This window comes from Sapajus apella, unplaced genomic scaffold (assembly GCF_009761245.1).
Source record: "Sapajus apella isolate SASKATOON/1434 unplaced genomic scaffold, GSC_monkey_1.0 scaffold46, whole genome shotgun sequence".
NCBI classification, from domain to species: domain Eukaryota; kingdom Metazoa; phylum Chordata; class Mammalia; order Primates; family Cebidae; genus Sapajus; species Sapajus apella.
Genome location: NW_022436986.1, coordinates 12,478,177 through 12,550,265, shown reverse-complemented (window position 1 = coordinate 12,550,265; position 72,089 = coordinate 12,478,177).

Here is a 72,089-nt window from a genome sequence, read left to right as displayed (position 1 = left end):
GTACTGCACGGCAGACAGCTTTCTGGGCATACCGACATTGGCAATTGGCCATGGTTTTATTTCCCCAGGTACCTGGTGTAAAACAGCCACTGCCTGACAGATCTAATCACAGGCAGAGTCTCTTTCACAGTCACCCCAGAGTAAAAGCTCGGTGTGCTCCCAAAGAAATGACTGGAACATACAAATCAATTGCCCTTTTCTTCTTTTTTTGACCCCATTTTGAATGCAAGTATGAGATTTGATAACGGTATGAGGAAAGGAAGTGGATTTCACACGTCCAGGGACTCATCAAATGGAGAAAGACTGCTCAAAGATAGAAGTGCTCAGCCTTGCACTAGCCTCAAAGATTGCTGCAGCCGCTCCTAAGAATAACCAGGAACCCATTCAAAATCTCGAATGTCAATGTCAGAATGGGAAAAGACATCCAGCACCCACTCCTCAATGCCTCCACATGAGCTTCATCCTCACTGCACTCATTCCTGCTGTTCCTACCCAAGCTCCTGGAGATCAGTCTCCAGGACTCTGTTTATGCCATTCCCCAACCAGAGACATCTTATGCCAATGCCACATTTGGAACTTCAAAATCTCTTTCTAAGCCATTCCAAATGTCATCTTGTCTGTGAAGTTTCACCCAGATGATCTCTTCTAAAATTTCCACATCACTCCATTTACTCATCTGTGTTTGCCTTGCATTGTGATGATCTGTGCTCGTGTCCCATTTCTTCTGCCAGGCTGAGAGCTCCTTAAAGGCAAGGTCAGCCTTTAAATATCTCGTGGGTGTTGTCTTGAGCTTGGCACAGGGAAGGCACTGGGTTAAAGTTTGTTAACTAAATAGGTGAAGTAGAACTGGAACTCACAGATACAAGTGACCTAATTTGGGGCCTTTGGGGATAAAACTTAATCATGAAAAGAACTTGAAGAAGACCTACTTGTTTCAGAGAGAGGATAGTCAGGAAGGGACCATGTTGGGGGCTTCCTGTTTTCTCAATAGGAAGTGAACTGTTATTCCAAGTGGCGAGGTCCTAAAGGCCAGTCTCCCTCGCATGCCAGCTCACGCTGCACTGGGCAGAGGCTGGAGAAACATGGTTTAGAGGTAGGATGTGTCTGTCCCGAATCCTGAATCATGTGCTAACAGCCACGTGACCATGGGAAATTTACCTCACTCCATCTATAAAGCAGGAACAGTATTTCCCACAATGGAATATCATGAAGAATAAATGTGTGGGATACTTTTAATAAGTGTTAATTTCCTTCCATTTATTTTTTCTTTCTCCTTTACTATGCTTAGAATCCAGTTTCTATTTTATACACAGATGTTTATTAAATAAAGAAAAGACATTATAACTTCCATCTTCTGAATACCTGGTTACCTGGAAATAGACCAAGATTGTCATGTTTCTCTCTGGTGACTTTATCTTCTGGCCTCAGCTGAATGCATGTAGAAGTGTCTAGCCAATGTAAATCCCTTCAAATAGAAATTTTGAAGTAGAGTCTTCAAACACCGAGTCAATTAATTATGAGTAGCTTAGACATCAAGTTATAAACAGTTAGTAGGAGTCTCCATGGCTGACCAAAGCTGCTGTGACCTGAAGTGGTAAAGCGTCTCCTCTTAATATCTTCTCTACTCACAGTCAGGGTCACAGCTCCAGCTCTCATTATTTATCACCTGGGCAACTGACTACATCAGTTTTGAACCCTGTCTTTATTTTCATCCCACCTCTCTACATCAGCTTCTCTGCAGCTACAGTGAGGAATCCACCTAGAATCCAGTTTTGCAAGGCCTTTCCCTGGTCTATTCTTCTTCAGTGATTCCCATTCCTACATAATTCTTTTCAAACTCTTCCAGAGAAATTCTCACAAGGAAAGAAGCAGGTAAACATATACAGCCATGGGATACAGCATCAAAAATGGAAGGGGCCCATCTCAATCTCAAGACTCTTATGGTATAGATGGTACTAATTGTCGTAGTTCACCTGCCAATTTCTTTCACTATTTCAGAGAAAGAGTGCCATGCTAATTTTTCTTTTTCTTTTTATTCTTTTTGTTTTTTTGAGGTGGGTGGGTATGTGAGGAAGTAGGGCCCATCCCATTCCACCAATAAATATGTGGTGACTTCATTTATTGGAGTACCTTGACAGTCCTGGTTTGTCACATTATGCTGGTATATTAATAAATAGGGCAAACTTTAATTGTCAAATGATAGGACACACTTTCATTACTGACTTGGATAATAAAGTATACAGTCTCACTTTGATGACATATAAATGGACACAGGATTTCAACAACTCAAAATTTCCATAATTAATCTTCATCATTCAATTCTCAAATTTTACTTGTTACAATAAAAAATAATTGGTTTGTCTTTCATTTGGTCATGGAAAGGTTTCAAATATCTTTAGAAAACCAAAATTTGTGAGTCACTTTTTAATCATTAAGGAGAACAATGAAATACTTCTTTTTATCCAGGTTCCCACTCTTTGTTCTGTTTTTTTCCCCTTCTAAAATAAAAAAAAACTGTTTAGCCCTTCATTAAAAAATCACTTCATTATTTCTCTTCTTAAATCAATATACACTTTGCAGAGTAGAGTAAGATTTCAACGTCGTATCTTATTTTATTTCAGCTTTATTGTAAAAGAAATATCTCTACCACCACTTATTAAATATGATTTATCAGTTTTCTGCCCCATTGAACATACCAAGAAATTAAAGAGATTTTTGGGGTAATGCATTCTCAGAGAATAATGCAAAGGTGACTGACATATTCAAGGATGCATAGTAGTCTTAATGTGAGCTATTTTCACTTCTGAGCACACAAATCATGTGTGTTTATCTGTGTATATATTATTATTACACATATATAAGCTTATTTAAAATTACATATCATTTTGGAAATGCTTCCATTATTTTGCTGCTTTACAAATAAACGTTTTAGCCCAAATACTTTGAATTTGAAAATACCATAGGAATGACAATAAAATAACCACGATTGGCACTAGTGTCTTGTACAGACATTAAAGAATCAGATTAACTTTAGTTTTTAATCAGTTGTTCAAGAATGTATTTCTAACCATATTAAAAAGCAATGTGTGATTGTGTCTTTCAAGAATGGCATGCTTTTTCAGCATGACTGCCTTTTTTTGACCTCAGCTACATTTGGCCATATCTTTATTTTCTTCCCATTACTTATATTTCACGTTTCAAGACGATTTTGATACTGAACTCAAAAGAAGTGTTTTGTTTGACTTTTTAAAAATCATATTGGTCCCATCCAAATTGTGTTTTGGGATTCAAAAAGTTTAGATCATTCGTCTACAAAACTTGAGGAATTAAAATTAATGAATGCCAAAATTGTTTACATATTTATGATTAAAAGTCTTCTTCCACAAGAGATACAAATTTTTAGGCCCTGTGGAAACAAAATATTATACAACAATAAGTCTCATGTTTTAAGAAATATTTAAGCATAAGCTTTAATCTATTGGTCCACTAGTTGTGGCTAATTATGAGGAATCTTGGATCAAAGCCATGGCTCTCATAGTGGCCAGTGATTTTAACTTAAGCTGAATTTTTCTCATTTTGCAGATTTTTACTACTTTCAAGTTTATGCTGAAAACTTCTGGTTTTTAACCACTGATAAATACTTTCAAATTCAAGATCATTATACTTGAACAGTGCAATTGAATGGTTTGTAACTCGAAGGATAAATGTTTGAGGGGATGGATACCCCATTCTCCATGATGTGCTTAATTCACATTGCACACATTGCAAGCATGTGTCCAAACATCTCATGTGCCCCATAAATATATACAACTACTCTGTACCCGCAAAAATTTTAAAAACAAGTCCTCAAATAACATATATTCACACAGAAAAATTGTTTATACTTTTGTATTATCAGGAAATTTACTGAGAGGAAATAAAATTGTGTTTGTTTTTTAAACCCTGTGCTTTTGTAAGATCAAGTAGTTGTTTGTTATTACTTTTATAGGATAAATCAAAATAATTTGAATACACTCTGAAGACATTTTTTTATGTTTTTAAATTATAAAATGATGTATGTTGGCTTAGCATGTCCCCTGACCTTTCATCATAGAACCTTAGCAATATCTGCACCCCATTATAAGAAATAAGGACTCAGCATGATATTCAAAGTCCCTGCTCCTGTTTTACTCTTCATTACTCATTCTCTGCTTCCCACCTTGCTTTCTGGCTCCGATTGTCTGAGTTTTTCCTTATCATAGTAGAGGCCATGAAGAGGAGGATCTAAGAACATGATCTGCAGAGTAGGCAGCCTGGGTAAGAGTCTGAGGCATCTGTTCTCATGGTCTTGAACAAACTATGCAACATCTCTGAGCCTTGTTTTTTTTAGCTATAAAGTTAGGATAATAATTTTTTTACCTCGTGGGGTTACTGTGAGGATTAAATGACTTAGTACATATTAGGAGCTTAAAACAGTGCCACACTTGAAAACTATATAAGGGTTTGTTTCTAATTCCCCTAATGATCTAATGAAATCTCTCATGCACACCATTGTCCTTGGTCATGGTCTCTGCTGGGATTCCTGTGCTGCACTGGCCCCCAGAGAAAGCCTTCTCATCCCCCAAACTTCCAGGCTGGAGTAGATATCCATGTCCCCAGTGTTTACCCCATCATTTTCAGTTGTAACTGTCAGTTTACTCAAGATGTGCATGTGCCACAATTTCATTAAAACATAGTTGAATGAATGCATTTTAGAAACAGCAAGAGAAGGAAGCCACAGAGAAAAAATGGGATTCATTTTGGATAACATTGGATACAAGATGAATTTTCAAGCTTACTTTTTTTTTGGTACAAAATGGTACAAACTGATGGGTCCTTTGGAAGATTTATTCTTTATGGACCTGTGGCCTTGACCACCACACTGAATGCTCCTCCTATATGCCCAGTGTCTCTTAAAGGATGGCTCATACTAGTCTCTTTCTATGATCTTGGTTGCTTCCTGGGCTTGGGCTGCCCCACTCCCCTTCACCTTGCCCTCCTCAGGATGGCAGCAGGTTCCTGTGGTCTAATGACCCCTATTGATGGAAGGGTCACTGGCTTCCAATTCTTGGAGGCTGAAAAGGTCCTGTCAAATTTTGACCCTCCAAGGAGAAAAGAGGGGTTTTCTAAGAGCCAATTAAATTAGATTAGAGATCACTTGGAATTACAGGTAGTATGTAGCCCTGACAGCAGCACCTCCCAAGAAGCTTAACTCAGAAAGGGATAGGAGTTGAGGTTCTCCTAAAGCAAAGTTGACTGACCTCTAGTTTAACTAAAAATGTAGCACACTAGCAGGCACTCTAAACTCCCCCAACTCTGCCAAAATGCTGCTCTCTTGAGCCCTGGGACTCTGCAAGAGCAGATATTTCTAAGAAGCTCACCCTTGGCTGGAGGCCCCAGGTAGAGGAAGCTTGGAATTTCTCCAGAGGAAACAGTCCCATGTGGTGGGCATCTCTACGTTTGAAGAGTCTGCTCTGTAATTCTTACAGACAAATAAGCCTTGAAGAGCAATACCTAAGCCTGACAGTTCCTCTTTCCATTTCATAGAAATTGAGGAATCTCAGCTACTGTACCGAAGACCAACTTATTTCTTAAACAGGAAGCCAGTGATCTGTCATGTCTTTGGGTCTAAGCATTGGTGGCCTTTTTTTGTGTTTCTTTAATCAGCACTTAATGTCTAAATGTTTCCCTTTTTATTTTGGGGGCACTTGCAGGGTGGGGTGGGAATGCTGGTGGGGTATGATTAGTGGTTTAGTGTCCTCTTGTTCATTAGGCTCACCCTCCAGTCTAACCACCACAATGCATCCCTTTGCCTTTGTAGAACCTGCCCTCATTCTCTGCATTTGTGAGGGAGGAGGGGCCTGCTGTGAGAGGCACAGCAATTGGAGGGTGGAGACAGACTGGCAGGCATTCCATTAGCCCCAGCTCATTCTCAGAATATACTGCAAAGAGATCAGATCTCCTATTATTTCTCCTAGGAAATGTTCTTCTCTCTTGAGAGTAGGAATATTTGAAAGCATTCTGTCCACCCACTCTTTGGAAATAGTAACTGAACTGGAGTTTTTCCTCCTCCCAAAATAGATGGGAGACAGCATGGTTGTCCCAGGAATGATCTAGCAGATTTTTCAAGTTTTATGAGATTATGCAAAAGTTTCTACTCTCAGTATCAGAAGCCTTGAGCTACCATGCTCTTTGATTTTGGCATCCTCTCTATCAGGTGTCCTGGGAAATAGATGTCAGAGCTGAACAGATGGGAAAGTCTCCGACAAAACGGCCAACCGCTATTCCTGGGTAACACAGTCTCTATCACTATAAAGAAGACCTCTTGAAGGTTAAACTTGATGTTTTAAAAGGTCAGATTTGAATGTCTACCTGTTCTAAAACAGATGTTTCATACACTGCAAGTTCATTCACAAAAACTCAGAATCTAGCTCAGAGCTAGAACATAATAAGAAATCAGAGAATGTTGGTGAACTTAGCTGAATTTGAGCTTTCTCCTCTGCTGGGAGTTTGGGGATGTGAATTCAAAGGACCAACAATGATTGCAGTGTCTTTGTCATGTTCCAAGAGATAGCTTCACACATACCTAGCTCAGGCATAGGTTGGAGAATGCACTGATTGAACTTTTGCAGCTTTAATCTGCCTTGGGACTAGATTAAGAGTGGGGAGACCTCCATTTATGTCCCAATCCTGCTGTGTAACTAAATAATTCACTTGCCCTCTCTGAGTCACACAAAGTCATTGTGAGGCTCAAATGAGATAATGTATGTTAAATCCTTTTGTTAACTGTAAATCATTATACAATAAGACAATAGCGTGGTTATTATTATTAGGGTAATTAATTTTCAATGGATACATGAAGGAAATTAATTTCTATTACAAACCAGAGGTTAAAAAAAATCAAGTCCCCATATAATCTCGTTAGCTTGAATCAAACTGCAGTTTAAATCTACACTAGTACATCACTAAAGAGTATAATATTATTAAAGTAATGTCTTTATTACTTTAAAATATCTGTTATTTGAAAAATAAGCAAAAATATGCTGTGGTGTCATGTGACACTAGAATTAACATAGGACTATGAGGTAAAGTTAACGTGATTGTGAGAAACCCAGATAGGTCTCAAGTGAACTGAACAACTGCCTTCCAGCTTCTATCCTCCATTGCTCTCCCTGGGACCACATGGTCTCTTAGCTCCACTTTTCCTCGCTTATCTGCTCCATTCTCAATTCAATAGATAGGCTTGCACTGGCAGATTTTGGGTTCTAGTTCTCAGAACCTTTACTTATATGTTCCAATGGCATTAAATCCGGTGTCATCTCTGTGTTACCATTTGTCAACACTGCCTGAATAACATTTCCCTGTGAGAGACATTCTAGCTGGCTTAGTGTGGGTCATGCAGCTATCAGTCCAAATGGCTGTGGCTGCAGGTGAGTCATGTGTAACTTCAGCTGTATTTTTCAGGCTATGGAAGGGTAATGTCTTTTAAAAGAAAGTGAGAGGGGCTGGAAGAAAATAAAGAACTGCTCTTGATTCCCACTGGCAACACCATTGGCCTTTCTATTGTTGCAAGCTCTGTTGCTTACATCACAGTTTAGTGCTTCATTATTTCATTTGCCCCTTCCCAATTAATCTGTAAAGTTCTCAGGACAGGAGGCATGGCTTGTTCTATTCTATTCTAAATGTGTCCAACATTCAGAACCACAATGGACATACTGTAGGTATTCCGTGAAGACTTGTTGGTTGACATAAGGTGACTGTCATCCTTTACATGCATGTAGCATTTTATAGTGCACATGGCACATTCCTATATATTGATCCATTTGACCTATTTAAAATTCTGAGTCATTATGACCTTCACTTTACCAGTGAAGCAAAAGCAAGGCACAAGGATAGTAAGTGGCAGCACTTGCATCAGATTTTAGACAGAGTGTTCTAGGTGCCTCTAGAATATCTAAGTGAAGATGTCAAGGAACTAGTGGAATCTGTACTCTAGAGAGAAGAGTAGGCTAGAAATATACATTTAGTTATCATGTGAGTATAGATTACTTCTGCATAAACACAATGGCAGTGAATGATATATCCAAGGATCTGTGTGTAAAGTGAGAATAAAAGCTAGCCCAGAACAGATGCCCGAGAAACACTAACATTCACTGATCAGCAGAAGAAGGGAACTCATAAGGAGACATAAAAAAGCATCCCAAGAAGTAGCAGGAAAAAAACAGGATGGGTGGTGTTTTGCATGACCCAGGGGAAGAGAACTTCTCACAAAAGAGAGTAGTGAGAGGGGGAGAAATAGGAACACTTTTACACTGTTGGGAGTGTAAATTAGTTCAACCATTGTGGAAGACAGTGTGGCAATTCCTCAAGGACCTAGAAATAGAAATTCCATTTGACCCAACAATCCCATTACTGGGTATATATCCAAAGGATTATAAATCATTCTATTATAAGGACATGTACACACATATGTTCATTGCAATACTGTTTACAATAGCAAATGCCCATTGATGACAGACTGGACAGGGAAAATGTGGCACATATACACCATGGAATACTATGCAGCCATAGAAAAGAACGAGTTCATGTCCTTTGTAGGGACATAGATGAACCTGGAAACCATCATTCTCAGCAAACTGACACAAGAACAGAAAATCAAACACCGAATGTTCTCACTCATAGGTGGGTGTTGAACCATGAGAACACATGGACACAGAGAGGGGAACATCACACACTGAGGCCTGTGGCGGGGGGGACTATGGGAGGGACAGTGGAGGTAGGGAGTTGGGAGGCATAACATGGGGAGAAATGCCAGATATAGGTGATGGGGATGGAGGCAGCACACCACATTGCCATGTATGTACCTATGCAACAATCCTGCATGTTCTTTACATGTGTCCCAGAACCTAAAATGCAATAAAAAAAATATGTATTTAAAAAAAAAGGGAGTAACCAACAGAATCAAATACTTTCAAGAGGTCAAATGAGGTAAGAATTAGAAAATGCTCTTGGCTGACCAGGTGCGGATTGCTCACACCTGTAATCGCAGCACTTCGGGAGGCCAAGGCAGGTGGATCCCTTGAGGCCAGGAGTTCGAGACCGGCCTGGACAACATGGAACAATACCTGCCTCTACTAAAAATACAAAAAAATAATCTGGATGTGATGGCACACACCTGTAATCCCAGCTACTTGGGAGGCTGAGGCACAAGGATTTCTTGAACCTAGGAGGTGTGGAGGTATCACTGAGCTGAGATTGTGCTACTGGACTCCAGCCTGGGCAACAGAGCAAGACTCTGTCTCAAAATAATAATAATAAAAGAAATAAATAAAATGCTCTTGGCATTTGCAACAGGGAGGTCATCAGTTACTTTTATCAGGGGAGCGTCAGAGCAGTGGCAGGGGTGTAAACCAAACATCAATAGGATAGAGAGGGAATGGGAGGTAAAGACAGGAAACAGTGAGCTTAGCCAGGGAAATTTGGCTGTGAAGGTGGGGGATAAGATACAACTGTAGGTAAGGACTGAGCGAATATTTATTTTTTTTTAACATGGGAGAAATTTGAAGCTATTTAAAGCCTGAAGGAGCCAGACAGAAGGAAGAATGGGAAAATTTGTCAGAAGAGGCATAATGGAGGCACAAATTACCGTGGAGAAGGAGGGAGGAACCTCAGGTCCCAGGGAAATACTTTACCCAATTTAGCAGAAGGAATGGGAGAAAGGATGAATGTAGATGCCAATAAGTTTGTCTGAGCCAGTGTGGTTGCTGAAAAATGTTTTTTTGTTTTGTTGTTGTTTTTTTTTTTTTTTTTAAATTTTCTCTGTCTAAATTTAAAGCAAGGACATTTCTTAAGAGTATGGGAGGTGATGAGCTCAGGATAGTAGAGATGGTTTGGTTTGACTTATGAAAGTACCCACTGACATCCCCACATCCTGTTGCCCAGTCATTGCTTGTCCTTTTATTTACTCTCACATTAACTCATCCATTCATTCAACAACTGCTGAATGAATATCTATGTGGCTGGCTGTGGGAAATGCACTGGGGGTACAGAGGTAAAAAGCGCACTGGGTAGGCATGAGATGACTATGGCTACCCGGGAAAGTAAATTTTATTTTACCCATAATAGGACAGGCTCAGTTACTGTGGCCCCTGGAATTAGCACATTAATAAAGCAAGCCACCCGATTACATCCTGATTAATCTGATTATTAAACAGATATATTTCATGTATCATGGGATTACAGTCATCCATTCTCAACGCTTACAGAGCCCCAAATCTCTCTCTTCCAACATATGACTCTATTTGAGTTTCTGGCATAAATCCTGTGACTTCCCCTGGAAGAGGATGCTAATTGTCCCCTAATATCTATCTCCTTTTCTTCCATGGTAAGTGAATGTAGCTAGGTCTATAGCTAACTCAGGTAAAGAATACTTTTCTGAATCTCCTTCATGATTAGTACAGCCCTGTGGCTAAATTCAGGCCAGTGGAAAGTAAAGAAAGTGATGCAGCCTCATTTCCAAGTTAGTCCTTAAAGGGAAAGGGCATGCCCTGCTTTTTGCCTTTTGCCTTTTCACTCTTGCTGGCTGGAATGAGGGCAAGGTGGTTGTGAGCTCATGATGTAGATGCCACAGAGGAGGCAGCATGGAGCAATCTTACGGAAAGAGCCTGGGTCTCCTTGGTGAGTTCTTCATTTATGACTCAGGACTTTAGAAATAGCTGAACCTCCACATGGATGGAGCAGTAGACTTAGCTAAGGGGATTTCAAAGTCACAAAACATGAGGAAATGGTTGAGAATTTATGATGCAGTTTGAGACAATGGTGGCCAAGAGTCTTTTATTCCTACAAGTGGGGAGTTTCAGCAGGAAGATAAAGGAGTTGTGCTAGCTGTCTTCACACCTATAATTTCAACCTTATGGAATGCATACTATTATCTCCATTCTACACATTTTGAAAACCAAAGAGATAAGAGGTACCCAAGCATGCAGCTATTGAGCAGCAGAGCTGAAGTATGCACTTCTTTCTGCAGAGTGCTTGGCTCTGTTTTCACTCTTTTTCTATGAGGCTTGGTCTTTCTCATGTGAGGTGGTCCCAGGCTGCAAGGAGAGGAGACACTTTCATCAAACTTGTGGCTTAGTCAGAATGAAAACTCCCTCTTTCCTGCCAGACCACAACGTCCTGTGGCCATGTGCCCATCAGGCACTGCCACCTTTGGGCCTCTGCATGTACAGTGGTGATAGGGCTGAAGGGAGGGGAAGAGAACAGAAATGCCTCCAGGCCAAGACCCTTTACAATGGAACCAGGTGCTATAAATTTCTCCAAATGCACCACTTCTCTCCACACATGCACATCTGGAATGCCGAATAACCCCTTCCTTCTCCAACCCCTGCTGCAATGATGGCTTCCTGGAGCATTTTAATGACTCACCAATGTAAATAATATACTCTACCGTTTCTTGTTAAAAAAAAAAAAAAAGCTAGAGGTTTCTGCAAAACCAGAAAATTATTCCAAATTATAATTTTATTGAAAACAGTGGGAAAAAAAAACAACAAAAAAACACCTTCATACCCTAAGGTAGGAAAGGTTCAGGAGATTTATGTCTTTCCTTGAACACACAGATTTATAACAGTGGATAATGTACATTCATTTCATCCATATTTATACCTGAATTGATGCAGAGTCTGGTATCCATTACTTTAATCTATGTAACCTGATCATCAGAAATCTGAACCATAATTTTAACTCGTATTACAAAGAGTTTCTTTTGGGCTTAAAGGAAAATGACGGCAGAGAAGAAAAGCCATTAAGACCCAGCTGCAGTCACTTATTCCTGCTGCACTTCCTTCTGCAATACGTGTGGGTCTCCCTCCCCATTTCTCCTCCCATACCTTCCTGGACACACATTGGCTCCCTCACTCAGCCTCCAGCACTAACTGTGCTGAGACTGGAAAGGAGAGAGAAATGATGGGCAGGGCAATTCCAGGGAATTCATGGAAATAAATCTCTGAGATTCCTGCCAAACCAGAGCTCACACAGAGGTGGTAGGAATGGGTGAGTAGTAGCCTCTAGTCACTTAGTTGAAGTGAAAAAATGCAGAGTCTGATCAAAGCTTCTCTCTGACAGACGGTAGAAATTAAACCCAGACACCAGTTCTCAAACAGCATTGCTGGCACAGAGCACATGTTCCTGTCCAACTTCTGATCACCAAACATTGGTCTAGCTCAAAATTCCAAATGCCTGACCTGAACTAAAGCCAAGTGGTGGGTTTTTGAGGGACCTGGGACCCAGAATTATATTAGGTGGAAGATGAAGAAAGCAAGACCTGGGACCTCACTACAGTAGGTCCATGTCAGAGAACTCTCTTGGGCTGACATCCCTGGGATTTCCTAAAGTCATGTAAGCACCATGAGGGTAGGTCATTTTGTTCACTTGTATAGTCAAGGCTGGCACTTAGTAGGTGCTTGATAAATTTTGTTAAATGAAGGTCTTTGTTAAAAACCAGTCCAGAGCTTTAAACTGTAGTGTGAGTAGATAAGTAGATACAGTACAATACCAAAGATGAAATCAATGAGGTTTTATGAAATTAGGAGTATTGTTTCCGTTTTTTATCATATGTGTGTCACCAGAATATTTCATATTTTATAAATGTTTCAAGGTTTGAAAGCAGGATGCCAATTAATGTTCACAGCAATCTTGTGACATAGTTGTAACAATTCCCATTTCACAGATGAGGACACAGAGAAGCAGGGTTTCTATAACCTGTGCTCCCCACCAGGCTTTCAGCACTGCATCTCCTGATTCCCCGTCCCATGTTCTCTCCTCTATGCTGTGCCATAATGGTGTCTTCCTGGCAGGGATAAAGGGCAGAGTGAGTAGGGAGGGCATTTTAGGAGCATCTAGAGACAGTCGATCTGGCCCTAATTAGCATCCTGGAAGAGATCACCAACCCACAAATCACTAGGGTTGCTAAGTACTGTTCTCTAGAGCCTCTAGAGGATAGTTTCAGATTTGACTGTCTCAAGGGAACAGATTCCAGCTGTCTGATCCTTGAAATCAGATGAAACAATAATTTGGCCTTATATTTTTCTGATAAAAACTGATGCTTAAGAAAGAAAATCTACCTCTAAAAAGGGGATTGAGAGAACTTTTGTTTAAATTAATTTCTTATTACAGGAATGTGTATATGTATTTGTATGTATATGTATATATTATATATGTACATATATAGTATATCGAATGTATGCATATATAATACATATGATGTAATTTATAATAAACATTTTGTATTTCATATATAAACATACAGATAATTATAAATGTCTTTAAAAACTATAACCTAAATAAATGATTATTGTCTTTTAGCAGGAAAGACCTTTAACTATAACCTTTCCTGTAAACAACTGGGCTTCTTGAGAAAGCCCCATGAAGGGAAAACTGAGGTTTTTCATACAACACAATGCAGGCACTGTCAGAGACATGCAGTGAATGTTCATAATAGCCAGCTCTACCACTTCAAAAGTATCATTTCCATTTGAAGAAAAGGACGTGAAAGGTCAGAGAAGTTGTATCTTGACAGAGGTTCCATATTCAGTAAATGCATATATTGGGATGTGAGCCGAGGTCTGAGTGGTTTACAGCCCATGGCCTATTCAACCTATTTTCACTGTTAATATGTTTCTACCAGTTGCATTTGGAAAACAGGAGACTCTGAATCCTGGATAACTTTAAAAAATTTTATTTAGGTGTTGCCCTTAAATGGCTTCTTCAAAAATTCTTCTGTTATCTCCCCAACCAGATGTGAGCTTCATTTGCTTTGAAACCAAAACTATTACTTTGTTTCAAATTTGTGGAAATCTTTCACCCTCCTCTTACTTGTTTCAGGTACTAACCCTGTAAGAGAGACACTGAAGATAGAACACTGCTATCATTCTATCACCATTAGACAGGTGAAAAGCCAGTGACTTAGCCAAGATCACACAGAGACTGGGCTCACCCATGTACTAATTCTGTGGTCTGAACTGCAGCCCTACACCCCTGGTTTCAAGAACTGTGCTACTTTCAACTTACTGAAATGGAAAGGAAGATAAAACATGCTACATTTCTCGTAATCATTTTTATGTGACTCTTGGGGGCTAATGAAACAGCAAGGTTCTATTGAGCATTACACTGTGCCCAGAAGTGAGCAAGAAAATTAGATGAGAAAGAACCATGAACCAAAGCCTCTGCCCTCAAGGGATTAACAACTGATCGAGGAGGCGTAACCGAAAACACCTGCATTATTTGGGCAGCAAGTGGCCTGCTGCACTCTTAAATGTCTGTGAGGCCAACCAGCTTCCCATGTCTCTGCATTTCTAGAGGCGTAGCCCAGTATCTGGTGTTCAGCAGGCCAGAGCTCCTGCACACATCTGTGCCCAAGCTATACACCTGCTGGCACCTGTAAAACCATGGACATCTGGCCAAACCAAAGCCCTGAGCAATTCCCTCTTATATTTTCACAATCACTGGCTTCCCACTTTATTCTTCCATTCCATTAGTTGGATTTGGGCTTGACCCATATTACTACAAAAATAGCAATTGTCAAGTTGTGACTGCAGGCCAGGCATTGTGCTAGATATTTTACGCTTGCTCTCTCAAATCCCATAACACTTAACGGATGGGAAGGAGAAGAATTGTGGTCCCTCTTTTACTAACAAGGAAATGGGGGCTGAAGGCAAAGTTAAGTAAATTGCCTGAGAACATGGCCTACAATCTGAGTCGGAAAGTTAGCAGTGAAGTGCAGAAAACCTCAAATAAGAAGGACTGGCTTAGTATGCTCATGTTAAAAAAAAAAAATTCATAAAACCATCTTGCTTTCCTCAACATGCCAGTAATCTGACATAAATCTAAAGATGGCTCCCACAGTAGAACATACTTTGAGACACATGGGCCCAGACAAACATAAAAGAGGAAACTAAGCATTTTTTTTGTGTGTTACTAGCAGAAGATTTCAAAAATCTCTTCAGTAGCTTTCAACTACTCACTTTTAGCAAAACAACTTCCATTACATGCATTTACCATGTGCTGGACTCAACATGTAACCTTCACTGACATATGACTGCTCATTTTGCAGAAGTTTTTGATGTATATGTACATATATTTACTATTTTGTAGATATAAATAATCTGTGCATGCACATTTAATATGTAGGTGAACTGAATTGAGCTTAAGCTTGAAATGATAGAAATAGTATTTGAACCCATCTTTCTTGACTCCAAACACTGTGGAGGTTTCATCCACTAAATCATTGCTTCTCAACTTTGGTACCACATTGGAATCACCTGGGAGTTGATCAGTTTCTGATTTCTGGGTCTCACACCCAGAGGTTCTCACATCATTGCCTGGGGTGTGCTCCAGCATGAGCATTTTTAAAAGCTCCCCAGCTGATTCTAATGCGCTCCAATGTTGAGAACCACAGGTTCACACCATCATTCCACGTATTTGTCTCTTACTGCTGCCATGACAAATTACCACACACTTGTTGGCACAAAACAACACATAATGATTTCCTTAGTTTCTGCATTTAAAAGTTCCAATGGGTCCCACTGAGTTAAAATCAAGGTATCAGCAGGGCTGTGTCCCTTTCTGGGGGTTATGCGGGGATAATCCACTTATTGCTCTTTTCTGTTTCAAGAGGCTATTGCATTGCTTGGTATATTAGTCCATTCTGCTATGAAGAACTATCTGAGGCTGAGTAATTTATGAAGAGGTTTAACTGGCTCATAGTTCTGCAGGCTGTACAGGAAGCATGGCTAGGAGGCCTCAGGAAACTTACAATCAAATCATGGTGGGAAGGCTAAGGAGAAGCAAGGATGTCTTACTATGGCGGAGCAGGAGAGAGAGAATGAAAGAGAAGTGCTACACACTTTTAAACAGCTGGATCTTGTGAGAACTCCATCACGAGAACAACAAGGGGGAAGTATGGCCCCATGATTCAATCACTTCATATCAGACCCCCCTCCTTCAACACGTGGGGATTAAAATTCAACATGAGGTTTAGGTAGGGACACAGAGTCAAATCACTTGGCTTGTGGCTTCCTACCTCCATCTTCAAAGCCAGCAACAGCAGGTTGAGTCCTTCTCATATAGCATCACTCTGACCTCTTCTCCTACCTTCCTTTCTACATTTAAGGACCCTCTTGATTCTATTGGGCCCACCCAGGTTATCCAGGATAATGTCCCTCTTTTAAGGTCAGATGATGAGCAACTTTAATTCTATCTGCTACCTAATTCCCCTTTGCTATGTAAGGTAACATGTTCACAGGTTCAAGGGATTAGGACATGAACATCTTCAGGGGCCATAATTGTGCCTACCACAGTTACAATTTTAAATTTAAAACAAATTTGAATTTCCCTTCTATTGCACCTGCTTACTGTGGGTAAAGCCAGCAAGTGGTGTGTTCTTTTACAGGAGAGTCAAGTCATAGCTGCTGGGTATATGAAAACATCTCCCTTCTGTTCCTCTTGTTCTCCTTTCCCACTAGTAAGAAGAGCAGTGAGAGCCTGTCATTCTCTGGGCTTCCCACAGCTGCTGTCACACCACTTGAAAATAGAGCCCAGGTGACCAGCGTTCCCAATCCATCCCTGAGACGAATCAATATGTGAGCTGCCATATGCTCCAGTGAGTTCTGGCTGACACTGAGCAGGTGTATGGCATCCGGGCCAAGCATCTGGAGGGTGGGAGACTCACAGAGGGGAGGTACCATTTTCAATTTACCAAAGAAGACCTAGGAAATAACAGAGGGCTGGGTGTATTTGCATCTCTTTTTCTCTTGTTCTCATTCTCTCTCTCTCTCTCTCTCTCTCTCTCTCTCTCTCTCTCTTGCTCTTGCTCTCTCTAAATATTACTTAAGAAATAGAGGCTGGTTCTGGTTTTCATTCTGAAAATCCAAGGAAACGCTTTGAATATATTGCTGGTGCTGATTTAAAAATCATTATCTGAGTTCTCCAATATTCAGAATCCATCAATTATCAAGATGCAGAAGCTTCCAAATATTTATAATGACAGCACTATCATTATGCTAAGCTATTATGACAGGAAGGGGAGGAGAGCAGTTTAACCTCCATCAAGGTGTATGTGTCTAGGTGTGTTTGTTTTCTATGCATTAATTTAAGATTCCCATAACAAGTTTGCAATGTGCAGTTATGTCTAAATGACAATTTCTTACTCATGGAGATCATTGTGCTTACAAACCTGAGCATTTTTATTTCTAAACATCTACAAATGACTTTTAAAATTATATATATCACATATGATGCCTGGTCAGGGGAAGAGAGGAAAAGGGAAAGTTAAATGAATGATATCTCATGCACAACCAGAGTTAACTGACATTTGCTCTGAAGAATTCATCTTAATCAATGTTATTGCCTCAGTTCCCATAAAAATGAGTGATTGGGACACATAAAATACACTATCAACTTTTACCAGAACTAAGCAGTTTAGACCATTTATTTTCATAAAACACCACTGTGCATTCTATGTGAAGCCAATGCATTTTCTGTGTGGCTGACTTTGGAGACTGTGGGTTGACAATCTAAGTTCTAATTATTTGCACCCTCCTGTCTGTTCTTGCACGACATGAGGCTCTCCCAGAGGAGTGTCAGAAAGGATGTTACATGGGCTGACGGGAAGCAGCTGAAAAAGATCCACTGGGCTTTTTCATGCAGATGATGCACAGAGCAGAGAGGAGCCAAAGGGGATCGAAGAACCCTGATTGGAAGGTTCGAGTGTGTTCCATCTGTTACTGCTCTAGTCTTTTCATTAATGCTGTGTAAGGGCAAGCAGAGTCACAGCTGGTGAAAAGATATCTGCTTGACAGGCCCAAAGCCTGCATCTCCTTCTCCCTGGCAGGATCAGATATTTGTAGGGGCCTTGCAACTGTCCACCTCAATTTCAGGTCAAAAGGCAGTTAAACTCTCTGTGTGGCAGGGGAATAAGCAAAACCTTGGCTGATCCAATGGCCTTGGGTTTCTATCACAGCCCTTCTACTTTTTCACAGTGGGTCCATCAGAGCATTAGCTAAACTAAAGGTCAGCGTCATCATCTGTAAAAGATGGAAATGTAATAATGTTAAATTCCAGGGCTATAGTGAGGCATACCTATGAGACTTCAGTAAATATTGCTTTTTTCTTCTTTCACATTCTCTCTGCTGTATGTGGATAAAGCAGTAAAAAAAAAATTTTTAAATTAATGAAGCAGCCAGTTGTATACTTCTGATGATTAAAAAATGAAACATACATGCAAATAAAAGTTGGACTAGAATCTTTCACTGGATTCAGTCTGTAATCCACGTGTCTTTCTTCATGGCTTAGAGAGCACCAATCTAGAGACAGACTGTCTGGATTGGAATTCTAGTTCTAGCACTTACTAGCTATCTAATCTTGGACAAATAATTCAAACTCTCAGTACTCCAGTTTCATGATCCATAACATGAAGATAATTGTACCCACTTCATAGAGTTGTTATGAGGATCAGGCAAGTTAATAATATGCAAGCATTTAGAATAGTGCTTGCCACATAGTGTTTGTTTCTTTGAATATTTTGGTGTTATTGTCCTCACCTTTGCTCCCCATTTGGGCAGTTCATTCCCATTGAGAAGGGGCTGTTAGCAGCAAGAAGATAAAAGAATAAACTCTTCCTGGCTTTTGGTTTCCTAATGCCTTCTTGGTGTTAATTCTATTTCTTGGAGAAATAGAAGTAACTCAGGATCAGTACAGTTATGAATCTGAACAAGACCACCTGCCTCTGAGACTAGAACAGTTTCTGCAACTGGGAATAAGGACAATTGGAGGTACAGGTAGGTATACTATATTGGCAGTTGCCTAAAATATGTCCCACTGGGTGATTTCACTGACCCTGTGTGGGGCTGAAACCCAGTGGGGAAATGGATGATATGGACCCCAGATGTGTTTGTGAAATGCAGGAGCAGAGGAGACTTGCACTTCCTTTATAAGCAGAGTCCCTGGGAGGAGTAAACCCAAAGGAAATAATGATCGTGCTGTGCATTCAGGCGGACAGGGCTTGGAGAGCCTCAAAAATTTTCCATACCACAGCCTCATGATTCACTTGCACCCAAGAAGGAGACAGTTATCAGCTGGAAAAGCCAGAAGTGAAGAAGAAGCCTTAAGGACCAGAAAAAGGGACAATTTTGGTGATCCCTGTGTACTAAAGATCATGGATCAGATGGCATGATGGATGTTTCAACGGATGTCAGCAGGGACAGATGACACCGAAGACCAGATGCCTCCTAATCCCAGAGCAGAGCAACATGGCAACTCCCCTGAACTTGGATGCACCCCAGTAAAAGGGTGGATATCCTCAACGGACTGAGATTAAGTTTCTGCATATCTCTACTATTGGGGAAATGGGACTTGTAAACAGAAACTAGGTTCAATTTCAGTAAAGTTTTGAAAAACTTCTTTCCCTTACACACTGGAATTTATAGAGCAAGACTCATACCCATTACATGTAAAAGGATTTGTGAAAATATAGTTTTAAATTAATAACTGGATGAACTTTAAAAAAATTTAAGAACCATGCATATGTAGAATTTAGTAATCTCATAGATTGGAACACAGCAGCCATAAAAAGGATGAGTTCATGCCCTTTGCAGGGACATGGATGAAGCTGGAAACCATCATTCTCAGCAAACTGACACAAAAACAGAAAACCAGAAACCACATGTTCTCACTCATAAGTGGGTGTTGAACAATGAGAACACATGGACACAGGGAGGGGAACATCACACACTGGGGTCTGTCAGAGTGTGGGGCTAGGGGACGGATAGGAGGGGGTCAGGGGCTGGGGAGGGATAGCATTAAGAGAAATACCTAATGTAGATGACGAGTTGATGGGTGCAGCAAACCACCATGGCACGTGTATACCTATGTAACAGATCTGTACATTCTGCACATGTACCCAGAACTTAAAGCATAATTAAGAAATTTTTAAAAAACACATATTTCAAATACATAGTACAAAGAAATACGAATCCCCTGCATACCCATTTCCCATCATTAATAATTATCAATTCAGACCCAATCTTGTTTTATCAATACTCCCCAATAAGTCCAATCCCCAAATGTCTAGATTATTTCAAACCATCTCAGACATCATATTGTTTCATTACTTCAGTAAGTATACCTAAAAATAAGGATTTTTGAAAGAACATAATCAATACTGTCATTAACTCTCATAAACATTTGTATTAATCCCCTTAAATAATTGACACTGCCTGGATAGTTGATGATATTAACTAATAACCAGACAGTGTCAACTATTCCTAATTTTAAATAAATTTCCTTTTATTAAATTTTTTAAACTTTTGCTTCAAGTCAGGATCCAAAAAATTTCCACACATTGCATTTTTATAGTTTCTTATGTCTCTTTTAATCTAAAGCTTCTCTCTCTCTCTTTTTTTTTTTTAACAATTAAATAGTTGAAGAAATCAAGTAATTAGGGCTGTCCCACAGCATTTTTGACATTCTGGATTTTGTTGATTGTGACCCATGGTAATATTTAATATGTCCTTCTGCACCTGTGTAGCCCATAACCTAATAATTATACCCAGAAGCTGGATCTGACTTACGTCAATGTTTTAGTTTAAAAAACCTTCACAGATACTATTTCATAATTCCAACAGGAGACCACACTGTCCACTTATCTCTCTTTTTGTGACATTAGTAGCCATTAATTATCATTGTCTAGATCCACTGTTTTATTAGGTGATTGAAAAATGGTGATCTTCTAATTATTTCCTCCTTCATCTCTTACTTCGGATACTTTTATAAAAATAAACTTTCCTTCACCAAATGTTTGGTTAACCTGAGATTGTATAGAAAAGCAGTGGAATTCTTGATTCTCTATTCACCATTCACTGTATTAGTCTGTTTTCACGCTACTGACAAAGATATACCCGAGACTGGGCAATTTACAAAATAAAGAGATTTACTTGACTTATAGTTCCACATGGCTAAGGAGGCCTGATAATTATGCTGGAAGGCGAGGAGGAATAAGTCACATCTTACGTGGATGGCAGCAAGCAAAAAAAAGCTGGTGCAGGGGAACTCCACCTTATAAACCCGTCAGATCTCATGAGATTTATTCACTATCACAAGAATAGGACAAGAAAGACCCATCTCCACAATTCAGTCACCTTCCACAACATGTAGGCATTCAAGATGAGATTTGGGTGGGGACACAGCCAGACCATATCAGTCAGTTTTCAAAAAAATGAAAAATTGTTTTTTAGCATACTCCAAAGGTTACCAATAATTTTTCTCCTTAAATATCATTTCAGTGTTATTAATTTTCACTTTTGATGTATTTCCATTTATACATGTGTTACTTTTATAGATGCTCCAACTACCTCATCTTGGTCCAGTGGTAATCCCTTTATATTGGCCTCTGAGTCTTTCATGGCCCCAGTAGTTTCTGAGAGCTTCTTTACCTCCTGGCATGACAAAGTGTTGCCAGCTCATTTTGTACATTTCTTGTCATAGAGCTGGAATCAGTTATTTCTCTAAGCAGCCCTAGCTCCTCCAGGAAGAAAAGATATTTAGAGAACATAATTTGGGTACTGGTAGTGTCTCTTGCTACTGGATTGGTTATTATTTTTGTCTTTTCAGTGTACAAAGCTATATGTCATCAATACAACTGATATTTGCAGTTCAAATTGCAACTTACAGAGGTTTTATTTAACTTCTTTGATTTTATAATTATATCTCCTTTTGTCCTATGCTAAAAGTCTTGGGTCCCAATGACAGTTATTACTTTAAAGTACTATTGCTTTATATTGTATTAAATATATATGATAAATTATATGCATAATAGTTTTAGAATAACAATGTGAACATTATTGATCACAATATTATTCTACAAAATAGTTCAAGATATTCTTTTTGCAGTTTTTTTTTTTTTTTGTCCTTAGGATACATCCTGCTAAAGATGTACACAGACAGGTTAACTCTGTTTTAAATCACTTGAAAATATTTCTTTCTTTAGATTTTACCAACAAATTGATACCAAGTAAGTTTTTTTTTAATTGTCCTTCTATTTTGGGGAACTGTATTTTTCATTTAAAAATTTTACTTTGTTTTATAATTGTGGAGACAATGTTTATTTCCAAAAGTGTAGCTTCTATGCCTATCCCTTTTACCTTTTTAGCTCTCTTTCTATGCTTTGCTTTCCAGTTTCATCTTCATCAGGTTGATACAAGGATGAATTGAGTACACAGAAAGCAAACATTCTGTTTCTTAAATATTCAGTAAATGGTAGCTATCATTATGGGCAAGGCATATGACTAGTTGTTGTCTTTGAAGTTTACAAACTTGAATACTGTCTTCCATATTCCTCTGAGTGGTAATTTTTAGCTTTGATTGATCACTAGTTTGTACATCTGAGTGATCCAAAACTGCTTCTTCAGAAACACTAAGCTTCTACATCAGTGCAAATGTGTTACTGCATTCTTTTGGTCACATATAAATAAAGTTGGCAGAAAAACTGCAAAGGTGAAAAAGTCCAGGCTTTCATGTCAGAAAACCCTGGATTCAAACCTCAGATTTTGTATTTAGTAGCTTTTTATGGGATCAATCACTTGGCCTATCTGAGCCTTAATTCTTCACATGTACAATAGTAAAAATGATACCCACTATTATTATTGCAAGAATTAGGTGAGCTGATGCCTGGAAAGCAACCCACATGGTGCCTGAAACATAACTGGAGTTTTAAAAAAGTTTCTTTCACTTTTTAGCTTAATCTATACTAACCATCTCAGCTGTAATTCAGAGCAGATAGGTCTGCCTTTGATTTACCAAATTTCTGCTTTGTTTGCTTCTTCCAGAGAATGCATTCATGTACCAACTTCCATTCATTTTTGTGCTGCTGTACACCTCCAGATCTATTCTCCATTTTTCTCCACCATGTTCTGTGCCCTGAGACACTGACCTGTATCTGTATGGAATGTACACTATCAAACGGCTCCCATATCCTCTGTCTTTCTGTTGAGTTTGGTCAATGGGAGTGCCAGCAGGAGACTGGAGAGTTCAGGGAAAGTATTCCTCTAGCTTCCTTCCTGTAAGGGTGCTACTCCTTAACTGTCTCCTCCCCTCTTTGGAAGGCCCGCACTGGGCCTTGTTTATTTCCCTAACTCTACCCTCTCCTTTGTAAGTAGCCCCTTTATTAAATGCACTTCAATTTCCCAGTTTGAGTGGTGCCATCTGTTTCCTGCTGGGACCCTGAAAGAAAATTGATACAACTTCCAATCAAGAAAATAATTATGGGATTGTTAGTCTGAGGGGCATATTTTGCCTCAGTTCCTTCAGTTGCTTTAAAATCTTAAGCTTGCATTTAAATAACTGGAAAGCAAAATACCTAAACCACAGTAAATTATCCCCAAACAATGAGTCACTCAGAGTTTTGTTCTAACCTGTATACCCTCAGCTTTTAACCAAGGGTCAACACAGGAATGGTTATATACTATCTCCATTCCTGTATCTTCAATAAATGCATGGTTAAAACAACATCCATTGTCATGGCCAATGTCCCTGACGTGGTGACATGGAAGGAGCACACAATTTGGAGTGAAAAGGTACACCCTGGGGCTCCTGCTGTGTAATTTATTAGTCACAAAATCGTATTTCTCTTAACTTCAATCTATCCTTTTGTAAAATAAGGCAAATAGAGATTTGTGAGTAGTAATGGGGAAAAAAGTGAGTTTTTAAACCAAAGAGCTTTATAAATATTCATGCATAGTATGAGTATATTAAATTTCTTTAAAAATTTAGCACAGGTAAAAGGGTGTTTTTTTTGTTTGCTTGTTTTGCTAAAGAACTGCTGTGCTTTGTTTATCCTGTTGAAAAGGAGCATATGCCTCATTGTGATTTTACAATATACTTCTGTTTTAATTTATAAGAAATGCATTATCTGTAATATTTTATTTTATTAGTGTTTTCACATATATTTTTACTTCTATTTGATTTTCATTTATTCATATTTTGATAAAATTACAGTATATATATGTTTTACTTTAAGGCATATACAGTTATTTTTTGGAAGAAGATGGAGTCTTAGCAAGCAAACAAGGCAACACATTTTTAACCAAAAGAAGAGTTTGTTCATAATCATACTTCCTTCTATTGGCAGACTCATTTGTCTTTCTGCAACGTCCCTCTTTAACTCTATACTCAAGCAGTGTTCAGAGTGACAGTTCCAACCTCCTTGTTAACGATGCATTATTTGGAAATCAGCAAGATTCACATTTTCCTACTTATTAAAAACAGGGAAACAGGATTTTTATATATGTAAAATGTTTTATATATGTAAAACATATATAAAGATCTGTAAGGTACATACCTATGAGATCTATAAAGTATATACCTATATCTAGATTTACATCTATATATAAATACCTTACAGTTTATTAACACTGGAAGAATAGGGAAAAGAAGAGAAAGAGAAGAAAGAAGAGGAGGAGGAAGAGGAGAAGGTACGTGGGAAGAAGGAAATTGCCATTTTCCTGGGAGTTCAAGTGACCATTTTAACTTTCTCTCAATGTTATTTCCCAGGAAAAGGTAGAGAATTACTACCATCAGTACACACATTTCTGCCCATCAACATTATTTTACAGATTGTCTGCCATGTGATTCTGTTCATAAATATTTCTGTTCTTATTCTACAGAGAGAAGAGGTCAATTCAGATCTCTCTCAGCCAATCACCACTACTTTCAGGAGACCACAGCCTTTCTCCAAGCCAAAGCCATGTCTGTGAAACTTCATCCCTTAATTTGCAAAGCAACAGGACAGGTGCTAGAAAACAAGCCCCATCTATTAGAATAAAGTGCAGTTACTGACCTATAGAAGTATTATTTTATTGTAGGCAAAAGAAAAGTATTAAGAAAAAGTATAAATGTGTCTGCTGTGAAAAAGAAATATACAACTATCTGAGATAGTTGTACCTTCAAGTAGACATAGAGGAAGATTTTTAAACATACTCCCCAGGCTAAACAAAGATCTTATTTGTGCATGGTCAAGTATGATTTACCAAGAAAGGGGGCTCACTGTCCTATCTAAAACATCCTTTCGAAAGACACCTGCAGTACTATTATACTACAAAAAGCACCAGGTCATTAGGGGCTCTGTCAATCAAGTGACTGATTCCTCCAGATATGGCTGGTGAATAAAGAAGCTACTTTTCATTTTCAGACTGAAAGTCACACTCCACCTGCTCCAAACCCTGGGGTTTTGAGAAAATGAAAAGTTAACCTAATCTACTTCCATGCTAACAGAAACACTGGGTTCTCAAAGCCAGACTTTAGGAATTCTTTTGTCCAAGCAGAAGTCAATTCTCAGGAGTGTCTGAAAACTCTTCTGGATTCCTTTACCATTTCATCATAGGTTGGCTTAGAGATTATTGGTAGAGAAATATAGTAGCTAGTGCCATACTTTAAAATTATTAAATAAAACTCCCACATTTCTGCACAATTACAACTAAATCACCAAACCTTGAAAAATTTATAATGACTTGCTCATCTTTTTAGTTTTTCCCCCAACATGTATTATTTGAAGTTTCAAAGACAGCAGAATTTGAAAAATTCTATCGTGAACACCAGAATGCCAATCATCTAGATTCTATCATTAACCTTTACTATACTTGTTTTTATCACATTTTCTATTTATTTATCCTTAAATATATCCATCATTTTACCTTATTTTTAAGGCATTTTGAAGTAAATTGCAGACATCTGACTATTTCCCTCCAAATACTGCACCATGCACATCATTAACTGGGGTTTGACATTTGCTTGATAGGTATGTACTTTGGATCTAAAATTTACATACACTGAAATACACAGATCTTAACTGTACTTTTGCAGAATTTTGACAATGCATACATCTGGTGTAACCGAAGCCCCTATGAGGATATAGAACATAATCATCCAGAAAGTTCTCTTTCCTCATTTTAGTCAATTGCTGCCCATGCTACTTTATAGGTAGTCACTCGTGTTCTAATTTTTTTTTCAGCATACATGAGATTTATCTGTTCTAAAATATTATATAAATGGAATTATGCAGCACACATACTTTGTACAAGGCATCTTTCACTTAGCAGAGTGTTCTGGAAATTCATCGAATTGATACATGTACATATCAGCAACTTTTTCCATATTATTCTTTAGTAGTATGCCATTTTATGACTATACTAATTTGTTTATCCATTTTCATAGTGATTAACATCTGGGATCTCCAGTTTGTGCTATTATGAATAAAGCTGCTATAAACATTTTTGTACAAGTTGCTTTTACTTCGTCTTAGGTAAATAACTAAGGTTGGTATTGCTGGGTCTTCGAGTACGTGGACATTTCAGTTTATAATAAACTTATAAGCTCATTTTATATTCCCACAAGCATTGTATGAGGGTTCCCCTTGTTCCATATATTCTCTAATAAGTGTTATTACCAGTCATTGTAATCGAAACTATTCTCATGTGTATGAAGTGGTATCTCACTGTGGTTTCAATTTGTATTTCCAAGTTAACTAATGATGTTGATCAATTGTTCACATGCTTATTGGCCATTCACATGTCTTCTTTTGTGAAATGTATATTAAATTATTTTCCCCATTTTTAATTGGGTATTTTATGTTTTTATTATTGAATTATAGGAATTCTTTATATGTTTTGGATACTTCTCTCTGGTCACTTATTTGCTTTGCAAATATTTTCTCTTATCAATTTATTTTCCTAATGTGTTTTGTTCAATGTGGAATATAAATAAGAGTAGATATCCTTGTATTATTCCTGATCTTAGGTAATACATCTCATATTAAATGTTATGTTTGTTGTAGGCTTTTTAAGGTGACAATTATTACATTGAGGAAATTCCTTTTATTCCTAATTCAAGGCAAGATTTTTTTCTTTAATCATAAGTGGGTAATAAATTGAGTGTTTTTTTTTTACAATTATTGAAAAGATAACGTTCTCTTTTATTCTGTAAGTATAGTAAATTATATTCTTGATTGCCAAATGATAAAACCCTTCATTCTTGAGATAAACTCTACTTGATTATGGTGTATTTTTTTAGAATATATTGCATGATTAGATTTGCTGATATTTTGTTAAGTATTTTTGGCTTGATTCCCATGAGGGATAGTTAATGGTAATTTACTTTTTCTATATTTCTTTCGGATGTTGGTATTAGGATTATACTTGTCACATAAGACTAATGGGAAGTATTTTCTTCTTTATTTTACAAAGAATTTATGTACAATATAGGATTACTTTTTAAACGTTTGATACAATTCACAAGCACAAACATCTGGGCCTAGAATCTATTTTATGGGAAGGATATTGATAATAGCTTAATTTTTTAAATAAAAATGTGGATATTCAGATTCTATTTCATTTACTGTCAGTTTTGATAAGTATAATTTTTTCAAACAACAATCCATTGCATCTAAGTTTTAAAATGTGTTAGCACAAAATTGTTTATATATTCTCTTATTATTTTTTAATGACTATCAGATATGTACTGCTATTCTCTCTTATGTTACTGATGTGACTAATTTGTGTCCTATTTGTTTTCCTGATCAATCTATCTAGGAGGTTATCATTTTGATGATCCTTTAAAGAATCAATTTTTCACTTTATTAATTTACCCTATTTTTTTTCTATTTCACTAATTTTCACTCTGTTTCTTTGAATATTATTTCCATGGAGATCATTAAATTGTCTTTCTTTTCTAATGTTAGCATCTTTTAAAGTTATATATTTCCATCTAAGTATTGCTTAGCTGCATTTTCATATTTTCAATATTATATTTAGTTTAAACTATGTTCAAATTGCCCCTGTGATTTCTTCTTTAACTCATGGACTATTAAATACTGTGTTGTGAATTTTTAAATATCTGAAATTTCCCTGGTGTGAATGCATTATAATGTGTCAACTTGGCTAGGCTCAACTGCATTTCCCAAAATTTCCTTTTTTGTATGTTTCTGGTTATGGCAGGCTAGAAGGGAGACTCTTAGGGTTAATTAGGAGGCTATAAGGAAAGCAACAGCTATTTTGTAGCTCACACAGGTTGTTACTGATCCACTGACTCATTTCATTGGTATGAAACAGTAGCTGGACCTGCAATTGCTCTATCACCTCTTGGATCTTCCTTTAGCTTCTCTGACTCATAGGTCAGGTGTGTGTGTTTAGTTCAGTGATAAACAATCCTGGCTTCTGTAATATTCTTTTACCACTATGTCAGAGGCGAAAAGAATGGTTATAGGTTCTAGTCCAACTTTGTGGGGCTCCAGCTCGTGTTTGTCTGTTTCAGCCTGTTTGTGAACCTCCCTTCCTGGCTGCCTGATTTTGTGGACCTTAAGCTCCACCATTGGTTACAGAGATAATAACCTTGTGGTGACCATGTAGCCAACTCTCACAATTGTATTAGCCAATTCCCTATAACAAATCTAATTGTGTGTATACGTAATAATGTTTGTGTGTACGTACATATGTTTATGTTATATATATATATATATATATATATATATATATATATAATTTCCTATTGCTTGAACTGCAATTGATAACATGTAGATATTATTAATGTTTAATTCCACTGTTATTAGATAATATATATTTATGCTTTTACATTTATTTATTTTTTAATTTTTTTAAACATATTATTTTCCCCCAAGCTAAGAATACATGTTATAAACTTCAGCAATTTATTTTCTTCCACCAGATACCACATAATATCTTGTATTAAGAAATACTCAACTATCATTATTAAAGCTGTTTTTTCCCTATTCTTTCTTAGCTTACTTCTTTTAATATTTGCATTTAAACACATTGAAATTGAACAACAAATTTACCTATGTATATAGGAATATTTGGATGAGTTAGGATTGGTGATTCACAATTAAAGTCCTTAGTATAATGACAAGTAAGAAAGGATGATGAAGATTTTGCTATTCAAAGGAATATTTGTGATTACATATTTATATGCTGTTAAAATGTTTTTCCTTATATTATGTGCTTTATGAAAGGTCTGCCTTTTGGGACTCTTTCTATCCATTTCTCAAATATTTCAATAAACAGCTAAAGTCATATGCTGTCAGAAGTTGTTCCTCACCTTCTTTTTTGATATATATATATATACACACACATACATATATATATATATATACACACATACGTATACACACACACACATACACACACACACACACACACACACACACACACACACATATATATATATATATATATTTTTTTTTTTAATTGTACTTCTGGCTCCTAATTTGGTCCACCTTTGTGGACTTTTCATAAACCATTGAAAAGACCACGTATTCATCAGGTGTTCGTGTTGCATCTTATAAACATCAAGTAGGTTAAGGGATTTGATTATATTATACAGATCACTGATACATTTACTGTGATTTTTTGTTTGTCTAGTGGTTCTATTCATTTCTCACAGTAGAATGTTAAAATCTTTATTATTGTAGAATTGTTTATTTGTCCATATACATGTTAATTTTTGCTTTATATATTTTGAACATTTGTTTTAAATACAAACACATAGATTATCCTTATATCTTCTAGCTATTTAATAGTTAATATATGTGACCAATAAAAAAGGTTAAAATGACAGGTTCCTTATGATTCCACAGAAACATCCTTCTGCTAGCTGCTTCCAAATATTGGAAGACTTGGTTTCAATAGGATGCAGTAATTACATCTTTCTGTGATGGTTAGTTTTATATGTCCACTTGGTTAGGCTGTAGTACCTAGTTATTCATTTAAACATTTATCTAGGTGTAGCTGTAAAGGTGTTTTGTAGATGTTGTTAACATCCACAAATAACTGAGTCTAAGATTATCATCAGTAATCTGGGTGGGCCCTCATCAATCAGTTGAAAGGAATTAAGAGCAAAACTGAAGTTTCTCTGAAGAACTTCTACCTGTAGACTGCAACTTCAGCTCCTTCCCAAGATTTGCCAGCCTGCCAGCCTGCCCCACAAATTTGTCAACACTTAAATTGACATGTGTAGAAAAAGCGTATAGTATGGAGCCATTATCTTTGGCTGTAGACATTTGGGAAAATGTCCAGGAGAGGTTAAGTTGGAACCTGATGGGCTTTGAAGGTTGTGGTGGTATTTTTCAGGCAAAAGATGGTAGAAGGCAATTTATAACTAGACACTTACATATGTAAGACAAAGGGATGTGAAAAACCCTCTGTGCTAAGGGAAAGGATACTATAATGAGTCTGGAACCTAAGGACAGGATTAAAAGTGGCAGGAAATGGGAACAGAATGGTAGATTAAAGCTTGGTCATAAGTGACCTTGAAGGTCCTGCAAAGAATTCTGAATTTTTTTTTCCCCATGGTTATTAGCAAACTTTAGTTTTTGGAATAGGGTGTGGAATGACCAAATATATGTAAATAGGTAATTTATGCAGATCTGGTCACATCATTCTGTTGCTTATGTAAATAGGTAATGGTTTGGCGGGGCAGGTTAAGAGGTAAGGTTACCAATTAGGAGTCACACTGCTTATCACAGAGTATGGGTTTGCAGTTTTGTCTGGATTTGTTTCCTCTTGATTCACTCTCAAGCCCTTTTGACCAGTTTGGTCTTCAACCAAAGTCCATTCTCCGTTTCTTAGAAATGCAGGACAATAGGTTGAGGCCAGAGCAACCAACAAGGCTAGATGAATACTATTCAGGTTAAGTTCAAATAGTAAACAGAGACAGTTCATGTCAAGTAGGTCCCAACGGTAGGTCTGTACAAGGAAATTCCAGCATTTGGACAGGTCAAGGCAGGAGAGATAATGATGTTTGAGAGCAAGGCACACAAAAGCAACCTTTGATTCTAGAGCAAAGGCAGTTCATTGTTTGCCCTCTGTTATGCTCCCAGCTCTGCATGGTGAGAGCAAGGTTCAGGGGAATGTGTCTGCAGTCAGAATTTCTAAGTTGTACTTTGCCTTTTATTAAGAAAGGTGTCGAGTTGCCAGGCTTTCCAGGTCATTCTTACATTATTCATGTTTACACAGCATCCTCAATGACTCCAAGGCAGTGGAAATTATGCCTGTGATAAAAGCTAAAGATAAAAACACATAACCTTTCAAAAATAATCAACAATTATTACATAACCCAAATTAGAGTTTGTGTAAAGTGGTAAAACAAGAACATTTTGGAAGTAGGAAGCCACGGGAGGAAATTAAATGGCATTATGTGAAAAGTGGCCATGTTTAAATACTGTTGACAATGAGAGGAATGAAGAAGGTGTCAATTTTTACTTTGAGCCCCAATGAGAAAATTATTCTGTATATTGAAAGCAGTAGAGTTTCTCAAAGAGAGATTCAAAATAGACCTGCCTTATTGGGTAAATACCACATATTTTAAGATCATGTTGTGAGTTAACACCCTGCATGGAAATCAACTGATAAAGTACTCAAGGTGAACATTGAATGAGGACTTAAAAGATTGATAAAGAGATTGACATTCCATGGCTGAATGGCAAGGGAGAAGAACACCAAGGAGCACATAGAAAAAAAGAAGAAAGCTGACTACGTCAGGAAAAGAGGACCCACTGTGCACACATGAAACTTCCTGCTACCCAATCCTGTCTCTATGCCAGCATTAGAGCCTTCCAGGTCAGTGGAGTCATTTACCTTGGAGGTTTACTTCTGTACCAGTCGAATAGGCTTCCAAAATGTAAGCATCAAGGGGCTCAAAGTCTACTGTTTTATGCCAATGTTCTCTGTAAATCTTTGTAGCCACAACCTTCTACCCACTTCCTTCCAGTAGTTGTTGCCCAAAATATAAAGCCCCATAGTTATATTTCCTTACTCCTATTTGCATCCTTTTACTGCTCAGATTTTCTCAGACTTGGTCCCAACCCTATTACTCCTCTGTCTTTCAAATGTTCCTAGTAAAAATTCTGGAATCCTTCATTATAAACAAATCTTCCCATGTTAACCTCATTATATGTTAGTTCTTCTCCCTGACCACCCCTTCTCAAATATATGGTTCATCCACCTTCTTGTGAAAACTCTTATCCCTACAATCTCTATCCTTACTCATCACTGTTCCCTACTGGTTTCATGGTCCCTCCCTTTCATTCATTATGTGTTCTGGCCTCGCATAAACTTCTGTGTCATAAGAATGACTGTAATTTCCAGTTGGGTGAGCCATCCTGCATCTAATATCATTACTCCTTGTGGCTTTCACCTTCACTCCATTTCATCCCCATCCAGTCCTTCACTCCTATTGTCATTCCCTAGACTTTGTCATCACCTTGAATGTTTCTTTTTCTGGAATATTAATCCCTTGTAATTTCTCAAACAGACCACCTTTCAGGACTCCCAATATCTTGCTCCTATTTTAACTGTGCTTCAATCTTCTTGGTACCTTGAATCTTTCATTTATTCCTAGTCTGTCAGCTGTCTTCTAGCCTCAGCTTTTTCTATCCATTCTGGACCCCATAATGAACCATTGAACTACTCTCCTGCTAGTACCCACAGTGCTTTCTCCGCACCTTTTCACTTCATCTGTTAATATAAATGTAACTTTGCTTAGTATTTAATTTTTAAATTTCCTTTCCACCTTTACACCTGAATGTTTAGTGCTTCTTTCTACAAAAGCATGCAATCATTCAGATTGGCAACTCTAGAAACTCATTCTTTTCAAATTGAACCAAGCATGGTTCATCAGTCTGTCTACTTTTCTATTTCTCACTTAAGCCCTTCCAAACCTTCCCGACTTTCAAATATCCTACCCAACATCCACCCTTTTTACCCTCAGCAATGATCTTGCGGCTTTTAATTGTTGTCAAAAACAGAGGCTTTTCAATCCCTATAACCCTGTAACTGCCTTATCTACATTCACACTAACTGCTCTCCTGCAGTCTCAGAGGTTGAGTTGTCTTTCCTTTTGATCACAGCCAGCCACTCATCTGAGTCCTTGAGTACATTCTTCTCTGTCTCCACTTGAACGTGACTTTTTCAATCATCTAACTTCCCTCCTGATTTACTCTTCTATTTTTCTCCTGAGCCAATAAACATTTTCAAGTTTCTCCAATCCTAAAAGAAATGAACATATGTTATCAGTCTTACACATCCCTGTAGTGACCGTCTAATCTCACTCCCTAAATTTGAGCCTCTCAAACATCTCAAGTAGTCTACACTCACTACTTCTGCTTCCTCACCTTCTACTCATTCTTCAAGATGTTGCCACCATGCTAATAAAACTAGCAAGAGTTAAAGTTATCAATATCTCTGAATTGTCAGATACCTTGGATATTCTTAAATACTTCCAGAAAAAAATATATATATCCTATTCACAAAACTTTATATCAATATCCAGTCGTCTGCTAGAAAACTTTTCACACCTATGCACAAAAATTCAAATCAATACCTGTCTACTAGAAAATTTCATTCGCATGTTCCACAAACACCCTGATGTCAACATCTATTTGAGCTTGCTCCTCTAGCTTTGTCCATCACAGGTACTTGCACTGCCGTTCACCCAGTCACAGAAGGCTAAAGCCTAGGAGGTATCTTGGCTAATTAATAAACACATGCCAACTTAACTCCTCAATATTTTCTACAATATGTTATGCTTTTCTATCTTAAATAACTATTCATCTGTACCTTTATTGTGTTTTATCTATAACATTTCAACAACACATCTGTGGTTTCCTTGTCTCCAACCTTACCTATCATAGTTCATACTGGAACTATGAAAATATAGGTGAGATAATACCATTTCCCTAATTAAACCTTTCAGTGGCTCCTCATTTCCTACATTATCCTTCATGATATAGTCCCATAACAGAACTTTCCCCATTTCCAGCTTAGCATTTTATCCTTCAACAACATCATATTGTTTATAGCTCCCCCACATCATTTGATCCTTTAATTAAACTGAAATCTCTGCTGAAATGCTCTTCTCCCACACTTGTCTTTGCCTGACTACTACAGTTTCAAACTTTTACCTTCAAATTCTCTGTTAGTTCCCTCAGACTACATTTTCTAGATGATTTCTTCTTTGTGTTTTCATAGTATCCTATACATAGCTCTGCTAAAACTGCCATGGTTGAGATTACCAGTGAACTCTACCTTGCCAAATCCAGTGACTAATTGTCTATTGTCATTTTCCTTAAACTTTCTACAGCCTTTGGAAAAAAATGAACACTTCGCTCCTTTTTTCAGATACCTTCCTCTTTGCTTCTGTGACATCAGTCTTTTGTTTTTTCTCCTATAGCTGGCTGATGCTTTTTGGTTTCTTTTCCTCCAATGCTTCCAGTCTGGATGTTGGAATCGTCATCCCTCTCCTATATCGAAATCTATTCCTGAGCAATATCATCCACAATATGAATGCCAACTATATGTGACAACTCGTACATCTGTGTCTCCAGTAGGGACCTCTCTTCTGAGCTTCAGATCTAGATAATTAATTACTATTTCAAACCTAAAATGTTCCTAAAAACACTCTTGATTCATCATCTCTTTTCTTCTCCAGATTTGCCTATGTAATTTAATGGCAACACCATACACTTAAATCCTAAGTCCCAAACTTAGGAGCCACCTTTGGGTGCTTCTTACTCTTACCCCCAAATATATCTCAATTCTAACCATTGTTCAGCACCTCCACTGCTACAACATTGGTCCTGATTTCCACCTTCTCTCACCTGCAAGGACCTCTTAATTGTCTCTCTGCTTCAGCCTGAGCCCCTCTTGTTCATTCTCTACCATGCATAAAGTTGGATTAAATAATAATTTAAGTCATACCAAACCCTTGTGTAAACCCCTCCAGTAGCTTCCAAGTGCACTTGGAATAAAAACCAAACTCCTAAAAAGAACTGCAAAGCCCTGGTGATCTGGCCCCCTGCCTCTCTCTTGGACTTCATTTCACTTCACTAATTCTCTCATTTGCTAAGATTTATCCACACTGGCCTTATGTCTGATTCTTTCCCTTCTCTTTGATATTTTTCACTTCAACTATGCTTGCATTTGGGTTTCTTCTTCCAGGCATGTTTTTCTTATCATTGCACCCTTGTGCTAACCACACTTTCTAAAATACCTCAACCCTGTACTCTATTCATTCTCTATCCAATTATGACCCTCTCTTGTCTGTGTAACACCACCTTCTGAAATAATCATATTTCTAACCACATATGTATGTTTTATCATTTTCTGTAAGTCTACATGAGCAGGGACCTTGTCTGTCTTGTCACTGCCATTCCCCATGGCCTAATACAGTGCCTGGACTATTTATTGTAGGCATATGTGCCGTCCCTACTGTCTCTTTCCACAATGGATTATGAGCTTCTTGAGGCTACCCTAGTGCATTCTAGCTTAATAGCTGGCACAGGGGTTGCTAAACAAATGTTTATTAAATTAATGAATGAGTGAATAAGCATACCAGTGTGAATAAACTCATGCTAGCTACACTGGCAAAATATTTTTATTTGTTCCTTAGGGAAAAAATTGGAAGCTTATTATCAGCATTCAATATGTTATTTATGGTATATTATCTATGAGTATGCCCAAGCCAACTCAATTAAGCCTTATGTAGTTCTCATTCTAGGGAGAAGATTCAATCATATTCAACTAATCCCCTTGTTATCTGCTGTAGAACCCTGAATTAGAAGACCTTTACAGGCATGGGGCTAGGGAGACATCTGGTCTGGGAGATTTAGGCCTTGCCTTGGTTACTCTGGGGCCTGGAGGTAGCCAACCAGATAAACATTCCCTTCACAAAAAGTCTGGGTTAGGTCCATTCTTGTCAGGGTACATGTCTTATAGTTTCACTAAAGTTATTATTTCACAAATCCAGTGAGCCAGTCATGCTTTTGCTATTTGTTTTCCTCTGGTTGATGCTCTTCGGTCCAAAGACCAACTATGAACAACCACTGTGGTGGTTCCATACCCATCACAGAGGTTATCCAAGGAGATATAATTTGAAGAAAAAATAATTTGGCATCTAGGTCTATCTCTTGGATAAAGAAAAGCATTGGAAACAAAAGGAAAAATTGCCAGGAAAACCCATTTTTCATCATCAACAAGTTGACCAAGAGTTTGGCTTGGTTTTACGAGAATGCTCTAATTTCAATACAAGAATTTGCTTCCTAATTAGACTAAAGGGAATGAAAGGCAGTCGTTTTCAGTGCCATTGGAGAGATTTTCATCCACTCCGTGCCTGCTCATGAACTTGAGTGAAGTGAGTCAATCATTTTGTGGATTTTTGCTTAGGGAAGGAGACAGGGTTGTGTAGGGGTAGAGCCTAACTGTCAGGGGTAAGCAAGATGCTAACTAGTCTCTTCTTTGCTTCTCCTCTCTATCCCCATTACAGGTGATTCCATTCTTTCAGTTCCAGTTCCAGAAGGCTTGGAGTCATTCTTGGTTACTCTCTTTCTTTCATACCCTTCATCCCATCTATTTGAAAATGCTGTCAACTCTACCTTTCAAATATATCGCAAATTCAACAATTTTTACTCACTTCAACAGCCATTAATTAGGTGTAATTTACCATCCTGTCTCACCTGGATTACTGCAAAAGCTTTTTACATAGTCTATCTGCTTTCATATTTTTTTCCTTTCTTTCCACAGGTGTTGAAGTCTATCTGCTTTCAATAGCCAGAGTGGCCTTTTTCAAACATAAGTCAGATTGCATCAATCTTCTTAGAATCATCCAGTGGCTTCCATCTCATTTAAACTATCAGCCAACAGCTTTACAATGGTCTACAGACTCCATACGATCAGGCCCCTATAATCCCTCTGAGCTCATCTCCTACTAGTCTCTTGCTCACTCGCTCCCCTCTAGACATACTGCCTTCTTGCTGTTCTTCAAACTTACCAGCCATACTCCTGTCTCAGGACATTTGTACTTGTTATTTGTTTCTGATTAAAATGCTCTTCCCCAGATGTCAACCTGGCTCTTTTCCTCATCTCCTTTATGTTTTTACTCAAAGTTTCTGCCTCCATGAAACTCTTCCTACTGCATGTGGGCAATTCCCCACTACCCCACCAATATTCCCTCACCCCTTCCTGTGATTTTATTTTCCTCTGTAGCATTTCCCTTCCTCTGGCACATATACTTTGCTTATTGTTTATATATCCTGAGAGAATGTGAACTTTCACAAAATCATGGGTTCAGTCTGTTTTGTTTGATTCTGTACCCTCAATACCTAGAACACCTGAAACACAGGAAGCACCAAATAACCACTGGTGAAATGAATAAGTCTGAGGATTGAATGAAATTCTAGTGTACAATGGTATATGCAGTGTACAGGGCAAATAGTAGGTGTCCTACAAATATTAATTTCTAGCCTGTCATATTGATTATAGTCTGCCATAATAATTATTTAGAATGGCGTAGTGTTATGGAAACCTAAACAGATTAAAAAAGAAGTCCCTCTTAACTCATAGATGGATGATACATACTGCATTATTTATAGAATCAAAGGACATCCCAAGCATATAAGGGTGTATCCTTTAGTCAAAATGACAACACATTTGATGATTTTATATTAAACCCAGACTGCATGAGTGGTGGCATGACAATGACAAATAAACAAAATGACAATGACAAATAAACTAAAAGTTCAAATTTCTAGACTGTACTGAGAATAAGAAAAAATAAGCGTAGATGACTCCTCTCACATGGTAAAATAGAAAGTATTAATAGTTGGGTTCAAATCTTAGCCCTTCTCTCCTTAAGTGTATTCCTTAGACAGGAAATTTAGGTTTTCAGAGTCTCAGCTTCTTCAGCTATAAGATGGGGATATGATATATTCCATTATTAGGCTATTTTAGGGATCAAAGAAATAATATATATGAAAGGATATGTCTCAGTGTTTAGGTGATGGAAAATAACAACAGAAATTAATTTCCACTAATCAAAATCGTTGTCCTGATCCTGCTTTCCCATTAGGTGTACACAACAACTAAAGAGAAGTTCACTTGGAAAAGAGTTTATCCTCTATGTGTACATATTATATCCTCCCTCTATAGTAAAAACAGCTGCCATGTGTTGAGATTCTGGTTCTCTCTTTTGATATGTGTAACAAGCATAGGAGGTATATATAGCCAGCGTACTGTAGATGTAGAAACCAAGGGCCAGCATGATTAAGTCCTTTGACCAACATTGCACAGCTAGTAATTGACTGAGCTCAAGCTCCTGACCCTGTGCCCTGACCTGTCTCCCCTACACCACATTGGGCTTCGTGTAGAAGCCCGAATTATCCAGAAGCTTCACACGGCTGTTTTACTTCTAGGTTGGCACTTGGTTTCCTGATTTATTTATTTCAGGACTATAAGCACCTCCAACTAGCAACTCTGAATGATTCATCTCTGTATTCATAGGACCTAGCATTGGGCACAGCACATGGTAAGCTCTTGAGATTTGTTTGCTGATTGAGTGAATGAGCACAGGGCCTGGTAATTCATTAGAAGACAGAGAATCTGTACAAAACCCTGTCTCTACAAAAAAAATTTAAGAACTAGCTGGGGGTGGTGGCATATACCTGTAGTCCCAGCTACTCGGGAGGCCGAGGTAGGAGAATTGCTTGAGCCCAGGAGGGTAAGGCTGTAGTGAGCCATGATCATGCCACTATACTCCAGCCTTGGTGACAGAGCAAGACCCTGTCTCTTAAAAAATTAAAAATAAAATAAATTTTAAAAAGAAGACAGGGTTTATGAACTGCTACAATGAGGTCAGGATAAGCCTCTTACATCACACCAACACAACCTGGATGTCTGGACACCTGGCTAAACTGAAGGACCTTCATGACATGGTCTGGGGTCACCCTAACATGGACCTCACCTCCTGTAGGCCAGCTCAGCACTTACTGCCAAGACCGGGCTGTTAACATAAAAATGTGTAAATCATCACATCCCTGGTAAACCCCATGCACTACTTAAATGCAGGAAAAAAAAAATGTATTTTCGCTTAGGTTCTGGACACATGATTTATATATGACACCAGTTATTATGGACAACAATAACCATAAAAGCTAGCATCTATATAACAAATTACAGTTTTCAAATAGTTTCACATCCACCCCTTCTTTTCAATCTCACAACAGCCATTCAAGGTAGCTCTATTCACCTCCTCTCACATTTGGGTGTACTACGGCTCAGAGAGGTTAAGGGTCCTGTCCAAGTACACACAGATAAAAACAGTAACTTTGTTGAATGGGTACCTGCTCTGGGCCATATGTTCTGCTGAGCACATCTTTTGTGTTACCTCCTTTAATCCTCAAAACAGCCTTTGACAAGGTAACATTGTGTTTCATATATTTTACATGAGGAAAGTAAGGCTTAAATTTCCCAAAGTTTCACAATGACTAGGAGACAAGTTACAATTAATGCTCAGGCCAGAGCCTGCTCTCCTGCCATCCTACTAGGTTGCCCAGTGTGGAGTGGTAAGTGGCAGAAGAAAGAGCTCAACCGTGACGTAACGACTTCACAAGCAGTGGAGGCCAGGAAGCCTGTGAATTTATCTTAAGTACTGCAACCCTAGATTTTCTCCTCTTAGTTGAAACTTAATACTTAAAAATTTCTCAAATTTTCAGCAAATCTGAGTGGAATTTCCACTAGTGCTTTTTCTTAAAATAAATGCCCTAATTTGAGCTTCCTCCAACCTACCTTATGCCATAATGACAATCTCAACTTCCTAAACACAGTTTTTGTTCTGTGGCTATAATTCAAGAAAGTAAACAGCTTATTCCCTACTGTATGAAATCTAAATTCCTAACCTGGCCTTTGCCTGGCCATCTCAGTGTATTATCTACCTTTTCCTAACATACACCTTCTTTATCCACAAGCTCCACCTTCTTCCACAAAGTCTTCTCTCGCTGCACCTGACATATCCAACTTTTTCTTCTTCAAACCAATGGTTTTCAGGGATCAATGGCATTAAAAGAATGAATTTTTTGGCAACCCCCAAATTTTTTATTTTTCCAAGTATAGACCTGGAAGAAACAACTATTTTATAGCTTCATGATCATTCCACAAAATAAAGAAAAAAATTAAAGAAAAAAAGCTAAAGAAAAAATAATAGGAGAAAAATAAAAAACAATCTGTCACAAGGAAAGATAGTTGGATATGTTTGTATTTAACAGATATATATATATCTCAAATGGAAATAAAATATAGTATAATAATCAGATTATATATATTCTACAACACACACATGTATACTGACATGAAAACATTGTCCTGATTTTCTCTCCATTTTGAGATGCTTTGATGAATATTTCATCACCGATGAGCATCTGCCAGAACGTAAGCATTTGGTCTCCAAGTCCACTTATATTCAGGATCAAGATCACACTGAATATATCTTCTATGATTTCTTAGGTTTTATTCCTCCCTTTTTAGCGAAACAAGCTCCATGAGTGCAGAGACCACATCTTGCGCTTTCTCTACATTCCCCATAGGACTTAACTAGGCCAGAACTGCTCACAGGAGAGACCGCAATGCAGCTGAGTTCATATATAATCAAGACAACCTGAAATATTACAGGCAATGCATTTTGGGGAGCAATTACCCCTTGAGTGAAATAAGAACAATGCATTTCACCCTATGTTAGATCTCCGGAATTTTGCCTTCAAGACTGACCTTTCAGTGACCCCCAACCTTACAGAGCCCATTCACCTGAAGCCTCCTTCACTTATCTTTCCAGTATGTCATTCACTCACTGTGCTCAACATTCTCTCAGGGAGGGCAGGAGAGATTGTCCTAAAAAAAGACACATCAAAGCAAGATACTACTTTAACCTCAATAATCAGTTTGCACCCTTTAACAGAACAAGAAGGTAGCTTTTCCAGCAAATCTTGAGTCTGTGTCTATGCATAGTGAAAATGGTATTTAGAGAAAGAATAAAACACTGCATAAGATTTCTGGCAGTATGTGGGAATCCACAAAATATTCTCACCCAATTAAACATTTAATGAGGCCATCTTGGAAAAGCTGTTGTCTCTGGTTGTAGTTAGTATTTTCTCCTCCTCAAAGCCTTTATTTAGAGGTCATAATGGCTAGATGTATCTTGACCACTCACTATTCCCCTCTTCTCCTTTGCTCTCTGATAACTACATGTTTGGTTAATGGGCTGGATCTCACAGCTCTCTCCCTCACAACTCTGGCCCCTTCTCTCATACTAACCACCCAATATCTCCAGTCTTGTTCCATTATTTATCTTCTATTTAAACTCTAATATGCCTATCTTCATCGAGACCTAATGAAAACCTAGCTTCAGTTTCTAAGCTGATGCAAAGTGTCACGTATATAAAGTCATGCGCCACTTGAAGACAGGAATGTTTTGAGATATGCATCATTAGTTGATTTCCTAATTGTGTGACCATAGTGTACTTACACAAACCTAGATGGTTTATATGTTTGTTTACATATAAACCATGTAGGTTTATAGAAAAAAAAATATTTCCACACCGTTACTGAATATAGATCATTTCCCCTACTTGGTCTGCAATGCCAATATCAAGTGCCTTATGTCAGGTTCCTATGTATGCTCCATTATAAACTGATGGGACTGCCATCATATATATATATATATGGTCCATTGTTGACATCACTATGCATGTATAATTGTGTGTGTGTGTATGTGTGTACTGCAAGCTAAGCACTTTGCAGTGATTGTCTGATTTAACTTTCACAACGTCCCAGTGAGATAGGTTTTGTCATTTTCATGTTACAGATAAGTACACTGAGCCCCTAGAAGTAAATTAATTTGTCTAATGCAACACAGGTATGATGAGATAGAGCTAGAGTCCAAATCCTGGTCTGTCCGACTCCAAATGTTCTGCTCTTTTTCTCTAGACACCATGTTGTACCAGATGGCTAGCTGCTTTTTAAATACATGGGAGATTCCTATCTGAAAAATGAGCAAGCCAATAACTCTCTATCCCTTAGCTGATCACCAGCATAAAGCCAGGAGAGATTAGTGGAACTGCCAGTGAAAAATGCTCCACAAGGATCACTTGTCTTTAAAACTGGCCCACACAGGAACTGGTTCAGACTGATTACAGATGGCAGTAAAACAGTTAAGTTATAGTTTGAGTTAAGCCAGATCTAGGTTAGTTTTTATTCTACCAACCTCATAGAAGAGTGACTGTGGCAATTAAAAGAAAAACCATGGATAAAAGTACATAGCCCAGTGTCTGGCCCGTATCTTGGGCTTAACGCATATTTGTTTAATCCCTTTGCTGTGCAGATACAGTCCCTTACACAGAACTTCATACATTTGGCCTGTTGTATATTTTAGACATCATGTTGACACATTGTTGATCCCCACAAAATAACAGCAGTTTGACGGTCTGAAATGGTAGAAAGTCTAAAAAACTAGGAAAAACTTGCATCTATAGTAGAGTCATGAGATGGTTCAGGAAATTACGTGAGTCTTCTACCCTCACCCCACATTGGGACCACATCGTGGAGTAAGAGCTGAAAGAAAAATGCCTGCAGTCTCTGGTAGAAATGGTCTGTTACAACTGCCCTCCAGAAAGTATGTGCTTCCACCACAGAGTGACTCAGCAGGCAGCCACTGAACTACAAAGATACAGGTTTACCTGGGATTTATATAGTCTGGTGTTCTAGCATCTTTTAATCAGAGAGCAAACTAACTCACATTTTCCTCCCATATAAATTGCCTTTGTTTTCTTTCTATTGGGAAGTCTGAACCTGTCAGATAATGAGATTTGGAACATCTGATGGTTTCCCATGAACCTCATGAAGGAAAGCATCATTCCCAAAGACAAGTGCCCTGTGCGAGTAATTAATCTGAGAACTTGGAAACTTGGTTGGTGGAAATGGCCTCAGTGGGAGAGTTTAAATAGGCAGCTACCGGGACTTATTTTAATAGTGTTTCCTCCTGTTGCTTCTGTCAAAGGGTGACATCTATGACCAGGTGGCATGAAATCTGCTGATTCTGCCAGATGACTGGAAGAACTGCATCCTTTAAATAAGAAGCAACATGATCCAGGAAAAAGAATTATAGGAATATAGATGAGAGAAAAGTTGCTGAGAGATGAGAAAGAATGATCAAGAAGCCATCATGGCAAAGTTTTTAGATTGTGGAACTTGAGGGGAAGTCACAATTCAATTCTCTAAAAGTTAAATGACCTTAGATAAATTACTTGACCTCTCTGGGCCTTGGTTTTGGAATCTCCTTCTGTAAAAGTGAATAGGATAATACCTATAGAAGAACACTTATGTGAGCTATTATACATATATTTTCAAATCTAATAAAAATTCAGCAACTCAAACATATCAACCTATTTGATCCAAGTAAACTGCTAATTCCAAACACAAGGACAACAATTTTTTCATCTCAGACATTTCTGGTTAACAAATGGTTGGAAAGGAGCAGGTAGCATAATCTAACAAAATAGAGGCCAGTTTGGGAGACAATACTCAGAGTTTCTCCTTTTAGTTGGTTTGTTTTACTGTGATTGGAGCGAGGGAGTGTATATAATGTATTTTTATGCTATAAGAAAGCAAACAGGAGGGTGGCTTATTTTTCACAATTTATACAGTTTATTTCCTGTGGTATTTTGCTTTATGCTCTTTCCCATGTTGACAGCAATAAACAACATGACGTTTTCTCCATCCCTCTGAAATAACAGGATATGATAATGGCATGTTAAGGACGGACTTCATGATGGGAGGGTGTTTACATGCTTATATTCTAAGAGTGCTAATTACCATAAGCATAAAATTATAATCAAATAACGTTTAGTACATTTCTAGGGAGCATAAAGAAATGCTTCCATTAACAAGAAATAATAGATAAAAGCAATTAATGCATCAGCACAGAAGTTCTGATTACATTTTATTACTTCAGTGTTAAACAAAACGTAACGTAAATAGTTCCCCTGACTGTCTTTAATCTCAGCAAGAACAGAGATTTTGCAGGAGATAGGATATGGGACAGTTTTCTCATGAACATTAGGGACAGTTTTAAATGATAATTACCCCGTCACCTCCTATGAGGCTACGTAGTTTTCAAGAGTTTTGCTCATATCATCTTATTTGATCTTCGCCATGAATTGGTAAGAAAGGCAGCTCAATTTAAAGAGATGAAAACTGAGTCACAGGGAAGCTGACATTTATCCACCTTCACCCAACCAGCAAGTGGCAGTTCCAGGACTGGCATTCTGGTTCCATCCCACTCCCTCCCCCATGCCCAGAAGCCTGGGAAACAAAATACCCATTGGTTGCTTATATAAGATTTGGGGACTACTTTGAAGGAAAATTATGTAGCCAACATAAATGACGGGTTTCCTGGATATCATGTTTAGAAAAGAGGAGTTATGTTATAGAAAAATAAACAGCATCCTTTAAAAATATGTATGGCAAGGGGAGAAATGCCAGATGTAGGTGATGGGGAGGAAGGCAGCAGATCACATTGCCATGTGTGTACCTATGCAAAAATTTTGCATGTTCTTCACATGTACCCCAAAACTTAAAATGCAATAAAATAAATAAATGGGGGAAAATATGTATAAATTTTTTCAAATTTTATTGCATTTTAGGTTTTGGGGTACATGTGAAGAACATGTAAAATTGTTGCATAGGTACACACGTGGCAGTGTGATTTGCTGCCTTCCTCCCCATCACCAACATCTAGCACTTCTCCCCATGCTATCTCTCCCCAACTCCCCTCCCGCCGCTGTCCCTCTCCTATTTCCTCCCAACAGACCCCAGTGTGTAGTGCTCCCCTCCCTGTGTCCATGTGTTCTCATTGTTCAACACCCACCTATGAGTGAGAACATGCAGTGTTTGCTTTTCTGCTCTTGTGTCGGTTTGCTGAGAATGATGGTTTCCAGGTTCATCCATGTCCCTACAAAGGACACAAACTCATCATTTTTGATGGCTGCATAATATTCCATGGTGTATGTGTGCCACATTTTCCCTATCCAGTCTAAAGTCGATGGGCATTTGGGTTGGTTCCAGGTCTTTGCTATTGTAAACAGTGCTGCAATGAACATTCGTGCACACGTGTCCTTACAGTAGAACGATTTATAATCCTTTGTATATATACCCAGTAATGGGATTGCTGGGTCAAATGGAATTTCTATTTCTAGGTCCTTGAAGAATCACCACACTGTCTTCCACAATGGTTGAACTAATATACACTCCCACCAACAGTGTAAAAGTGTTCCTATTTCTCCACATCCTCTCCAGCATCTGTTATCTCCAGATTTTTTAATGATCGACATTCTAACTGGCATATAGTTTTGATTTGCATTTCTCTGATGACCAGTGATGATGAGCATTTTTTCATATGTTTGTTGGCCTCATGTATGTCTTCTTTTGTAAAGTATCTGTTCATATCCTTTGCCCACTTTTGAATGGGCTTGTTTGCTTTTTTCTTGTAAATCTGTTTTAGTTCTTTGTAAATTCTGGATATCAGCCCTTTGTCAGATGGGTAAACTGCAAAAATTTTTTCTCATTCTGTTGGTTGCTGAGTCACTCTAATGACTGTTTCTTTTGCCATGCAGAAGCTGTGGAGTTTTATTAGGTCCCATTTGTCTATTTTGGCTTTTGTTGACAATGCTTTTGGTGCTTTGGTCATGAAGTCCTTACCTACGCCTATGTCCTGATTGGTTTTGCCTAGATGTTCTTCTAGGGTTTTTATGGTGTTAGGTCTTATGTTTAAGTCTTTAATCCATCTGGAGTTAATTTTAGTGTAAGGTGTCAGTATAAACTTTAAGGACCTGCAGGGATTTATAAATCTATGTTCTCATCCACATCCAGTTTCCCAATAGTGCTGCCATGCATCTTATGGTAAAGTTGTTACTCTCCTAGTTTGTTTTTTTTTTTTTCTTTCTTTCAGTTCTAGACAGAGAAAACTTTCAAAATTTCAGAAGAAAGAATATCATTAATATACACTCATGCATTGCATGGGTTTGCAATGAATTTGAACAAAATCAATTTAAATAATGTTTACTGTGTTTCGAGTATATAGAAATTTAATGTTCTCCTTGGTGCTAGCATTTTAAGTTGGAAGAAAAAAAGGAAAGAAAAAGACTCTAGAGAAACATAGGATAACAAACCTTAAATGTAATAATGAAATTCAATCCCAGTATGTTCCACTATTAGATAAGCCAGATAACACATGAATAATGGGTAAAAATTATTGCAAGTTGAGTCTACTGGGGAGAAAATGATGTGACTCTCAACACATGCCAACAGGGCTGGAAGACCCACCTCGGGGCCATGTCCTGACTGAGGTAATGAGGGTGACAGTCACTGCCCAGTGACAGGGCCAAGACACACAATACACATTGATAGACATCTTAATTAAACATTGAATTCTACAACTGCAATGGTACTTACAGATGGGGGAATTCACTGTCCATCTTTTTGAGAAGAAAAATATAAGTCCTAAAGTGGATAAATGCCAAGCTCAATGTCACTTGGCAACTAAGCATGAAGGATACAACTAGAACTTGAACATCCAAATTCTCAGTGAATACCTTGTCACACTAGACCATGTATTGTGTTTTATGTGCATACTTATCTCCACTCTCAAAGTCTTAATATGAGTATTACTTCCATGATCAGAAAAAAAATTTAATGAAGGAAAAATAGGAGGCACAGAGAAGGTGGGCATGCTAGGGGGTAGGGTGTTCATAAAGGAGATGACCTTAGAAGGAGAAAACATCGGTGGGAGAGACGGTAGTAGAGATGGCATGTGAGGTACAGGCAGGTGAAGGGAACATGGGAGGCAACGGCAATGGGAACAGAGGGTATGGAACATATTGTGGAGCTCTGTAGAAGGGTGTAGGCTGGACGTCCTTAAGGGAAAGACTTATTCCCCATTGTGCCTCACTACTTTGTGGGGTTTGGTATTTTGGAAGAAAAGAAAACAGAGAGGGAGGAGAGAGGGAAGAAAAGAAGAAAAGGAGGGAGGGAGGAAGAAAGAAAACAGAAAAATATAAGGAAGGCCAAGCATGGTGGCTCACACCTATAATCTCAGCACTTTGGGAGGCTGAGGCAGGAAAATCACTTGAGCCTAGGAGTTCAAGACCAGCCTGGGCAACATAGTGAGACCCCGTCTCTACTATATACATATAAAGACACAGGAAGTTGAAATCACATTGTAGAAATTTTACACTGTCAATTCTTAGAATTTTGCACTGTCAAATTAAATAGCTATCTGATTTATGAAATGGTATAAAGTCATTGAAGCTTGTGTTTAGGAAAGCTGAATTTAGATCATATTTCAGAAAAAGCATTATATCAACATGAAAAAGATGAATCAGAAGATGAAAAGACTGAACATATAGAGGTTAGAGATTTCTTATTTTCTTAATTTTAATATTTTGGTTTAAATTTCCAAAACTGAATTAGTGAACTATTTTGAATGTAGTAGGTGCTCAAGAGATACCTAAAATGGCTTTTTTCTTAATGTTTTATAAGCCCTGAGTTTGCAAATTGTATTAAAACTAGTTTAATTGATTATATGTACATTTGAATCAAAATTATAGACAAGCTACAGTTTATTTTAATAAAAAATTATCAACAAAACTAACTTAAAAATATTAAATTCTAATTATGATTTAAAACTGATAGCCTTTATGATAAAACCACATTGAAATGTTTTAAAAGCCCTCAGTATGCTAGTATTAACATATAGAGTTTATATAATTTAAAAATACACATACACACAAAAATCTCCCTGCATAGAATTCTAAAAAATACACTTTTCCAACCAAACTAATGAACACAAAGAACTCAGATCAGCTAAGTTTTCACTGTAGCCAGTGACTGGAAATTCTGCTCTCCAACTTTCAGGACACCACATGAGTCTTCACCAAATGAGGTCTTCAGAGACAAAATTCATCATAAAGCCAACCCTGCAAATGACCAATGAAGTGTGGAATTGCATAATTCCTAGCCTCTGCTTCAATTAACAAGAGGGGGCATGATGTCCACTATGTGGAGTTGAAACCCCAGGCTCTTGGAGGGTAGGCTGTAAAGCTCTGAAGTTAAGGAGAATAAAGGATAGCCTGAATTGGGATGGTAAATAAGGTAGAGCAAAATCTCATGAAATAATTAAGTAACAGAAAAGGAATGAGCAGACAAAAGCAAACCAGTGAGAGACAGATCTATAGAAATTACCAAATCAACCATGTGGCCTTTAGAATGAAGGGATCATTCATGTGTTGCAAAAGATTAAGTGAATCTGCAAGAGCCATAAAACCTGGCTTTGCTGGGAAGATAATTCAAAGCTGCACGGAAATTCATCTAACACACCAACAAATATCTGGTGACATTACTAGGAGTTCAAAGATGATCTTTGCCTGGAGTTGGGGCATTTAGGAGAAATGGCTTAGGATCTTTTAGGAACAAGATACATAATGGCAATCCTATAAAAACTAAAAGGTATGCAGGTAGTGAAGAACTCACTGAGAGGAAAAACACACCTGACCTAACAAGAAGCTATGGAAGAGTAAATTGTCCAGTGTAATGAATGTGGATTTCATACCACCTTATTGACGTCTTGAATACTGGACTCTTTGAAACTATCAGAGAAGTTTTGCATGTGGTATTTTGCATCCTAAAGGAATAATCTGTTACACAGTATTTGCCACCTTTTTTTCCATTTGATTAGTTTTTTCCTTCCTCTACTCATATTAGAATTGTATTGTGAAAGTCTATTCCATTCATCATTATTCCACAGAATCAAAGGCATTGCTCACCTCAGAGTCCTATGTCTTCTTTTTTTGTGCCTGGGCTGGACTCCCAGAAATTTTAGAGGGAGACTAATAATATATCAGGTTTTGCATCAACCACTGGGAAGCACAACAGAAATTGGATGGAGAAAGTAAAATAGACACCCCCCCCATATACTATATACATGCGTGCACACATGCATACACAAATACACATATACACACACAAACAGAAAAATAACTTCAAAATTCACTTATGAAGCTGAAAGATTTTGATTCTTCTTCTTTTGAAGATTCTAGAAGCATCAATTGAGAAAATTAACATTAAAAACTCATCTGCCAAAGCAAGGACTAATTACACTGGAACACAATGAATATAAACAGAATGGCTGGAATTCAAATACAAGAAAGAGAAGATCGGTTACATTCCTAATATCAGGAGTAGGCAAGTAGTAACTTAAAAAAAAAAAAAAGCAAAATCAACAAATAACATAATGGTTGCAATAAGAGAGAGGCCACCTATGATGGCACATCTGGAGAGGAGAAATTAGATGATGTGAATGAAGAGTCCAGTCAAGAAAATGCTAAATGATTCATGAGGTTATATTTGAAAAGGATTTAAAGTTAGAGGATGAAGAAGATCCAGGAATCTCCACAAGACTATCTTCTGTGGTCAAAGGCATTGATATGTTTAGTGCAGGTAAGACTTTCTCCCAGGTTTCTCTAAGAGCTGTCCCCTCAGTAGCAAAGACAAGGTACAAACTTATCATGTCGATGACCAGTTCCTGGAGCAGATGGGGCATGGTTAGGGGAGCAGAAGGTAAAGATTCCATTTTATAGGTTTCTCCCCAACCATCTCAGTTTGGTGTCCTTAATTCAGTCATCAAGCAAAATGAGCAGAGACATGTCACATTCAGGAAATGCACAGAGGTTAAATAGTCCACTGTCATCTGTCCCTTTTTATGAGCAATCGTTGGGGTGGAGCAACTCTGAAATATTTTTCTGGGCTAGGCAGTGAATTCACTCATTTGACATGGCTAATAGCTGCTTTCCTGCTTGGTTATTGTCCTTGTTCAAGGTCCTTCCATACAGACATTCTTATAGGAAGGAGTCTCCCATCCCAGAAGAGACAAACCAGAATAAAAATCAGGAGTCCCGCTAAAAAGAGTTAAAGGTATTTTTCCAAAGACAGTTTGGACTGATGGACAAAAGAGCCACTCCGTCTTGCACACTGCCAGACAGTTTAACGCTAGGCTGATGGCCTATGTCACAACAAAGAAAGAAGGTAAGCTGGAGTTTCAGCAATGAGAGCCAAAAACCACCAGCTAATTGCCATTTTTCTACTTCTGAAATGCCCTTCCTGCAAATACTCATTCATCATCCTTTAGAGTCTAGCCCAAGTGCTACCTCTTGAAGGAAGGCTTCCTAGCTTTATGCAGCTGAATATTTTTCTCTTAATTCCTGTGATGTATACTTCTGCAATCTATGCAGCACCTTCATTCAACCCTGTGGTGTTTAAGAGCTCAAGTCCAAAGCCAAACTTATTTGGGGTCGTAATCTGATCTCTGTTTTGAAATTCCTTATTTGTAAAATAGGATAAGAATAGAAATTACCTCACTGGGCTGTTGTAAGGACAAAATGAAGTAACCTTTACAAAGTGTCTAGGGCATGGTAATAACTATTAATACATAGGTGCTTATAATTATAATTACTATTACTAGTGCAATAAGCCTGTACCTCTCAGTCACTTATAATGGAAGTGGCTCCTTAATGTCAGGATCTGTGCTTGATTAGTCTTTTTTTTTTTTTTTTTTTTGAACAGACTCTTGCTCTTTTACCCAAGCTGGAGTGCAGTGGTGCCATCGCAACTCACTATGGCCTCAACTTCCTGGGCTCAAGTGATCCGAGTAGCTGGGACTATAGATGTACGTCACCACACTTGGCTTATTTTCAAACTTTTTGTAAAGAAGGGGGATCTCCCTATGTTGCATAGGCTGGTCTTGAACTCCTAGGCTCAAGGTATACTCCTGCCTCTGTTTCCCAAAGTACTGGGATTATACAACCAGCCTGATTTGTCTATTATTCCCCAGAAAGTACAGCACACTGCTTAGGACATAATGACAAAAATAAATAATGAAAATGGCACTCATTCATTGTTAAATGTTTGTATTTCAGGGTGGAGGTCTTGGGCAACAGGCAGCAAAGGGAAGACAGGCAAGACAAGTCAGCAGAGGTCTCAGAGGACTGACCATTCTTGTGGCTGGCCTCTGCCAAAGCACACAGATGTATCAAGAATGGAGTCAAATGGATTGGCCAAATTCAGAAAAATACCATCATTATGGGAGCTTAATCCATTAGAAAGAAAGTAACAGTGAGAAGCCCCTGTAAAAGAGAGTCTCGATGTAAGACAGGAGTGACTTATTTTGGACCTACTTGCTTAAGGCCAGCATAATTGTATGACAATGATTTGCAGGAACTATGGAGCCAATAATACTCAAAGCAATGTGCCAAGTAGACTGAGTTTTGCAGTTAGAAATATATGAAATAAATATATGAAAGAAAATCCTGTCTGCACAAGTGGCAAGTTATGTGGTCTTGGGCTAGTTATTTAAACTTATTTGTAAAATGCTAATAATCACACAAAACATACAGGACTGGCGAAAGCAGTCATACTAAATAGCCAGTCAAATGTTGGGCCTATTGTAGACACTCAAAATTGACATTTATTCATGTTATTGTTCTTATACTTGCCAGCCTACAAAGTAGACTGTGAGCCTAAGATTCAATTCCAAGTCCTAGGATGGTGGGCTTGTTACAACCTGGATGATGGTGGACTGGCTGGGGATGGACTCAGGAACTGATGCTTACAATGACGGAGAAGGCGGAGGCAGAGGCTTCTGCCCAGCCTTCCATCTTAACATTTTTGCATGCAAATTGACCATATCAATATTCTTTGATCCATTTCCCAAGAACATCCCTACCTTCATTTATTGGAATCACCCAACTAGAAAGCATAATCCTGTGGTGCTTCTTTTGAAGGTGGGTTCTTCTGGGAGCTTGGACAAGGACAGAAAAAAAGGAAGGCCAGTTAAAGAGTAGAAACATTTGGGGGGAATGAGAGATTACTTGAGTTGAAGAGATATAATCCCACAACAGCTTGCTGAAAAATGAGAAAATCACTCAATACACATTGCCAAACAGCCGCTTTGATTGATTTTTTAAAAAGCCTAAACCAACCAAGTTGTACAGTTGTCAGAATCGTGTAGCCGAAGCCACAGACTGTGTTGCTTTAAGAAATAATGGATGGCTTCAAGCAAACACTTCAAACAAGCACTTCTAACGGGCCAAAGAATGGCATTGAGAATTCTAAAGGGAAAGGTGGCAGAAATAAAAATAAGAAGATTTCCTGAAGCTACTCTTACCTATATTTTACTGAAAGAACCCCACGTTTTCTAATTTATGTAAAATTAAATTCATAGTCACATCCACGGAGGGACCCTAAAAAGCAAAAAAGAATTCTAAATATTTTTTTCCAGCAATCAGAGTTGGTTGCTATTTAAAAGTACTCAGGGTCAGTAGTTAAGTGGATTATTATTATTCTTTTATTTTGGATTATTATTCTTTTATTTTGGATTTTAGTAGTGGACAGACTTCTGGGCTTTTTATTTTCCCCCCCAGCTTCCCTTCTAAAAACTTGGGGCCATGAAATTAGCTGAAGGCAAAAATGACAGTTCATTACTGACTCTTGTTTTTTATTTTTAAATGTCTCTAATGTCTCCACCTGCAAATTCTCATTTGAGCTGGTTGCCAAGAATGGAAGCCGAAAAGGGAGACCTAGGAAGGAGGACGAGCCTTTAAGGGGAAGATGGACAACAGAAAATCATGGACTAAATTAGAGCTGCCTCTCCATTCATCTGCCAAGCCCTGAGGCCTCCCCATGCCATAACTTCACATGATTGCATATCTCAGGGACAATTTAAAAATATATAAAATTTATTTTTATTAAAGCAATTTATGTTCACATTTTAAAAATCAAATACTACTAAAAGGTGTATAATAAAAAATAATTGCATTCCCCTGGCCCACCCTACAGTCTGGCCCCAGGAAACAACTTTAAACACTAGTTTCTTCTTGTATCTTATAGCTACATTTCTAATAATATATTCACAGTGTTCTTTTCCTTTAGTTTTTAAAAGATATTATTTATGAACATCCTGAGATTTTAGGGGGTGATTTACCTCTCTTAAATAACTTCACCTCTCCTTCCATCCTCCCAATATAGATATTGTTTCAGTTATCTATTTTGGGGTTGGAAATCACCCCAAACAGAGTGACTAACAAAATAAAATAGTTGTTTATTTGCCATGGTTCTCTGGATTTGTTGGGTGGTTCCTCTGCTGGTCTTACTTAGCTTCAATTATGTGACTGCATTCAGATAGTGGATGGGCTAGGAGCTGAACTCAGCTGGGGTTTTGCTCAGAGGTCCTTAGTTCTCGTCTACATTTCTATCTTGGGCTTCCTCAGGGGATGGCAGTCTTAAGGCAGCATTCCAAGAGGAAGCATTCTAAAAGCTTAAAAATGGAAGCTGTAAGATGTCTTAAAGTCAGGCCTCAGAAAGGGTCCATCATCACTTCTACCACATTATATTGGTCAAAGCAGGTGAAAGAGTAAGCCTGGACTCCAGAGCAAGGAAAATTTACTTCTTGATGAAGGCAGCAAGCAGTATAGGCTCGTTGCAAAAGGCATGCAGAATGGGAGATATTGTTGCAGCCATCTTCATAAATAATTTACCATGGCTCTATCTAAGTGTGTTTAATCAATGTCAGCATTTAAATTATTATTTAAATATTGTACACGGCACAGCCAAGTTTAACAGTTATACTTCTAATTTATTCTTTCTAGGACTAAGGATTACCTTGTTTTTTGTTTGTTTTTGCCATGAATAGCCTTCTCATATTACCTATGCTTATTTTTTTAAATCAGATCAGTCATATGTTCACTTTCCAAATGCTCATACATAGCAGATATCAGACTGCCAGTAAAACTCCTTCCCCAGAGCTCTCTATCCTCCACCTTTCTGCTTCATCCTGAATTGGCTACTCTCTAGGTCTTCCCAATAAAGACTAGAAGAGAAACAAACATTTTGGGTCTTTCTTTTCAAAGCTTGTTTAATCTCCAAAATGAAATTTTCAGAGGACATAATTTACACAGGAATAAAAATATGACTTTACAAGCATAAGCTTTCATGATGCTGAAGAGTTGGGAGGAGGTTTAGTGAAAACATTATAACACTTATGAGTTCAGAGTTTTAGAAGACATATATAAAAAAGGTGAAACAATGAATGCGACCAACCAATTGGTAAAAAAATAAATAAATAAATAACTAGATTAACATGATTCTTGCAGTAAGTGTTAAGGACAAGTGAAAAGGCTTACTTCATTTTGAAAGATGCAAGAAGAATGTATTGGAACTAGTGCTGTAGTTTTTAGTAGAGATCAAAGAGAAAACGGAACCTTACAACCCATATTGTGTTTCTGTGTTGCTTTTTTTAAGCATAAAAAGAGAGCATATGTCAACTCTGAAAATGGAAGACAAATTATGGATTCGAGGAGGAAAAAGACAACTCTATTAGTCTTGGCTTCCTGATTTGTGTATTTCAGGTATGAATGCCTACTTCAGTATTTTGGAGGAATTGAATAAGATAATGTAGATCAGGTGCCTAGTCAGTGTTTGTACACTGAAAATTTTAATGAATAATTATTCTTATTAAGAACTTACCAAATATATTATTAAAATTCTGCCAGAAAATTTAGAAATCTGCTACAAATATATGCAATGTGCTTTGTCTATCCCAAGTAGATTTCCAGAACAAATGATAAAATTGAAAATTTGTGAGCTCTAAGAGAAGGAATAAAGCTTTGAGAAAAATGATATGTAATGAAATATAAAATACACCTTGTTAAGCTTTTTTATATAAAATCAGAATGGTATATTTGGGGAAAACTACAGATATGGTATATCAGACCACATCAAAACATTTTATAGAGTCTCCCTTTAATAATTATAGTTAAAATATATAAATAAGAATACCCTAGCAATATAATCCAGTGAGTATGTAGCCGAAAGAACCAATGTTACTGTATGTTAATGAAGGCATGACACAGGGCTCTGTCTTGGCCCTAAATTGCTCATTAATTCATTAATTCAAAAGTCCTTTATTGAACACTACTATGTGCCAGGTATTGTGCTAGGTACTGGGGTATAGCAAGGAGCAAAAAAAAAAAAAAAAAATTGAGTTTTTTTAAAGCTGAGAACTTAGCTAAAGTCATAGAATGAATGCTGAAGCTACGTTCTCTCTGACACAAATTGAAACAGGGAATAAATGTATTGAAAGAAATGATTCAAATTTAAAATGATGTCAACAGATTATAGCAGTAGATCAACTCTATTTCGTTGTACTCCTCTTGAGAACTTATTTAATATCTTTGAGTTTCAGTTTCTTTGTGTATAAAAAGAAGATAATTACATCTGCTGATTGACTTGTTTTGAGCTTTAAAGATAATCCATGTAAAGAACATAGCACAGTGCCTGAAATATGCTAGAAATATGCCTGAAATATGTCCTGATTATAAGGGCCAAGGCCTTGTTGTAGCTAATACAAGTGTAAAGTTTTTTTTTTTTTTTTTTTTAAAGATAGTGGCTTTCATTAATATAGGAATTATTTTTCTACAAAGGATCATTTGTTTATGCATGCAAGGATTCTCAGAATCTACCAGAAGGCCAAGAAAGGTAAGGCAATTGTGATTAACAGGATCAGCACTTAAACGCATCTTTTCTTATTTCTGATTTTAAAATTTATATTCTATCTGGAAGTGAACAATGTTTGATGTCCCAGACTCCTGTCATATAGAGTGCAATTATTTAAGCAGTTTTAAGATACAATAACTTGAGAGTGTGGAAAGCTATTTTGGAGTTCAAAGGAAAATGTCTTTATATCCACATTGGAATTTCTGTGTTTCTGTTGTATTAGGCTAGTTAATATTATTGCAAATCAACATTCTTTTAAAAATTTGATCATATTTCTTTCATCACAAAATTGTTCTACCCTGTCAATAAAGGGGTATAACTGAATGAAAGATGAAGAAAAGAAGTCAGTATGACAGGAGCAGCTTTTCCCCAGCAGTCAAGGGATGAATGGGCTGGATGAAGTCTGGTAAGACTGTGTACTATCTGATAAGCAATAGACCAAGTATCTCACATGATTCTCATGACAGCCTGATGAAGGAAGTATTTAGTATCTACTGTCCTCATCTCTTGAGTGAGGAAATAGGTTCAAAAAGGCTGAGTGACTTTTCAAGTCACACAATTAGTAAATGCCACAAACGAGACTCAAATTCAAGTCTTGTGATTTCATTTTCAATGTTCTTTCTCCTCCACCACACTCCCTCTGGCGCGCCGCTTTTTCTATGATGAGCCATAGGGTCCTTTGCATTATCTCAAAACAATCTGCTCACTAAGTATGCCATGCTTGGCTAAGATCTGTTTTCCAGAGGATGGTCTCTTCTGTTGGACCTTTTCGTTAAGTCAATATAGCAACAGTGAAAAGTTTAGGAAAGAGGTTTTTAAACTATTAAAATCTTACCATCTTAGTACTATTTTGATTGTGTTTAAATACAATCATATTTTTAAATAGTTATCATCCCATTCTACATATACTTTGTATCATTCATCTATTTATTCATTATTCATATTTATTGAGTGTCTCCTATGTGTCAGGCACCATTCTAGAAGCAGGAATTACAGCAGAAAACAACAGTAAAGTCCCTGGTCTTGTTGAGTTCACATATGATGGAGAAAACAGACAATAGACAATACAAGTAATATAATACATTGTATGTTAGATAAGTGCTAAAGACAAAAAAAGAAAAGTAGGTAAAGAGAGTAGAAGTTTAGGAGAGATAGGAATGCAACTAAATTGTTAGATAGTTTCCAAGAAATACTCTGTTAAAAAGTCAACAACTTAGTAAAGACCTGATGGAAGTGAGACAGTGAGCCTTTTTGCTTTCTGTATTTTTATAGGGAGAATTCTAAGATGATCTCATGTTCTCACCCCTTGGTTTGAGTCCTATGATTGTGTTAAGTTACATGGCAAAAGGGATTTTGTAGACATAATTATGGTAAAAAATCAGTTGATTTTAAGATAGGGAGATTATGCATGTGGATCTAATCTAATCACATTAGCCCCATTAAAGAAAAATTTTCTCTGATCGGTACCAAATATTTTTTAAAAAGATTTAAAGTGTGAGAGGAATGCAACATGAGGGAGGTTGTTCATTGGTCCGTTGCTAAGACAGAAGGAGCCACATCGAAAGACCTGGAAGAGGTCTGCAGGAATTAAAAGTGAATCCTAGCCTAACAGCCAGGCCAGGATGAAGATGGGAACCTCAGATCTACAATTGCAAAGAACTTAATTCTATTAAAAACCTGAATATACCAGGAAGCATATTATTCCTGGAGTCTCCAGGTTAAAGTCCAGATGTCTTTCACCTGGATTTCAGCATTAAGGGATCCTGAGCAGGGAACCTAATCCAGCCCTTCTAGACTTCTGATATTGGTAACTGTGAGATAATAAAGGAGTGCTGTTTTAAGTGGCTATGTTTGTACTAATTTATCATGCTGTAACAGAATACTAATATAGAAGGGAATATAAATTAAAACTCCCTACCCAGGTTCATGCCAAACATATTTGAGAAACAGGGTCAGTGTGTATGAAGTCTACTGAGCCAACTATAAAAACATGAAGACATAGAGGTAAGAACACCAAGTCATACCTGTTTTTCTAATGATAACCAAGTTCTCATTAGCTACACAATAGTCTCATAAGTACCACAATTTACTTAGACCTTTCACTCTACTTAATTCTGTTACCTCAAGTCTTATATATAATTAGATAAACAAGTATATTTGATACTATTATAATAAATACCTTCATACATATAGCATTTTTCTTTAGTTGGCTAATTTGTCTTTCAAAAGATTGTTCTTTTACAATAATGTATGCTCATAATTTTACTGGATACTTGCAAGCATTGAGATGTATCTTTCTTCTTAATTTTTCCTACCTTAATAAGTAAAAGAGTAGCAATACTTAAAAATGTTTTCTATGAATACCTAAAAGCATACTTCTTCCAATTTGTTTTCTCATATCATTTTCATTCATTGATTAATTAAAAAGGTAATCTTGTTTATTAAGTTACTAATAGGTGAGGAAATCAGTTGGAAGAGGTTTAAGAATTGTTTTTTATTGTAGTTTGCTGTCCTTTAATCCCTGGTGTCTGAAGTTTCTCACCTACAAAATAAAGACAGGGTCTGCTGTCATATCAAAAAAATATTTATAAAGCATTTACAGAAGTGCATCCTTGCATTTATTCCTATTAACCTACATGTATATATGTTCTTTTCAAACAAGAAACAATATTGTATAGTGCAAAGAACTGCATTGGAATTAGGTAGACCTGAACCATTTTATCATGCCGTATAACCTTATATAATTTACTTCATTTATTTGTCACCTAGTTTCTGCATCTATATAATGAGTAATTTGGCATAATGTTTTAGCTAATTTCTGCATATCATTAGTGTCTATGTTCTTTTATAATAACTACCTACAAAGTCAGACATAGGATCTGAGCAATTCAACCTTCTCTTCACAGATACAATGAGTCCACATGTGACCCCAAAATGAATTGTTACTCATCAATGATATTCCCTTTCATCATTTCACATTTATTCTTCCTTTCTCTGTCACCTCTCCAAATAGTTACACCTTAGCTTTTTCTTTTACAATAGAAAATTATGCCCAGGTGTTTTTCACTTGTCTGCTAAAAATATTACTGATCAAAAAATTATACACATTAAAAATGAATATTTATACCACTGAAAAGCATTACCACAATAAATAGTACTCTGAGAAATTTAACCAAAGCCCAAGCAGTGAAAACAGAAATAAATGAGGAATGAGTGAAAAATGATAAAACCACAGATCTAGAAAACACTAAAAAATTATAAATAGAGAATGAATTTTACTTTATTTCAATATATTTGATAGGATATATGGCTGGTTTTCAAGGAGAAAGTTGGTTCTTAAGAAAACTAGAAATAAATAGACAAATAACTGTAAAAATAATTGAACAGGTACCAAAAGAATATCACCAAAGCAAAAATATGGCTAATTTTGTCTGTGAATTCTTCCAAAATTTCAAGATGAGAAAAAATACACTGCTTTTAAAAATTTGTATTTACACAGAGTTATGAAAAAGTTTCCCAGTCATGTCAAAGTTAGCATAATTCTAATAACAAAATCAACAAGAATCACATTAAATGAAAACTACATATTGATGTTTTGTTCCTATATGAGAATCCTAAATAAAACATTATTCAATTTTATCAAGTAAAATAAGAATAAACCCTCTATTATTACTGAGATTTATTCCAGGAATTCAAGGATGGTTTAACATGTGAATTACACTAACAATTAAATTGATTTTGATACAATTCAACAGTATTTGCAATTAATTAAAAAAATTTTTCAACTTTAAGTTCATGGTACATGTGCAGGATGTGCAGGTTTCTTATATAGGTAAATGTGTGCCATGGGTGGTTAGCTGCACAGATTATACTATCACCCAGTATTAAGCCCAGCATCCATTAGCTATTCTTTCTGATCCTCTCCCTTTTTCTACCCTCTGCCCTTTGTCAGGCCCCAGTGTGTATTGTTCCTCACCCATGTGTTCATGTATTCTCATCATTCAGCTCCCACTTATAAAGTGAGAACATGTGGTATTTGGTTTTCTGTTCCTGTGTTAGTTTCCTAAGGATAAGGGCCTCCAGCTCCATCTGTGTCCCTGCAAAGGACATAATCTCATTCCTCTTTATGGCTACATAACATTCCACAGTGTATATGTACCATATTTTCTTTATCCAGTCAATAATTGATGAACATTTAGGTTGATTCTATGTTTTTGGTATTGTGGATAGTGCTGCAATCAACATATGTGTTCATGTGTCTTTATAATAGAATGGTATATATTCCTTTGGCTATATACCCAGTAATGGGATTTCTGGGTCAGATGGTATTTTTGCATCTAGGTCTTTAAGGAATTGCCACACTATCATCCATAGTGATTGAACTAATTTACACTCTCACAAACTTTTTATAAATAGAATACAGAAACAAAATTCTTGATCAAAGATAAGGCTTCTCCTTACTGATTTTCAATACTAGATTTGAGACCTTAGTCAATTAATATGGTAATAAATATTAATAAGAATGTATCCTGAAAAGGAAAAACACATGTTATTATTGTTTGAAAATAATATTCTCATCTACCCAAGTGCAGGTATCATATCTCTTATTTATATGGTTTGGCTCTGTGTTTACACCAAAATCTCATCTTGAATTGGAATAATCCCCATGTGTTAAGGGCAGGACCAGGTGGAGACAATTGAATCAAGGGGATGGTTCTCCCCTGCTGTTCTTGTGACAGTAAGTTCCTGTAAGATCTGATGCTTATATAAGAACCATCCCCTTTTCACTTGGCTCTCACTTCTCTCTTATCTGCCACCATGTAAGACATGCCTTTTGGGTTCTGCCATTATTGTGACACCTCCCCAGCCACGTGGAACTATGAGTCCATTAAACTACTTTTCTTTATAAATTACCCAGTCTCAGGTATGTTTTTATTAGGAGTGTTAGAACAGACTAATCAAGTAAATTGATACCATCGAGAGTGGGGTGCTGCAACAAGGATCCCAAAAATGTGGAAGTAACTTTGGAACTGGGTAACAGGCAGAGGTTGGAACAGTTCGGATGGCTCAGAAGAAGACAGGAAAATGTGGAAAAGTTTGGAATTTCCTAGAGACTTTGAGGAAGACAGGAAGATGTGGGAAAGTTTGCAACTTCCTAGAGACTTGTTGAATGGCTTTGACCAAAATGCTGATAGTGATATGGAAAATGAAGTCCAGGCTGAGGTGGTCTCAGATGGTGATGAGAAGCTTGTTGGAAACTGGAGTAAAGGTGACTCTTGTTATGTTTTAGCCGAGACTGGTGGTATTTTGCCCCTGCCCTAGAAATCTGTGAAACTTTGAACTTGTGAAATATTATTTAGACTATCTGGCAGAAGAAATTTCTGAGTGGCAAAGTGTTCAAGAGGAAGTATAGCATAAAAATTTGGAAAATTTGTAGTCTGATGATCCCACAGTAAAGAAAAACCCATTTTCTGGGGATAATTTCAAGCCACCTGTATAAATTTGCATTATTAATAAGGAACCAAATGTTAATCATCAAGACAATGGAGAAAATATCCATAGGGCCTCTCAGAGACCTTCATGGCAGCCCCTCCCATCACAGACCTGGAGGCCTAGGAGGGAAAAATCATTCCATGGGCTAGGCTCAGGGACCCCCTGCTCTATGCAGTCTTGGGACATGGTGCCCTGTGTCCTAGCTGCTTCAGCTCATTATTTGAAACCATGGCTAAAAGGGGCCAAGGTACTGCTGGAGCCATTGTTCAGAGGATGCAAGCCTCAAGCCTTGGTGATTTACACATGATGTTGAGCCTGTAGGTGCACAGAAGTCAAGAATTGAGGTTTGGGAACCTCTGCCTAGATTTCAGAGGATGTATAGCAATGCCTGGATACCCAGGCAGAAGTTTGGTTCAGGGGTGGGGCCCTCATGGAGAACCTCTGCTAGGTTAGAGCGGAAGGGAAATGTGGTGTTAGAGCCCCCATAGAGTCTCCAATGGGGCACTACCTAGTGGATCTCTGAAAAGAGGCCCACCACCCTCTAGATGCCAGAATGGTAAATCCACCAACAGCTTGCAATGTGAACCTGGAAAACCCACAGACACTCAACACCAGCTCATGAAAGCAGCTGGGCTGGGGGGTAAACACTACGAAGCCACAGGGGCAGAGCTGTCCTAGGCCACCAGGCTATGGTAGCCCACCTCTTGCATCAACATGACCTGGATGTGAGCCATGGATTCAAAGGATGTCATTTTAGAACTTTAAGGTTTAATGACTGCCCTATTGGATTTTGGACTTGCATGGGGCCGGTGGCCCCTTTTTTTGTCCAATTTCTCTCATTTGGAATGGGTATATTTACCCAATACCTGTACCTCCATTGTATCCAACAAGTAACTAACTTGCTTTTGATTTTACAGACTCATAGGTGAAAGGAACTTGCCTTTTCTCAGATGAGACTTTGGACTTGGACTTTTGAGTTAATGTTGGCATGAGTTAACACTTTGGGGGACTTTTGAAAGGGCATGATTGTGTTTTGAAAGGTGAGGACATGAGATTTGGGAGGGTTCAGGGGTGGAATGATATGGTTTGGCTCTGTGTCACCACCCAAATCTCACCTTGAATTGAAATAATCCACACATGTTAAGGGCAGGACCAGGTGGACATAATTTAATCATGGGGGTGGTTCCCCCACTCTGTTCTCATGATAGTAAGCAATCACAAGATCTGATGATTCTGTAGAGGCCTTCCTCCTTTTGCTTCGCTCTCACTTCTCTCTTGGCTTCTGCCATGTAAAACATGCCTTTCACCTTCCACTGTGATCTACAAACTGCCTGACACAGAATTCAAAATAATAATCTTAAAGAAGCTTAGTGGTATACAAGAGAACTTAGACACTTAAATAATATCAGGGAAACAGTATATGAACAAAATGAGCAGTTTACAAAGAAATACAAGCAATAAATAAGAACCAAACAGAACTTGTGGAGTGTAAGAACACAAAGCCCTAACTAAAAAATTTTACAGGGACTTTCCACAACAGACTCACATCAAGAAGAAAGAAATCAGCAGACTTGAAGACAGGCCATTTGAAATTACCTACTCAGAAGAGCAAACAAAGACAAAAACAAAAAGATGACATAAAAGAGTGAAGAAAGACTGTAGGACTTCTGGAACACCATATAGTAAACAAATCTATGCATTATGAACATCTTAGAAGAAGCATAGAAAGGGAAAGGGGCAGAAAGCTCATTTATAGAAATTTTGACAGGAATCCTTCTGAATTTGGAGAGAGAAATAAATATCCATGTCCATGAAGCACTAAGAAACGTAAATATATTAAACATAAAGAGATTGTCACAAGGACACATTACAATCATGTTTTTTAAGTTAAAAAAAAGAGAATATTAAAGTCAGAATGAGAAAAGTAACTCATCACATCTAAAGGAAACCTCATAAATCTATCAGTAGATTTCTTAGCAGAAAGCTTATAGGCCAAGAGAGAATGGTATGTTTTAAAGTGCTGAAAGAGAAAAACACTACCAATCAAGAATAGTATACCTAGACAAGCTGTCCTGTGGAAGTGAAAGAAAAATAAAGACTTCCCAGAAAAACAAAAGCTGAAGAAGCTCATCACCATTAGACCTTCCTTGAAAGAAATGCTAAAGGGAGTTTAAGTTCAAACAAAAGAACACTAATTAACAATATAAAAACATATGAAAGTATAAAAGTCACTGTAAAGTTAAGAACATAGTCAAATTTAGAATATCCTAATACTTGGATGGCTGTATATCACTTTTAATTCTAATATAAAAGCTAAAAGACAAAAATATTAGAAATTATCTATAGCTACAATATTTTAATTAATATACATTATAAAAATATAAATTTTCACACCAATAACATAAAAGGTAGCGGAAGGAAAAGTAAAGTGTAGATTTTTTGTATTCAATAAAAATTATTATTAGATTAGACTAGATTGTGCTTATAACTATGCAATGTTTTACATAAGCCTCATGGTAACCACAGAGAAGAAACCTGTGGTAGATACACAAAAGATAAGGAGAAAATAACCAAAACATAACACTACAAAAAATCATCAAATGACAAGAGAAGACAGCAAGATAAAAAGAAAAAAAAAAAGTCTAAAAAAATGGAAAATTTTTCAATACTAAGTTATTACCTATAATAATTACTTAGCATAAAGATGAATTAAATTCTCCAATCAAAAGACAAAGAGTGGGTAAATGTTTTTAAAAAGACTCAACTATATGCTGCCTACAAGAGATTTGCTTTAGCTTTAAAGACACACATAAGCTGAAAGTGAAGAGATAGAAGAAGATATTCCACACAAATCATAACTAAAAGAGAGTAGGGGTAGCTATTCTTACATCAGACAAAATAGATATAAATCAAATATTATCACAAGAAACAAAGCTGATCATTATGTAATGATAAATGATTAATTAATCAAGAGACTATAACAATGGATAATACATATGTAACCAACATTGAAACACCTAAATTTGTTAAGCAAATAGGAACACAACTAAAGGGAGAAATAGACAGCAATACAATAATAGTTAGGGATGAAAATTTATCACTTTCAATTGAGTAGATTATTCTTAAAGAAAATCAATAAGGAAACCATGGACTCAAACAGTTCTACAGATTAAATGTATCTAACAGACATACAGAACATTCTATCCAACAGCAACAGAATACATAATGTTTTCAGGTGTACACAATACATTCTCCAAGAATAGGCAATATGTTAGGCCACAAAACAAGTATTCACAAATTGAAGAAGATTGAAATCATATCAAGCATCTTTTCTGACCACTATGGTATGAGATTAAAAATCAATAGAAGCAAAATTTTAAAATTTACATATAGGTGAAAATTAAACAACACATTTTAAAGCATCCAATGAGTCAAAGAAGGATAAAAATAGAAACCAAAAAATGTCTGAGACCAAGAAAAATGGAAATAAAACAGACCAAAACTTAAGAGATGCTGCAAAAGCAGTTCTAAGAGGAAAGCTTATAGAATAAAATAAAAATGGCTTCAAATCAAACCTTAAGAAATCCAAGTTTGCAATAAAAGGTCTGAAATCAAACCTACATTAAAAAAATAAAAAAGGGTTCAAATCAAAAACCTAACTCTACACCTCAAGGAACTAGAAAAGGAAGAACAAGCCAAAGGTTAGCAGAAGAAAAGAAATAACAGAGATCATAGAAGAAATAAATGAAACAGAGATCAGAAAAACAGAGAGAAGATCAAGGAAACTAAGAGTTATCCTTTGAGAAGATAAAATTGACAAGCCTTTATCTAGACTAGGAAAAAAAGAGATAAGAATCAAATATATAAAATTAAAACTTAAAGAAGAATACAATGGTTTGAATGATGATTCCTCCTCTAACATTCCTGTGGAAACAATCCCCATTGCAACAGTATTACAAGTATTATTGTTTGAATCTGTGTCCCCACCCAAATCTCATGTTGAATTGTAATCCCCAGTGTTGGAGGTAGGGCCTGGTGGGAGGTGATTGGATCATGGAGGTGGCTTCCAATGGTTTAGTACCATCCTCCCTTGGTACTGTATAGTGAGTAAATTCTCAGGAGATCTGGTTGTTTAAAAGTGTGTAGCACTTTCACCCTCTGTTTCTTCCTCCTGCTCTGACCATGTGAAGATACCCACTCAGGTTTGTCTTCTGCCATGAGAAAAGGTTTCCTGAGCCCCAACCCTCAGCCATGCTTTCTGCACAGCCTGTGAGATCATGAGCCAAGTAAACCTCTTTTCTTTATAAATTACCCAGTCTTGGGCATTTCTTTATAGCAATGAGAGAATTAACAAATACAGAAAATGTATGGCCTATGGAAGGTCCACCTTCATGAATGGAATCAAGAGCCCTTATAAAAGGGCTTGATGGACAGATTTCTCCCCTTTTCATCAATTCTGTCCAACTCCCTTGTGGTGAAATAGCATTCCAGCCATTGCGAGTACACAGCAACAAGCCCCATCTTGGAAGCACAAAACAGTCCTCATTAGACACCAATCCTACCAGTGCCTCGATCTTGGATATCTCAGATTCCAGGACCATGATAAATCAATTTCTATTGTTTATAAATTAACCAGTTTGTGGTATTTTTATAGAAGCATAAATGGGCTAAAACAGAAATGGGTACCAGAGTAGTACTGTGTTTCTGTAACAAATACCTGAAAAATGTGGAAACAGCTTCAGAACTGAGAAATGGGTAAGAGTCTGGAACAGTTGTGAACTGTATGGTTGAAAAAGCCTAGACTGCCATGAGTGGAGCATTAAAGGTGATTCTTGAGAGAGCTCAGGAGAACTGTAGAAAAAAAAACCCTCAGTTTTAGAGAGTATTTAATTTGTCATGAACAAAATGTTGGTAGAAATATAGACAGTAAGGCCATTCTTATGAGGTCTTAGATGGAAATAAGAACTATATTACTGGAAACTGGAAGAAAGACCGTTTTTGCTACAAAGGGGCAAAGAAGTTGGCTGAATTGTGTCTGTGTTCTGTTTTGCAGAGGGCAGAATTTAAGAGTGATGGACTAGGATATTTGGTGGAATGAATCTCTAAGCAGAGCATTCAGGGTGCTTTGTGGCTTAACTGTTTATAGTAAAGTATAAGAAGAGAGAAGCAAGTTACATATGGAATTTATAACCAAAGGGAAGCAGCATGCAAAGACTCAGAAAATTCTCAGCATAGTCATGTAAAAAGAAGATATGTTTAGGAGAGAAAACCAAGGAACTAAATAAAAACTAAATCAAGCAACTAAATAAAGAGATTAGCACAGATAGAAGGAAACCAGGAGCATTTCATGAAGGCAGATTTTCAAGGCTATTATGACCACTAGAGGCCCAGAGGTCTAGGACTTTGAGTGCAAAATAATTTAAAGGGAGAGATCCAGTGAACCCATGGGAACTTTGGGACCATTATCCAGGTCTACCTCAAGTCTCTGCTCCCTATATTCTGCTACATGCTCTTTGGCTACTCCAACTGTGGATCAAGCAGGCCCAGGTGCAGGCCCACCTGAAAGCACAAGCCATAAGCCTTGGCATTGTCCACTCTGTGGGTTTGCAGAGTGCAAGAGTTGAGGAGGGGGACAACCTCCAGCTAGATTACGATAGATGTCTTGGACAGCCTCAGGGACCAGAGAGAGACATGCTCCAGGGGTGGGACCACTGCAGAAAGTCCTCACTAAGTTAATGCTTAGAGGATTCATAAGAGCAGAGCTATCCCCCAGACTATATACACCTATAGAGCCACTAGCATGAAATATCAAACTGGGAAAACCACAAACATCTGAATCTAACCCATGAGAGCTATGGTATGGCCTGTGTCTAGCAAAGCCTGAGGGCAGAGTTCCCTATAGCCTTGTAGACCCACCTCCTTTTAATGTGTCTGGAAGGTGGGATATGGAGTCAAAGAAAATTATTCTCAAGGCTTAAGATTTAATATTGCTTCAGCAAAAGAAATAGCAGAGCAAACAGGCAAATCACAGAATGTGAAAAAATCTTTACAATCTATACAGCTGACAAATGACTGATATCCAGAATCTACAAGAAACTCAAACAAATCAGCAAGAAAAAGCAAACAATCCCATCAAAAAGTGGGCCAAGGACATGAACACACAATTCTCAAAAGAAAATATACAAATGGACAAGAAACATCTGAAAAAACGCTCTATATAACTAATTATCAGTGAAATGCAAAGCAAAATCACAGTGCTGATACCACCTAACTCCTGCAAGAATGCTCATAATCAAAAATAGAAAATTTATGTTGGCATGGATGTGGTAAAAAGGGAACACTTTTACACTGTTGGTAGGAATGTAAACTAGTACAACCATTATGGAAAACAGTGTGTAGATCCCTTAAAGTACTAAAAGTATATTTACCATTTGGTTCAGCAATCCAACTTCTATGTATCTATCCACAAGAAAAGAAGTCATTATACAAAAAAGATACCCGCACATGTATGTTTTTAGCAGCACAACTCACAATGGCAAAAATATGAAACTAGCTCAAATGCCCATCAATCAATGAGTGGATAAAGAAAATGTGGTATATAAATACCATGGAATGGTACTCAGTCATAAAAAGGAACAAAATAATGTCATTTACAGCAACCTGGATGGAATTGGAGACGGTTATTATAAGTGAAGTAACTCAGAAACAGAAAACTAAACATTTTATGTTCTCACTCATAAGTGGGAGCTAAGCTATTAGGATGCAAAGGTGTAAGAATGATACAATGGACTTTGGGGACTCAGAGGAAATGGTGGGTGGAGTAAGGTATAAAAGAATATACCTTGCCATGTATGTACCTATGCAACAATCCTGCATGATCTGCACATGTACCTCAGAACCTAAAGTACAATAAAAACAAAACACACATTGGGTACAGTGTACACTGCTCAGGTACTGGCTACACCCAAATCTCAGAAATAGTGAAGAACTATTAAAGAACTTACTCATTTAACCAAACACCACCTGTTCCCCCAAAAAATCTATTGAAATAAAAATATAAAAATAAATAAATTTAATGTTGCTTGCCCTGTCGGGTTTTGAACTTAATTAGGACCTGTTACCCTTTCCTCTTGCCTTTTTCTCCCTCTTTGAATGAAAATGTCTATTCTATGCCAGCCTCACCACTGTATTTTGGAAGCATATAACTTGTTCGATTTTACAGGAAAAATTGGAAGAAAAATTGCTTCAAGAAAAGAAGCTAGAAGAAAATTTGCCTTCAGATAAATCATAATGTGAGACTCACCCTTATGTAATTTAGATGATATTTATGTGGGATTCTGGACTTAGACTTTAAAGTTAATGCCGGAATGAGTTAAGACTATGGGGGCTTTTGGGAGAGAATAAATATATTTCGTATGTGAGAAGGACATAAATTTTAGAAGACAAGGGGCAAAATGCTATTGTTTGAATGACGATTTCCCTTCCAAAATTCATGTTGAAACTTAATTCCCAATGCAACAGTAGTAACAAGTGTGGCCTTTAGGAAATGTTTGAGTTATAAGGGCTCTACTCTCATGAATGGGATTAGACATCCTTATAAATGGGCTTGATGGAAGGAGTTCTCCTCTTTTTGCCCCTTCTGTTCCTTCGTCCATGTGAGAGCAAGCATTCCTCCTCTATGAAGGGTACAGTAACAAGTCACCATTTTGGAAGTAGATGGCAGACCAAACCAGACATCAGTCTTCCCAGTGCCTTGATCTTGGACTTCTCTGCCTTCATAACCATGAGAAATAAATGTATATTATTTATAAACTACCCAGTCTATGTTCATTTATTATAGTAGCAAAAACTGACTAAGACAAGGAGACATTACAACTGATATAACAGAAATACAAAAGATCACAAGAGGATACTATGAATAATTATTCAATAACAAATTACATAAACTGGAAGAGATGGATAAATTCCTAGAAGTATGTAACTTACCAAGACTAAGCCATTAAGAAATAGAAAATCTGAACAGATCAGTAATAAATAAGATTGAATCAGTAATCAAACATCTCCTCTCTCCTAAAAATAAAAAAAAAAAAAATTTAAAGCCCAAGATCAAGGATTCACTGGTGAATTCTACTAAGCACCTGAGAAGAATTAAAGCGAGTTCTTATCAATATTTTAAGAAATTGAAGAGGAGGGAATACTTCCAAACTGATTTTTTTTTCAGTCCAGCATTACCCCATTTTCAAAGCCAGACAAGGATACACAGTGAAAATTACAGGACTGTTTTCCTAATTAACACCGATGTAAAAAAAGAAATCTTCAATACAATATCAGGAAATAAAATTTAACAGCATGTTAAAAGGATAACATACCATGATCAAGTAGGATTTATTCCGGTCATGCAAGAAATGTTCAACATATTTAAATCAATCACTATATTAACAGAATAAGGGATTAAAATTATATTAAAATTATATTAAAAATTCTATGATCATTTCAATAGATGCAGAAAAAAAGTATTTGACAAAATTCAAAATTCATTTGTAATAAAAAGTTCTTAAAAAATTAGCAATTAGCAGGTGATGGATGCAGCAAACCATCATAGCATGTGTATACCTATGTAACAAACCTGCACATTCTGTACATGTACCCCAGAACTTAAAGTGTAATAATAGAGAAAAATTAGCTATAGACAAAATCTATCTTAACTGGATATTCATATCCAGAAGAATGGAATGGTCACTTATTCTACACCCCATACAAAAAACAACTAAAAATGGATCAAAGGCTTAAATGTAAGCCCTGATGCTGCAAAACTACCACAAGAAAACACAGGGTAAAAGCTTCTTGACATAGGTCTGGACAATTATATTTTAGGTCTGACACTAAAAAGTGTAGGCTCAAAAAGCAAAAACAGACAAATGGAATTGCAAAAAACTAAAAAGCTTCTTCACAGCAAATAAAACAATCAATAGAGAAAATAAACAACACAAGAATTGGAAAAAATATTTGGCTAATATCCAAAACATATAAGAAATTCAAACATTTAAATAGAAGAAACCCACTAACCCAATTACAAAATGGGCAAGAGACCTGAATGGACATTTCTCAAGAAGACATATAAATAGACAAGAGGTATATAAAAAGATGCTCAACATCATTGATCATTAGGGAAATGCAAATAAAACCCACAAGGAGCTGTTACCTCACACCTATTCGAATGACTATTACTAAAATATATCAAATGTTGGTGTGGATGTGGAGAAATGGAAAGCTTACATACTGTTGGTGGGAATATAAATTGGTACAGCCATTACAGAAAACAGTATGGAGATTCCTCAAAAAAGTCATAGAACTAGATTAAGCAATCTCACCTTTGGGTAAGAAAATAAAATCAGTTAAGTCAGAGAGGTGTCTGTACTCCCATGTTCATTGCAGCATTATTAACAACAGCCAGGTGTCCATCAAAGCATAAATTAATCAAGAAAATAATTTGTTAAAAAATGGCAAAAGTTATTAAAAAGAGATTCCTGTCTCTAATTCATGAAGCTGAGTAGTCATCCTTCTTCTATCTTAGACATCAGGCAGTATAATTTCAATTTTCTCAGGAAATGATAAGGATTAGAAATCCTCCTGAAAACAGAGAAATTAAGTGGAAGATGTTTACTGTACTGTGAAACTTACTTGCACAGCCCTCAGAATGTTAGCACCCCACAATCTAACTAGTTTATAGAGTTTGATGCCTGGAAAGATTCGTCCACGAGTAACATCTCACAGGTTCTGACATTTACGGAACCACAATGAAAAAAACAAAAAGTCCATCATGTAATAGAAAGACCCACTGTCTATAAGCATAGTAACCTTCTGATTCCACAAATGGTTTTCAAGTGCCTGATTCAAAAATACATTTAGACAAAGAATACAAGATATATAAGGAAAGTTTCCAATATGAAAAACAGAAACAAAAATTAACATAAAAGAAAAACTATGACACAAGGAGTAGAGGAAAGCTCAAAATTAGACTATCTTTATAACAATAAGAGAAGACATTGCATTCATGAAGAAAGAATGGAATATGACAAAAAGAGAGCATACAGGAAATAATAATATGATAGGGAAAAAAATCCAGTGGAAATTGGAAGCTTTTGTACTCTAGAAAAATCTTTAGAAAACAGAACATAAGAAAATGAGAGAAAATGGGAGCTAAAAATGTGATTAATTTATGAGGACTAATTCAAGAGGTCCAACAAATAGGAGTTACAGAAAGAGAGAACAAAAGTGCATGAGTGAGAGTTAGCAAGTGTTTGTGTCTGAAAAAGAGAGACAGACAAATTATCAAAGAAGTAATACAAAACATTTCTTAAGGCCAGCATACACAAATCTACTTAAAAACTACTCGCACCAGTCAGCACAAGTGATAGAAAAGAACTCACAAGTATACTGTCATGAAATTTCAGTACCTTAAGAATAAAGAAAACATTCTAAACACTTCCAGAAAGAAAGAAAAAAAACACAAGAGATTAAGAATCAGAATAGCACTGGATTTTTTTTTTACAGCAACATCACAGAAACAATGAGAGAGAATGCCATCCATATTTTGAGAGGAAATTGTTGCCAGTCTAGAATTACATATACATGCAAATTATCAATCAAGTATGTGAGTAGAAAATTATATATTTAGACATTCATGTTCTCAAAAATGAAATAGTTCCCATGTTCTCTCTCTCAATATTATACTGAAGTAATGTACTACAACAAAATTAAGAAAAACAATAAAATGAGGTCCAAGAAATAGGTGTTTAAACACAAGGGACCTGAAGAAGGAATTTCAGGATAAGGGAGAAAGAAAGTGAAACGATGACATTTGTGTGGTGAGCCCAAATATTAGTTGAGAATGGAGCAAGATGATGAAGACATTTTTTAGAAAAAAAATTATAGATTACCTAATGTATTTAACCTATGAAAAGCAGCTTTATTACTCTACCATAGAATTTGATAATAAAAAAAAGTTTGTGTGGTGAGAAGAGTCAAGATGGCTGACTAGACAAAACC